The sequence below is a fragment of the Halichoerus grypus genome, chromosome 15 (genome assembly GCF_964656455.1).
Source record: "Halichoerus grypus chromosome 15, mHalGry1.hap1.1, whole genome shotgun sequence".
Classification (NCBI taxonomy): Eukaryota; Metazoa; Chordata; class Mammalia; order Carnivora; family Phocidae; genus Halichoerus; species Halichoerus grypus.
Window position 1 is genome coordinate 57,645,944 of NC_135726.1, and position 71,009 is coordinate 57,716,952.

The 71,009-nt window shown below is 45.0% G+C and overlaps 4 protein-coding genes across 17 annotated transcripts in view; 3 read left to right on the forward strand and 1 right to left on the reverse strand.

The window, feature by feature from the left end:
• Positions 1 to 7,364: 7,364 nt before the first annotated feature.
• Positions 7,365 to 26,443, forward strand: LOC118535643 (leukocyte immunoglobulin-like receptor subfamily A member 6). Of its 11 annotated transcripts, XM_078063756.1 has the most exons (14): positions 7,366 to 7,469; positions 7,626 to 7,661; positions 7,843 to 8,127; positions 8,274 to 8,576; positions 8,801 to 9,097; positions 9,314 to 9,616; positions 20,176 to 20,460; positions 21,362 to 21,481; positions 21,715 to 22,014; positions 23,712 to 24,011; positions 24,596 to 24,646; positions 25,390 to 25,494; positions 25,820 to 25,872; positions 25,970 to 26,443. In XM_078063756.1, exons 1-14 carry the CDS (start codon positions 7,436 to 7,438, stop codon positions 26,114 to 26,116), a joined length of 2,619 nt encoding a protein of 872 aa, XP_077919882.1. In that variant the 5' UTR covers positions 7,366 to 7,435; the 3' UTR covers positions 26,117 to 26,443. The 11 variants fall into 11 exon arrangements, with proteins under 11 accessions (XP_035947972.2, XP_077919882.1, XP_077919880.1 ...); XM_078063751.1 differs by lacking the exons at positions 7,366 to 7,469; positions 7,626 to 7,661; positions 7,843 to 8,127; ... (1 more) ...; positions 8,801 to 9,097; positions 9,314 to 9,616 and adding exons at positions 18,956 to 19,156; positions 19,354 to 19,389 and having other exon boundaries at positions 26,036 to 26,443; XM_078063749.1 differs by lacking the exons at positions 7,366 to 7,469; positions 7,626 to 7,661; positions 7,843 to 8,127; ... (1 more) ...; positions 8,801 to 9,097; positions 9,314 to 9,616 and adding exons at positions 18,957 to 19,156; positions 19,354 to 19,389.
• Positions 26,444 to 29,307: 2,864 nt separating this feature from the next.
• FCAR (Fc alpha receptor) lies at positions 29,308 to 39,819 on the forward strand. The gene is given in 5 exon segments (XM_036092111.2): positions 29,308 to 29,919; positions 30,314 to 30,349; positions 33,435 to 33,719; positions 37,681 to 37,968; positions 39,375 to 39,819. Coding segments are annotated over 5 exon segments (822 nt in total). The 5' UTR covers positions 29,308 to 29,885; the 3' UTR covers positions 39,554 to 39,819.
• NCR1 (natural cytotoxicity triggering receptor 1) lies at positions 39,646 to 52,304 on the forward strand. 4 transcript variants are annotated; one of them, XM_036092107.2, is made up of 9 exons: positions 39,646 to 39,704; positions 39,855 to 45,092; positions 45,175 to 45,210; positions 45,394 to 45,678; positions 47,205 to 47,483; positions 47,753 to 47,803; positions 48,641 to 48,688; positions 48,811 to 49,023; positions 50,264 to 52,304. In XM_036092107.2, the coding sequence occupies exons 2-8, from the start codon at positions 45,059 to 45,061 to the stop codon at positions 48,999 to 49,001; spliced, it is 924 nt and encodes a 307-aa protein (XP_035948000.1). In that variant the 5' UTR covers positions 39,646 to 39,704; positions 39,855 to 45,058; the 3' UTR covers positions 49,002 to 49,023; positions 50,264 to 52,304. The 4 variants fall into 4 exon arrangements, with proteins under 4 accessions (XP_035948000.1, XP_035948001.1, XP_077919141.1 ...); XM_036092108.2 differs by lacking the exon at positions 39,646 to 39,704 and having other exon boundaries at positions 39,885 to 45,092; positions 47,756 to 47,803; XM_078063015.1 differs by lacking the exons at positions 39,646 to 39,704; positions 48,811 to 49,023 and having other exon boundaries at positions 39,885 to 45,092.
• An 11,575-nt stretch (positions 52,305 to 63,879) lies between these two features.
• Positions 63,880 to 71,009, reverse strand: part of NLRP7 (NLR family pyrin domain containing 7) — a 14,528-nt gene continuing 7,398 nt past the window's right edge. The window contains exons 5-8 of the mRNA XM_036092052.2: positions 69,505 to 69,675; positions 69,019 to 69,189; positions 66,898 to 67,065; positions 63,880 to 64,192 (exon numbers count right to left, since the gene is read on the reverse strand). Coding sequence (XP_035947945.2) covers positions 63,880 to 64,192; positions 66,898 to 67,065; positions 69,019 to 69,189; positions 69,505 to 69,675 — 823 coding nt within the window. The remainder of the gene's footprint in view (positions 64,193 to 66,897; positions 67,066 to 69,018; positions 69,190 to 69,504; positions 69,676 to 71,009) is intronic.

Sequence of the window (71,009 nt, forward strand, 5' to 3'; positions counted from 1 at the left end):
TGTATACATTAAATGCATTGACTCTGTGGTCAAAAACCTATGACCCAGCAATTGCACTATTGGGTATTTACCCCAAAGACACAGATGTAGTTAAAAGAAGGGGCACATGCACCCCAATGTTCATAGAAACAATGTCCACAATAGCCAAACTGTGGAAGGAGCTGAGATGCCCTTCAACAGACGAATGGATAAAGAAGATGTGGTCCATATATACAATGGAATATTACTCAGCCATCAGAAAAGATGAATACCCAACTTTTACATCAACATGGATGGGACTGGAGGGGATGATGCTAAGTGAAATAAGTCAAGCAGAGAAAGTCAATTATCATATGGTTTCACTCATATGTGGAACGTAAGCAATAGCACAGAGGACCAGAAGGGAAGGGAGGGAAAACCGAATGGGAAGAAATCAGAGAGGGAGAAAAACCATGAGAGACTCTGGATACCGGGAAACAAACTGAGGGTTACAGAAGGGAGGGGGTGGGGAGATGGGGTAACTGTGTGATGGGCATTAAGGAGGGCAAGTGATGTGATGAGCACTGGGTGTTATTATAACTAATGAATCATTGAACACTACAGCAAAAACTAATGATGTACTGTATGTTGGATAATCAAATTTAAAATAACCCACCCCCCAAATGAAGTATGTGGAAACTGAGAGAAACGGAGAGCAGACTGTGTGGCTTCCAGGGCTGGGGTGTGGAAATGGGGAGGTGTTGGTCAAGATTATAGCTAGAAGATAAACAACTTCCATAGTTATAAGACCACAAGTTCTGGGGATCTGATGTACAGCATGATGACCACAGCTCATCACACTGTATCATATTCTCGAATGTTGCAAAGAGTAGATCTAAATGTTCTCAACACATGCAAGAAAGGCAACTATGTTATGGGATGGAAGTGTGAGCTAAGGCCATGGGTATAATCATTCTGTAATATAGAAATGTGTCTGTTGAGGAGGCTTCATTGGGAATTTCCTCCAAACACTTATGCCCTTAGGAAACACACACATGCATATACACAAGCATATACACACACCAAAATTACACAAACCTTTCCTGAGAATGAAAAGGGAAGGAGCAATATTGCATTAGGCCAGGAAACTATTGACACCAAAACCTGGCAAGGTCATTACAGAATGAAAAAGGCATATAAAGACGTCTCACATAAATTTCAATGTAAATCTCTAAACAGAATGTTCACAAATAAGATTCAGCAATAGTTAAAAAAGACTCTACATCGTGACCACACTGGATTTTGGGGGGGAGGGGAGGAACAGAGTAGCTTAAAATTTTAAAACTCAATCAATGTAATCTGATACATTAACAGAATTTGTAAAAATAACCATCTCACAAACCAGAAGAGAAGGGGATGGGAAGATGGTTGAAACAGGTGAAGGGGATTAAGAGTTACAAACTTCCAGTTACATAATAAACAAGCCCTGGGGATGAAAAATACAGTTTAGGGAATATAATCAGTAATATTGTAATAATTTTTTGTGTGACACATGATAATTGCATTTCTTATAGTGAGCATTGCATAATGTATATAATTGTTAACTCACTATGTTGGACACCTGAAACTCATATCATATGTTAACTATAATTTAATTAAAAATTTAAAAATGATGTGCTATATGTTGGCTAATTGAACATAATAATAAAATTTTTTTTAAAAAATTAAAAATTAAGAAATAATCTCAACAGATGCACACAAAGCTTTTGATAAAACACACCAACAATTCATAATGAAAACAAAAACTCGTCCAAAATAAAAAGGTGTTTCTTACAATTTATGAAAGCGTGGTTATCAATCAGCACCTGGACATCATCTTTGAAGGTGAGAACTTGAAGTCCTTTTCTCTGTGATGGGGATGATCCCAGTATGTTTCTTATGACCGTTTGTATTCAGCGCAGCATTCAATTCATTTAATTGGAAGTACCAACCAATTAAAAGAAGCAAAACAAAACAATAAGCATGGAAATGGATAAGAATAATACTTGTATTGCTCTGAGATTACACAGTTGTGTGCATAGAAAATAAAAAATAATATAAATATGTATTACCCCAAATAAAAAGGAGTTTTCCAAATTTACGGGATACATGGTCAATATTTAGAAGTCAATTGCATTCAGAATTCTGGTTCTGAATGAAGATGAAGCAAGTGAATGTCTCCTATTCCTTGACTTTACACCCATGAGATTGTATTTGTACTTCTGATATCCAGAATTGTAAGATAATAAATTTATGTGTTTTAAGACACCAAGTTTGTGGTCATTTGTGACAGCAGGACTTGGAAGCTAATTCAATGACTTAAATTTTCTTTTGATTAGTGTTTGTATAGCACATTTTTTGTTCTACTTTTTTAATGTGGTTGAATATACATTACATAAAATTTACCATTTTAACCATTGCAAATGTATATAATTCAGCAGCATGAAGTACATGTACCATGTTAGACAATCATCACCACTATCCATTTCTAGAACATTCTTATTACCACAACAGAAAGTCCCTACCCATTACATAATCACTCCCATGTGCCTTTGCCACCAGGTCCTGTCAATCTCTCTCTGACAAATAAATAAATAAAGTCTTAAAAAAAATAAAGTGTGTTTACACCATTTACATATAATGTAATTACTGATAAGATTATTAGATTCATTATTTTATTTTTGTTTGTCTGCTCTTTTGTTTGCTCTTCTATTTCCATTTTCCTCCTTTTCTTGGCTTTAAGAAATATGTTTCGTATTACAATTTAATGTCCTTATTGCAGTTTTAACTATACCTTTTGGGTGCTGTTTAAGTGGCTGTCTAGATATTATCATATACATACCTAACAGTCAAGTTAGAATTAGTATTTTACCTCTTCAATGAAATGTGGGAACCTTACAAACATATAAGTGACTGCGTCCTCACCCCTTTACATTGAAGTTGTTATACGTATTGTACCTAAGACACTTTCACGGTGTGTCAGACCCTGTGGGACTGGGCACAGGTGGGTGAGTCCTCCCCAGAAATCCTGCTTCTGCCCAACAACCCCCTGGGCATTTGGGGGTCACAGAGGGTCAGGGCTGATGGTGACCAGTGTGGGAGGGGCCTTGGGGTGACAGGTGGGAAACTGAGGAGAGAAGGGCACCCTTGCAACTCTCCATCTCATTCCTTTCCAGGGACCCTCCCCAAACCCTCCATCTGGGCTGATCCTGGCCCCATGGTCACCAAGGGGAGCCCTGTGACCATCTGGTGTCAGGCCTCTCTGCGGGCTGATGTCTACTATCTGTATAAAGAGAGGGTCTATGAATCCTTGTCCATGAAGACCTCACAGGATTCCAGCAACAGGGTCAGTTTCTCCTCTGCATCCATGAGCTCACACAGTTCAGGGCGATACCAGTGTGCATATCAGAGAAGGAAGAGCTGGTCACAGCGGAGTGACCTCCTGGCCCTGGTGGTGACAGGTAAGGGCAGGAACTGGCCCCTCCTGCCCGGGAACCCTTCTCCAAGCAGAAGGGAACAGAGTGTGACCTCAGGAGGACCTCTCGCTCACAGCCCACATCTGGAGCATTTGCGACAATGGCCCCTTTTAACACAGCTCCCTCCTTCTCCAAGAGTGTATGGTACAAATCTTCTTGTTCATTTCTTATCAATCACTCTATCTAGATGGCAAACTGAATGAGTAATTGGAGCTTATGTTACCTTTGGTAATCCTTCCTCCTAGACAGTTTGCATGGTGGGTTGCAGAGATCCCACCCTGTCATTCTTAAAAATAGATTGCTAGATTGAAGAATAGAAAGTGCTATGGAAATATATAATCCCAAGTCAGGGGCCAGAAGAAGCTGGCTGATGTGCAGGGATAAAAAGATAGACCCTGCCTTTCACTCCTCCATATTCCTGATTCTCAGGACAAAATGAAGCCTCACATGTTTATTTTTGCCTCCTAATTAGATGGAAGGTGAGACTCTGGAGATGCTCACCTCAAGGGATTGAGATGACATTAGCTAGTTTCAGGAACTCCCTAGAGATGAGGGAAGGGAATACTTAAGCATTCCTAGGTCTCCTCAATCACAGGCTCTATTTTTGACTCTCAGGTGTAGCTGATAACCTCAGACCATCACAAAACAAGTCAGACTCCAGGAGGGATGAGTGAGGAGGAATATATATATATATATATATATATATATATATATATATATATATACATTCTCCTTCATCTTTATTAACCACATTCTTTGAAGTATACTTCTGTTCCTTATAGAACACAGATTCTGGTTTTGAATAGATGGGGTAAAAATAGGGTCTACTTGGAAACAGATGATGGAAAACAATTCCCTAAACTCTCTCTGGACTCATTGAGCCCTTCTCTCCTCATCCAGTGATACCTGGTAGAGTTTTCCAGAAATACCATCAGTTTGAGGGAACTCAGGGGGTGTTTGAAGTGACAGCCAGGTGGTGAGCTGCTACACTGGCTCTAAGAAATAATCGGTTTTTAAAAAGCTGTCCTTCGTGGCATTTGCCTGTTTCTTTGGTGTAAATATGCCCGTCATGGCCAATATCAAAAACCTGTGTGAATGCTCTGTGTGCTGAGGTGGGAGTCATGGATACACCGTCTTTCACATGTGAGTGTGATCCAGCTGGCACACCTCACTGGTGACCCCAGCATGCACGTATGCCTCCTTCTATTATATTTTTTCCCTTTCTTTTCTAAGTAGGCTCCAGACATAGCATGGAGCCCAACACAGGGCCTGAAATCACAGCCCTGAGATCCAGACCTGAGCTGAAATCAAGAGTCAGGTGCTTAGCCGACTGAACCACTCATGTGCCCCTCCTTCTATTTTAAACATTTATTTTATTTATTTGAGAGAGAGAGAGAGTAGGGGGAGGGGCCAATGGTGAAGCAGAGGGAGAGGGAGAGAATCTCAACCTGACTCCCCTCTGAGCATGGTCCCTGACACAGGGCTCAATCGCAAGACCCTGAGATCATGACCCGAGCTGAAACCAAGAGTCAGACACTTCACTGACTCACCCACCAATGTGACCCTCCTTCTGGCTTCCCAAGAAGGGAATTGGGGATGTGTGCTCTGCTGACCCTTTCACCTTTTTCCCTTCACGATCCCATGGGTGAGTAAAGCATTCCTCACTCATTTCCTTACAAGTGTTTTCCCCAAATCTCTCTGCATTTTTATTCTGCTCAAAAGTAAGCTCCCATCAACTTCCTTCACTCCACCATGAGATATGGAGACACAGATTTCATGGACACATCTGAGCATACCAGCACCTGCCTGTTCTGTCTCCGTCTCTGTAAAACACCTGGCTATTGGCCACTGGGACTATTGCCTGACACCCTTCTCACTGCTCTCCTTCCAGAACTCACAGAACCCACTGGCCTCCGTGTTCCCTGGGTATCTGCGTGCTCTCATTTCAGTCTGTCTGTTTTGCATCCAACAAAGCGTCCTCAGCATTGTCTTCCAATTTCATGTTCTGCTCTTTGGCTGTGTCTTATCATGGATGGAACAAGTAGTTGCATTCTGTTATATCAAGTATTTATTTATTTATATTTTTTATTATGTTCAGTTATCCAGTATATAGTACTATATGTTCGCTAAGTTTTTCTTTTTTTACCTCCAGAGTATTTGACTAATTCATTTCTAGATTTTTATCTTCTTCCATAATATAACTTCTGTTATGGCATCAAACATTCAATGTTCTTTTCCACTTTTCAGATATTTCACATGCTTACTGTAAAATGAGTTTCCCATATTCCTGCTGTTCCACGTCCTGGGCTATCATTGATGACTCTGCACACAGTCTTCCATAGCACTCCTTATCACATTGGGATCAGTCTCTGATGTCCATTCCTGTTGGACACTCACCGCCCACACACCTGAGTGCCAGACACAGTAGCTCACAGGGCTGTCCTGAAGCCTGGACTGAAAGGGGTGGATGTTCACAGCCCCACTGACCCCTGGCGTCCACTCTCCCAAATTAGCATCTGAGCAGGGATGTGTCCAGCAGGTATGGCTCCCATGGGAGCCACACACTCACACATGGACAGATGCCAGTGCGGGGGTCCACTGGACATAACCACTACACACACACACACACACAAAGGGGACATGGCTCAGTGCTGACCTCTGGGCTGGGTCATTGGGCAGAGGCATGCCCGTGCCCACCCTGCACATGGTGGAGGGGTCATGTCACTTCCACAGTCACCCAGAAACTGTATGCATTTCCTGCCTATAAGGACCTGGCCACCCGCCTGACTGCACAGAGGCTGAAATCAAATCTGACCACCCCCAACTTGACCCCAGGCACTGGTGGTCACTCAGCTTCGGCCTCTGTTCTATTGTAGTTCCTCTCAATTCCAGAAATTTTTGTTTTCTTTCCTGCAATAGGCTGTTGCCAACAATTTCAGAAATAATATAAATAGCATTTCTCAGTGTTAAGAGCACATGGGGTCTCTCGAGGACATGTGCATCACTGGTCCACCCTCACTGTGGGATCTGACACATGGCCTCTGGTGTCTCAACCACACCACTCTTAATCAGGTCGGGAAACTAACAAGATTGATCCCACCCATGTTCCAGGTCCCACTGACCCCACAACCCCTCTGAGGAATGGGGTTCAGGATAGCATGCTATAGGACAGGTCACTGTGCTCAAGGTCACCCGGGCAGTGGATGCTGGAGTAGTATTTACATTAGAATCAGCTTTGTCTCCCATATCACAGCACTCACCCCTGTATTGTCCCCTACAGCTTACTGGCAAGACCCCATTGTGGGGAGGACGGCTCTGCCCCTGGAACAAGGGGCAAGGAGGAGCCAGGAGGGACTCACACAGGCGTGTTCCCATGACTGGGGTGTGGACGGTGTCACAAGAAAATAGAGAAGTGATAGAAAGCCTCATGGAGGCTGTGACCAAAGAAAGCCCATGCTCTGGAGCCAGGAGAGGGGCTGTGCTTCCTTCCCCATTTGCCTGTATTTCTCCTCAGGGCTCATTGCCACTGTGACCTACACCTGATCGGAGCAGAGACGTCACATGTGGGTCTGTGTTGACATGAGCTCCCCAGAACTACAGGAACACATGTCCCCTGCAGCATCTCTGGGCCTGGGGACCCCGTCCACAGTGAGGACCCCAGGGATGTGCTGAGGATGAAGGAGACCCATGGGGGAGGCTCTGGGAGGGAAGGACATGCCTGGTCTCCTCCCCTGGATGGGGCATCTCAGGAAACCTCGGGGTCCACTTGCTGCACCATCATGGACACCAGAGCCAGACTAGGTCCTGGGGAGGGGCTGTTCCCCTTCCTGTGGGGCTGCTGACGTGACAACCCCGTGACGGACAGAACCGGCCTCCATGTGGCCACACCCTGTGTGTCTGCCCGTCCTGTGGGCGCCTTGCTCCCTCCGTGTGCACAGCCGGAACCAGAGAGAGGAGACGCCATGATCCCCACCCTGACGGCCCTGCTCTGTCTCAGTGAGATCTGAGGAGGGGAGGGGACTCCCTCTTCTGGGAGGGACCCGCCCCACAGCCAGGCCCTGGTCTGTCAGAGACCCCAGACTCAGGAGGCTCACGGGAGGAGGGGTTCTGCTCAGGATTCGGGGCAAACCTCTCACAGGAACTCTCTTCCAGGGCTGAGTGTGGGCCCCAGGACCCGAGTGCAGGCAGGTGAGTCTGTCCCCAGGGGTCCCAGTCCCACCTCCTCACTGGGGACAGGGGTCACCCACCAGGCAGAGGGGATGGAGAACAGCAGTTCTGGGCTGACACAGGGGGATGTCTGGGGGTTTGGGGCAGAGCTGGGACCTGGGGCTGGGGAAGGTCTTGTGTCCCAGCCTCCGTTTCCTTCCAGGGACCCTCCCCAAACCCACCATCTGGGCTGAGCCAGGCTCTGCAATTCCCTGGGGGACCTCTGCGACCATCTGGTGTCAGGGGAGCCTGGAGGCCCCGGAGTACCACCTGCATAAAGACGGAAACTTGGTGACCTGGGACAAACAGCCTGCACTGGAGCCCGGGGACAAGGCCAAGTTCTCCATCAGATACATGACAGATGTATATGCAGGACGATATCTCTGTAGCTATCACAGTCCCACTGGCTGGTCCGAGTACAGTGACCCCCTGGAGCTGGTGGTGACAGGTGCGAGCCCACTCAGGGTCCCAGCCCCAGGCTGTGCCCTCAGGAAGGGGGTCTGCTCTCAGGGTGTCTCCCTCTCACAGCCCAGCCCTGGGGATAATGTGGGGGATCTGAGCCCCATTTAACACCGTCCCCTCCTCCTCTCCTAGGATGGCAGGGCAAACCTAGCCTCTCAGCCCTGCCCAGCCCTGTCGTGACCTCAGGAGGGAACGTGACCCTCCAGTGTGGCTCATGGATGGGACTTCACAAGTTTGTCCTGATGAAGGAAGGAGAAAACCAGACTTCCTGGACCCTGGACTCCCAGCGAGCCCCCAGTGGGGGGTTCCAGGCCCTGTTCCCTGTGGGCCCCGTGACCCCCAGCCTCAGGTGGACGTTCAGATGCTATGGTTATTACCGCAACAACCCTCAGGTGTGGTCGTACCCCAGTGACCCCCTGGAGCTGCTGGTCTCAGGTGAGGGAGTCTGATTGTTGCCCCATCCCTGTTTTGAGGCACCAGACAGGTTATGGGGGCTCCGCTCCCAGGGGAGCCCCAGATGAGAGGGTGGGATGGGGGGACAACAGGGGCTCACAGGTCAGAGTCACAGAGGGTGATGGACAGTGAGACCCGGGGTCAGGACGGGAGAAGGGAGGTTTGGGGAGCATCAGCCCCTGCAATCCACGGCTGGTCTCTCCCAGGTGCATTGGGGAAGCCCTCCCTCCTGACCCAGCAGGGCCCTGTCGTGACCTCTGGACAGAGCCTGACCCTCCAGTGTCGCTCTGATGTCGGCTACGACAGATTTGCTCTGTCCAAGGAGGGCGCACGTGACCCTCCCCAGCTTCTTGGCCGACAGCCCCAGGCTGGGCTCTCTGGGGCAGACTTCTACCTGGGCCCTGTGAGACCCTCCCACGGGGGCCGGTACACATGCTATGGTGGACGCAAGCTCTCCTCCGAGTGGTCGGCCCCCAGTGACCCCCTGGACATCCTGGTCGCAAGTGAGATGCGACCGGGTCAGTCAGGACCCCAGACTCTGCACAGGTCCTTCCAGGGGGGCCCAGGTGGTGGTGGTGGGACTAGGGCTGTGGGGTCCCCGGGGAGGGAGAGAGACAGAGAGAGACAGGGGACGGGGAAGGGAGAAACTCAGAGGACACAGACAGACTCCGTTCAGAGCAAGGGCTGGACAGCCCCTCACCTGCCCTTCCTCTCTCTAGGACAGCTCCCCTACACACCCTCCCTCTCAGTGCAGCCGGGACCCACGGTGGCCTCAGGAGGGAATGTGACCCTGCTGTGTCAGTCATGGAGCTCTGCGGACACTTTCCTTCTGTCCAAGGAGGGGGCAGCCGATCCCCCCCTGCGTCTTAGATCAAAGCACCGAGCTGGGCAGCACCAGGCTGAATTCTCCGTGAGTCCTGTGACCTCAGCCCACGGGGGGACCTATAGGTGCTACGGCTCATCCAGCACCTCCCCCTACCTGTTGTCCCAGCCCAGTGACCCCCTGGAGCTCCTGGTCTCAGGTGAGGGGCCCCTGAACCTGACCTTCATGAGCTCTGTCAGCTCAAGATGCACGTTTCAGGAAAGCCTGACACGGTAGCAAATGTGGGGGTCACGGGGGCTCCACGGAGGAGGGTCCATCCCAGGGGAGACTGAAAAGATCCACAGCCTCCACCGGGCTCCCCTACGCTGCAGTCTCAGCAGAGGTAAGGAGTAGGGGGCTGCATGGGGGTGGGGGAGTGAGGACGACCGTGAGTAGACAGAGGCCTCCCACTCACCTCCTGTCCCCTCCATATCAGACTCTGAGCCGTGGTGTCAGCCCCACAGGACACTCTCCTAGAGAGAAGCCTCCCCGCCTGCAGGCGCCGCTCTGCTGCCCCCTGTGCTCACCTGGGGGCCTCCATGCCCCTCGGTGCACACCTGAGACTGAGGAGGGGCCGTGCCCGGCTCACGGGAGTCCCCAGGGACGCTGCACCGTGTGCCCAAGTGCAGCTGGTGTCCACTGGGCATTGTGTGTGGACGCTTGTCCAGTGTCCCTGCGCCTGCTTCTCACACCTTCTAGAGCAGCACCTGCAGACATGGTGACAAAGGGAACTCAGGTGACAGGGATGCAGACTCAGAAACAAGTCATCCTTCTGTGTGCATCGGGTCACATCAGATTCACACATTCCTTGTGGGGAAGAACTTCTGGGCACTACCGAGTCTTAGCGCATTTTCAACGAGTCTCATTTATTTACTTACTTCCTGCGTAAAAGTCAGTGATTCATCACTTACGTGAACTTCATAGCCTTTCAACGTTTTTCGTAGAAGTGGTGTCAATTCGCAGCCTGTTCTATGAACTTCTTACCTACTTTAATACCATATATGTCAGTTGTCCGAATAATAGTTCACTATGCCTGAGAGAGCTATGGGTGTGGGCATATTTTTATGTGCTGTGAACTCACTACACTCTTCTCCTTTCAACTATTTCTCAATACGCTGCTCAATATTACACATGGAAATTTCACTTTCTCGTTTCCAAAATGCACACCTGTGTTTCTCACTTCAAAGGACAGAGGAAAATGTCCTGAAGCTTCACCTCAGGGAAACAGCTTGATTTATACCCAAAATTTATTTTAAAACAAGCTCATTAGAAACCTATTTTTATATCGAAAGCACCGCTGACCTATCCATTTCAACCCATTTTCCTGTATCATTAGGGTTTTATTAAAAATGTGATCTTTTCCTGAAAGATGTATGTCTCCTGAACAACTATTTTTCTCTTTGATTTTTAGCCACATGAGGCTCTTTACAAAGGCTTCCTGGTTTCAAACATTTGGGTGTTAACTCAACTGCATAACGTTTACTGTTCACTAGTATTTTCTGAATTGTATAAACTAATATTACTTTGACCATTTGTATGAATCTTTATAATTAGGATTGGTCCATATTTTGCTTTTCCTTTTTTTTTTTTTTTTTTACTGTTTTCTTTTCATCTGAAAACTAGGTTGAGATGTTAATGATTTCCTAGTTTATGTGTTCCCTCCATAGTAAATTCCACCGACTCTCTCCTTTCCTGGAGGTTTGGAATCCACACGTAGGGACTTCCTCAGGTCTGGCCTGTGATATAGTGGGGACAGAGGTTGTCTTTTCAGTGCAAATAAAACGATTAACTATCCCTACTTGAAACCTCACCTGATTTCTAGAGTTTGTCCCCAAACAGTGAGATGAGGATGGAGACTCCTCCTGGGCACGTGTCCCTGACCTGCCTCCAATTCCCCAAAGCCTGAGTCCAGACCCTCCTGTCCCCTGCCCACCCCCACACGCCACGGACTCGAGTGCCCTCCTGTTGAGGAACAGACAGACTGTACCTCTCTCTGCGTCTGTCTCTCTCTACACAGGAAGATACAGATATCAGTACTTATACACTTGATTATGTATTTATATTATATCTGCTATTACACAAATAGACATGGTTATAAAAATCCATACATATAATCTATGAGTGTAAAACACATATATGTGTAATCCATGTATACCTATCTGAAGCCATTCATCCTCATGCCCATAATCTTCATCCCATAGCTTTTCACATGTTTGTAACTGGTCTTCCTATCTAGATCCACAGTGCAAGCAAGGAATAATGATGTTCATATGACCCAGTGACTGAACATCTTTAGGAGATACATATTAATGTGTTAGATGTAGATGTGTGTATACAGATCTATCATCTATCTATCTATCATCTATCTATCTATCTATCTATTTATCTAGCTATCATCTATCATCTCTCTATGTATCTACCAGTGCAGATATTTCTAACTATATGAAGAATGAATTAATGAACATATCCAAGGATGAATACTCTAGGTACAGATTAAAATGCAGACCCTGAAGAATGTGAGCTGCTTGATATGGAGCGAAGGGGACCCTGCCCCAGACATTGGCCCCTCTGTGCTCCTGACACATCCCCTCGTCCACGGACGCTGGGTCCTCAGCTACTGAATGAGTGGGAACTCTCATCTGCAGGGACATGAGCACAGGAGGTTTGTGTCCCAGACTGAACAGAGAAGATACAAGGACATGATGATTTCTGTGTTGGGAGCCCATTTTTCTCTGCAATCCTGAGCTCCTGGGGCACAGTCAGAATCTACCCAGAATGACTCAGAAGCAAAGTCTGAAATCAAGGAAAACAAGGAGGCTGAAGGAATCCAGTGAGGAGAGCAGAAGAAACCCTGCTAGTGCAGAGAAGGGTTAGTTCAGGAACTGTACAAAAACTACATAGTGACAGGTTGAGGGATATAGAACACAGAGCAGAGGGCAGGCTGGACGGGGGTCTCCAGCTCCTTCCATCTGCTTCGATCTTCCCTGCAGGAACAGCTGACACCCTGAGCCCACCCCAAAACAATTCAGACCCCAGCAGTGGTAAGTAGAAGAATGTCTCAGTGATGGGGCTGGGATGGAGGGGGTGTCCTGTCAGGGGGAGGCGGGTGTCCTGGGTCGACATCCAGCATCCGGGCTCATTTGGGTCCACACTGACCTCTGCACCCTCTCTGTCCTCATTCTTAGCCTCAGATCGCAGGGATTACACGGTGGAGAATCTGATCCGAATGGGCGTGGCTGCCTTGATCCTGGTGGTCCTCGGGATTCTGCTACTAGAGGCTCAGCACAGCCAGACAAGGACCCCAGGTGCAGCCAGGAGCTAAACACAAGGGGGAGCCAACCCACCATTCCCTGTGGCAGACCTTTGGACATCAATCTAATCTGCCCAAGGGGATCTGGAAGAAAGCCTGCAGCTCATGCTGGCTGATCTGCCTGCTGAGAACATCCAGGGGAAACATGGTTTAGATGCCAGGAAATGTCTGGGCTGTTCTCAGTCCAGGACTCGTCCCCCATGAACTGTGGTGCTTTCCCTCCTGCCATTGTTGGACATCCTTGAATGCCCCCCGTCTTTCCTCATCCCTGTGACTTGAGGGTTCGTCCCACACAGCAGGGTTGGGTTCATACCTTCCTACAGCAGCAGCTCTGGTCCACTTTCATGGGATACATTTTCCTTTACTTTCCATTTCCTCATTCCCTGATGTGCACCTCCATCCCTTCAGCCCAAAACACAAAATCTGTTTTCATAAGTAAATAAATGGGTGAAAATCAGGTCCACTTTGGAACAGATGAGTCTAAAACCTTTCCCTAAACCCTCTCTGGACTCATAGAGGTCTTCTATCCTCATGCAATGACACCTGGTAGAGTTTTCCAGAAATACCATCAGTTTGAGGGAGCTCAGGGGTGTTTGAAGTGAAGCCTGGTGGTGAGCTGCTACACTGGCTACAAGATATAAATGGTTTTTTAAAAAAGTTTTGAGGGGCGCCTGGGTGGCTCAGTCGTTAAGCATCTGCCTTCGGCTCAGGTCATGATCCCAGGGTCCTGGGATCGAGCCCCGCATCGGCCTCCCTGCTTGGCGGGAAGCCTGCTTCTCCCTTTCCCACTCCCCCTGCTTGTGTTCCCTCTCTCACTGTGTCTCTCTCTGTTAAATAAATAAAATCTTTAAAATAAATAAATAAATAAATAAAAATAAAAAAGTTTTGATTCATGGCATTTGCCTATTTCTTTGGTGTAAACACTCCCGTCATTGCCAAAGTCAAGATGCCATGTGAATGCACCGTATGCCCAAGTGGGAGTCATGGATACAGCGTTATTCACAAGTGAGTGTGATCCCCCTGTGGATGCACCTCACTGGTGACCCCGACGTGCATGTGTGCCTCTTTCCATTTTAATGATCCTGGTATTTTCCAGCTCCCTGCAGAGAGAAAAAAGTGGGGCCCTTGAAGAAGGACCCCCATTTCCTCCAGGGCTCACCATGCACCAGGGTCCTAGATATGCTGGCCTATTTCCATGGCAATGAGCATACGACCCTCCACGCTTGCAGAAAGAGGGATGTTCTGAGCTCCAGGATAAACAGGCTCTATGAGATCCCAGAATAAGACAGCAAGCCCCAAGCAATGACTGTGGGTGTTGCAAATGACCCCAACAAAAAGTGCCCCTGGGGGTGGAGATGCCAGGTCAGGGGGCACCATGAACGACTCTTCCACTCTGTGCTTTGTCCTCAGGCTGGACAGGGGCCTGTGTCTCCATATGAAGCCCATCTACCCCCTGTGACCTCAAGTACTGTAGGGACCACACCTGGGTCACGGTGCTGCTGAGTCTCACAGCAGCCCCATAGACAATTCTCTACAGGCTGTTCCATACCCTTCAGATAACAAGGTGACATGCAATTTTGTTTGAAGTGCAACAGATAATTTAGTTCTCACATAAACCTCAGGAGGACATTACCAATCTCATCCACATTTCCACAATGAATGCCTTGGGATTGCTGGAGATGGCGGGAAAATGGTGAGGTAGGAGAGCCCAGCGTCCCCGTCTCCTGACAAAGATGGAGGATTGGATAGCTATCCATGAACAAAAACAGCTCTGGGAGACAGAAAGACTGAGACTAGTCTCACAAGAAAGGAAGGAAGACACCGTCATTTGCTATCATCTGCCCATCCCTTGGGCCAGCATTATGCAGTGCCAGGGCTCCTGCCCAGCCCGAAAGAGCTCTTTCTCCAGGGGAGGTGGGAGAGGCTGACTGGCCAGCTTCTCCCACCTCTGGGGCACTGTGCAAAGGTCCCACTTGGATGTGACCCCCACTCCAGACTGGCAAGGCTGAGAGCACTGAGCCACCTAGGAGCAAGGAAGAAAAGCAGAGGCTATGTTAGCAATCCTGGTTCACAGAGGCCAGGTCTGCAGAAAACTCAGCAGATTGCACCACCGATGAATGCAAGCGGTCTTGTCAGCTTTCACCCTACGGGTGTTTGCATTCACTGATGCCAGCCTCCAGAGTCCCTCCCCACCCCCACCGGTGCCCAGGAGCCACACTAGCAGCCAACTCAGGCTTCCGTAGCTGTGTGAGAACAAGACACCAGCCAGGGCCGCCCTGGCTAACCCCACCACCATGCCCACAATCAGGGTTAGCCCCTCCAGCTGTGCACCTGCATGTCACGGGTCTAACTCCTATCACCAAGCTGCACTGCAGTATGCACACCTGTCGAGAGAGCACACTGACAGCCAGGGCCCACACCGCTGCTGGCAGACCTGGATCAGGCCCTGCCTCTGTCACTGGCCAACACCACTGTGCCTGCCTGTGGCTAACCACTCTAGCTGTGTACTTGCATACCCAAACCCAAGCCTGTCACTGGCTTCCCTGCAGTGTGCATGCCTGGGGGAGGAATGTACGTACAGCCAGAGTCTCTGCAGCTGAGTGTGTGCACGCCACCAGCTCCAGCCACCCCTGCTGCCTTCCCTGGTCCCTAGCTACTGGGCCTGGAGGCACTGCTTATGATCACACCAGCCCTTGTAGCCTCTAGATCCCCTACAGTGCTCGCCAAGGACCACGCTGTTGTGGATGCTGTGGACCCACGTACTGTGAGCCAAAAAAGACACATGACATCCCCCTGGATCTAGTGACATCACACACCCCTGCACTTGGCACCCTGCACCACTAGCCCCAGGGTCAAGATCCAGTGTGCCCCCACCTGCAGGAGAAAGACTTCCCAAAGTTAGCAGAAGGAAAGTTTCTCAAAAGATAAACAAAACTGACAAAACTTTAGCTAGACTATCTCAGAAAAAAATGAGAGGACACAAATAAGTACAACCAGAAATGAAAGAGGAGATGTTACAACTGATACCACAGAAATGCCTAGGATCGTAAGAGACTGCTATGAACAGTTAAACAGCAACAAACCAGACAATCTGGAAAAAATGGATAACTTATTGTAGACATACAATCTATTAAGACTAAATCAGGAAGAAATAGAAAATCTGAACAGACCAATAATGACTAAGGAGATTGAATCAGAACCACAAACCTCCCAGCACACCTGTCCCAAAGACCAGGACAAGATGGTTTCCCTGGAGAATTCTACCACACATTTAAAGAAAAATTAATGCTGATTCTTCTCCAACCCTTCCAAATAACTGAAAAGGAAGGAACTCCTAAGCTAATTTTATAAGATGAGCACTACCCTGATATCAAAGCCAGATAAGCACAATGCAAGAAAATAAAATCAAAGACCACTATTCCTGATGAATTATAGGTGCAAAAATTCTGAACACAATTAGCCATCCATTTCAATGACACATCAAAAGGATCATGCATCGTGATCAAGTGGGATTTATTCATGGGACACGAGGATGGTTCAACATACACAATCAATAAATGTGAAACATCATATTAATAAAATGAATGATAAAAATCACATAATCATCTCAATAGATGCAGAAAAATGTGTTTGAAAAAACACAACATCCTTTCATGATAAAAACTCTCAACAAATTGGGTATAGAAGGAACACAATAAAGGTTATATATGACAGACCCACAGCTAGCAGCATACTCAATAGCAAATACCTGAAAGCTTTTCCTCTAAGATCAGGAACAAGACGAGGATGTCCACTCTCACCACTCCTATTCAACATGGTACTGGAAGTCCTGGCCACAGCAATCAGACAAGAAAAAGAAATAAAAAGACATCCAGATCACAAAGAAAGAAGTAAAATGGTCTTGGTTTGCAGATTATATGATGTTATATAGAGAAAATCTTAAAGACTCCACTAAACATCTTTAGAACTAATCTACAAACTCAGCAAATTTGCAGGATAAAAAATCAACATACAGAAAACAGGTCCATTTCTATACACCAATGACACAATATTTGAAAAAGAAATAAAGAAAACAATTCTGGCTCATCTACTGTGAGAATGAAGACCATTCTCAGTAATCAGACTATTGACGTTACAGAAAATGTCAACATCACTCTGAAGGGATACACTGTTATTGTGAAGGGCCCCAAAGGAACCCTGTGGAGGGACTCAGTACATTAATGTAGAACTCAGTCTCCCAGGAAAGAAAAAGAAGAGGCTCAGTTGACAGATGGTGGGGAAATAGAAAAGAACTGGCTACCGTTTGCACTCTTCTGTAGTCACATACAGAACATGGTCAAGGAAATTAAAGGGACTTCTCTAACAAGATGAGGTAGCTGTATGCTCACTTCCCCCATCAATGTTGCTATTCAGGAGAATCGTTTTCCTATCAAAATCCAAAATTTCTTGGGTGAAAAATATATCCGCAGGGTTTGGGTGAGGCCAGGTGTTGCTTGTTCAGTATCTCAAGCCCAGAAAGATGAGTTAATTCTTGAAGGAAATGACATTGAACTTGTATCAAATTCAGCTGCTTTGATTCAGCAAGCCACAACAGTTAAAAATAAGTATTACCAAAGAAATTTTGGATGGTATCTATGTTTCTGAAAAAGGAATAGTTCAGCAGGCTGACGAACAAGATCTAAGTTGTCCAGCTACAGAAACAGATAGATGCTGGATGATTTTTCAGACTTATTTGTGATATTTTAAAGATACAATAAAAGCTATGTTGATGTGGGGGGCAAAAAGAAAAATATTTTATTTACAATAACGTCAAGATAATAAAATATTTGGGAATAAATTTAACCAAAGACTTAGTAAAAGCTATACTCCGAAAATTATAGGACTTTGATGAAAGAAAATGAAGAAGACACAAACAAATGGAAAGATGTCCCATGTTTATGGGTTAGAAGAATACCATTGTTAAAATATCTATACCACCCATATTGTCCAGATATGCATGTTAGCCAGATATCTATAATAATGAGAACAGATAAATACATGTTGATATACTCATGCAAGAAATATTATATTGCAGTCCAAAACAATGAAATGGAACTATAAAAAATTGATATGTATGTATCATAGCAATATAAGTTGAAGTACAAAAAAGAGGGCACATGTTGTGATGAGCAGTGTGTTATACACAACTAATGAATCATTGAACACTATATCAAAAACTAATGATGTCATGGATCACTACATCAAAAACTAATGATGTATTGTATGATGACTAACATAACATAATAAAATTAAATTAAATTAAAAAAACTAATGATGTACTATATGTTGGCTAACTGAACATAATAAAAAAAGATGCAAAAGCTGATAATTTTAAAAATCTGAAACAACTGTATATGTGGGTGCATACATATATGTATGTGTGTACAAACATATATTTTATATTTATTACAATTACATATTTTACAAGGAGAGATAAGCACTTTAAAACTGTATTTATAATGCATAGTGGAAAATTTCCTACAGATTTCAAGACGTGGGGTTAAAGAAGGAGATGGGATAAGGGCAAAATATGTAGGTAGATTATGTTATGTGGTCATTGCCATCTTCTTGTTTTAAGTTGGAAGGTGTTACTATTTTGGGTTTTTCTTCATAAAATGTTTTGGGGTGAGTTTTTTGATATTCTTAATTGGCTGTTAGAAAGTGAATTTCCTATAGCATTATATTAATGGATATTTATATTTATATAAAATTGAGATATATAGATATATACAGATAGACACAGACAGATGAATTTTGAGTTTGAATTCCTGGGTCGTAAGATGAATTTCAGGTAAAACCATAAGATCCAGAATTTACATGCATTGTTCTTTGCTAATAAAGTGAAATTCTATGATTCTAAATAACTGCATAATCCTTCTACAGGGAAATTAAATAATTTTTAACAAGTATTTACTCAATACTAGAAATATCAGCTTAGAAAACCATTTTGATTTATACATTCTAATTATTTTTATAATAGTATCTACTAGATATGTTGCATATTACATATGAAGATTTTGAGGCTTAGATTAAAAAAAAAAACTACTACCATTTCATCATTCTGAGTATGAGGGATTGTGTCTGAGATGTGTTTCAAGTCTGACCACAGTAAATGATGCAACACAACGGGTGCAGTCTAAACAATTTCCAGGAAGCTTGATTTTACCCTCAGCTGAGCCCCCACACCCACCTATATGCAGAGTAAAAAGAGCCTCTATGTGTCACCTTCCTTATTGCGGTCATCTTATGAATGTGAGCTGGGCCCCATTTCACGACATCCTGTGTACTTGTCAACTCTGTTCAGCAGAAGCAGCGCCATGTCACCTGTGGTCATCAGCCTCACAAGTCTGGGTGAGTCCCAGAAGGGGATGAAGGGAGGGAATACATGGTGGAAATATTGGCCTGGAAGGTTGGGTCTCCCCAAAGCAGACATTCCCATGGGGGTAAAGCAGACCTTGATGGTGAAGCTCAGGCCAGGTGAGGGAAGGAGTGGGGGAGGCCAAGTCTTCTATGAAGATGGACCATCCATCATGAGTCTTTCTTTCCAGTGTTCTTCTTCATCCAGAGGATCTGGGCACAAGTGGGTGAGTCCTTTCCCCAAACCCTGGGCTGCATCTACTCAGAATAAGAGAATTCCTATAACGAGAAGGCAGATGGCACAGGAGGTTGGGTGATGGGTTGACTGTGGGAGGCCTTGTGGGTGAATCTCTTGTGAACTAGAAAGTGGGGGCCCAGGGAAACCCTAGCCCCAATTCTGGTCCAGAGACCCTCCCTAGACCTTCTTCCCCTTGGCCGAGACAGGCTCTAAAACCATCTGGAGGACACTGCTGCTCAGAGCTAGGGTGTCTGGGAGGAACTGGTGCCGTCTGTAGATCAGGGGATGCAAGCAGTGTCAGGAACAACAGACTGTCTGAGGTCGGGACAACCACTCAAGTTCCCCAGCACACCCATGAGGGTAGGAGCCCCAGGATGCTGCCACTGATGTTCTACAGCAGAGGTGGGCGATCCTCATGCCAGGACCCCTGGAATTCCAGCACATTCTGACGCAGCTCTGTCATGTAACGTGCTTCATGTGTTTGCTAATGTTATGGCATACACATAAGTCATTACTCTCCTGTTCAGCGTCTACTTTGTCTTCTTTTACATAACAACTTACATTATCAACACCTAGTAAGAGCCCACTGTTCAGTACTCACTCAGAGCTCTCAGCCGACATGTTTGTTGTAGGAGATGCCATGTCTGTGTGGTGGGGGGAGTCTTTGTGTGGTGTGGGCGCCCCGGGTTTGGAAAGGAGGCTTAGAGACCTGGAAAGAAGGGGAGGCTCTGAGCCAGGGGAGGGGAGACCAATGCTGTGCCTCCTCCTCTCCCAGGTGGTCAGGACAAGCCCTCCCTATCTGCCTGGCCAAGCCCCGTGGTTCCTCAAGGACAGCATGTGACTCTTCGGTGTCACTCCCATCACAAGTTTGACATATTCAGACTGTACAAGAACAACAGCATCTTCGTCTCCAAGCTCCACAGCACAATATTGCAGAACAGCTTCCTCATTGGCCCTGTAACCCCAGCACATGCGGGGACTTACAGATGCTGTGGATCCTATCTTGGCTCCTCCTCTGTGTGGTCAGCACCCAGTGACCCCCTGGTGATTGTGGTCACAGGTCAGAGAACACTTGTCTAGAGGGGCTATTCACTGTCCCAATCTTCCTAAAGTCAGAGTTTCCTGGTGGGAGTGTCAGTCCGGTCCAATTAGAACAATAGGAGCTGCTCCAAGTATTTTAGATAAAAGGGCATTTCATGCAGGTGGGCAGAATAACGACCCCCAATGATGTCTATATCATAATACTCCAAGTCTATGAATAGTCCCAGGACAATTAAGGTTGAATGTGGAATTAAGGTTATTAAGCAGGTGACCCTGACATGGGGAGATTATCCTGGATTATCCAGGTGGGTTTACTGTAATTACAAGGGTAGAAGGAAGCAGGAGAATGAGCTTCAGAGTCATGCAGCATGAGAAAGACTCCATCAGCCACTGCTAGTTCTGATGATGGAGGAAGGAGGCACAAGACAAGCAATACAGGCGGCCCCCCGGAGCGGGAAAAGGCACAGGCATGAATTCTCCCCTTGAGGCTCCAGAAGGAATGCAGTCCTGTCAAACCCTTCCTTGGTCCTAGCCCATAAGACCCATGTTGGACTTCTGACATCCAGAACTGTAAAATGACAAATTTGTGTTCTTTCAGCCATCATGTTAGTAGCAATTTATCACAACAACTAGGTAATCAGTACAGATACCCAGGTGAAGGACAAATTAGGAAGTGAAACAGAGGAAGCGAGACTATACCCAGCAATAGGTAAGAGCGGGATGTTGATGCCACCACTAGACTGCAGTGACAGGGAGGGGGTGGTGTTCCCGGAGCCACCTCAGCGGTGTCCTGTGGAAGCTGGGACCATGGAGAAGGCACAGGCACAGCAGAAATGCCCCTCCCCACAAGTCACAGGCTGGGTGGACACTGGAAGTTACTGTGGTACCTGCCTTACTGCTTAATTCCTACCTCCTACCAGGGATTCCAATTCGTCACACAGGGCAGGAATCGGTCGATAAGAGAACCTGGAAACACAGCCCGCAGTGCCAACTCTCCCACCCCCACCAGAGAAAGCAGAAAAGGAATCTGTGGGAAACAGGTGCAACACTGACGGTGCCAAGGATGAGCGCAGTGGGAATGGAGTCTGGCGCTGATGCTAGACACAGAGACACACAGCAAAGAAGGGGCAGAGACAGATGGGGACATTCAGACGGAAAAGGACACAGAAGAAGGAGACAGACAGACACAGGGGCACCCTCACTCATTTCAGATAACAGGGAATCGGGTGAGGCAGGGTGGCTCCTTCTAAATTTACAACATCCATGTTCTTAGGAATCTACAGAAAACCTTCTCTGTTAGCCCAGCCGGGTCCCCTGGTGAAATCAGGAAGGAACGTGACCTTGCATTGTTGCTCTGAGATCGTGTTTGAAAGCTTCATTCTTCACAGAGAGGGGGTATCCAAGGACACCTTGTACCTTGCTGGTCAGCGCCATCATGGGGGCTCCCATGCTAACTTCTCCATGGGTCCTGTGACAGCTGCCCATGCGGGGACCTACAGGTGCTTCGGCTCTCTCAATCGCTCCTCCCATAAGTGGTCTGCCCCCAGTGGGCCCCTGGACATCATGATCACAGGTGAGACTGTCCAGACATGCCCCCATCCCCTTTGGGAGGCAGACAGGATGTTCTAAGATCTGGAAGCCCCAGGTGGTGAAGAAGGAGACGAACGTGGGTTTTTATGAAGAGAGACAGCCTTGGTGAGAGCTACACCAAGAGAGACAATGACAGAAGAGCAACAGTAGAAACTGTTTGTTATAAAGGACAGATAGGGGGCAGAAACAGGGAGTCAGTAATGGAGATAAAGAGCAAAGGGACAGGGACGCCTGGGTGGCTCAGTTGGTTAAGCGACTGCCTTCGGCTCAGGTCATGATCCTGGAGTCCCGGGATCGAGTCCCGCATCAGGCTCCCTGCTCGGCAGGGAGTCTGCTTCTCCCTCTGACCCTCCTCCCTCTCATGCTCTCTGTCTCTCATTCTCTCTCTCTCAAATAAATAAATAAAATCTTAAAAAAATTTAAAAAAAATTAAAAAAAAAAAAAGAGCAAAGGGACAGATAGAGACGGGTACACCCACATCAGAGACAGGGTGCTCTTCTACTCTGAGTTTGTTCAGAGACCTGGGACAGTTTAGAACATGGTTTCCAATAAATCTCCACACCCTCTTCTCTACCAGGAGAATCCAAAGACACACCACGTATGTGACCAACTTTCAGGGCCAGGCTGGCCTGTCTCAGGCTGATGGCCCATGGGCCCTGGTCCTCACTCCATGTGGCACCCACAGATGCTGTGTTCACTCTGACATGACTTCATCCCATATAGCTGAGCCACAATATGCCCCAGGAAACTATGGTCCCAGGTGGAGGAGCCAGATACCAGCTCCTATACGTGGTATGTTTCATGGGTTCCCAAAGCTGTTTCTCAGGCCCATGTTGAAGATCACCCCAGATCTTATAGGATTACTGAGGTCAAAGCCTACAGAGAGATGCAATCAGAGAGAAAGCAGAGTTGATGTATTCAATGTACGTAGAAAGTTTCTATGTGAATAGGCACAGAAATGCATGTGTGCACGTGAACACACACACACAGAATGGAGGGATGACAAAGACAGACAGACACTGGCTCAGAGACACAAAAAACGAAAGAAAGAAAAAAGAATAGAGAAATAGAGAGAAAGACGGAGAGGGCAAATAAAAGCCTTAAAAGACTGAGACCTGAGTGTGGGGCACAAAGAGAAAGATGATGATGTGGGGGTGGGTGACAGAGATCCCAAAAGAGGACTGGGGACAGAGAAGCAGAGCAAGTCACAGAAACCAAGGTGATGGAGATAGATGATAGATAGGGAGATAGAGAGAGATAGATGATAGATAGATGATAGATAGATAGATTAGATAGATAGATAGATAGATAGATAGATAGATAGATAGATAGATGATAGATGATAGATAATAGATGATAGACAAATAGATAATAGATAGATAGATAGATGATAGATAGATAATGCAGAACGATAGTGACAAGGCAGAATGAGAGACTCAGAATGAAAGAAAAGGCAGATCAAACCAACAGATCCCAGGAGAGGCAGAGAGAGTAAGGCAGTGCAAAAGTAAAAAAGAACAGGAGGGAGGCAAGGACAGGAAGCAATAGGAGAGGTGGACAGGAGGGGACACAGTGGGCCTTGGGCTCTGGGAACAGGGAGAGAGAATTCTTAGTCCAGGTGTGAAGGACACAGCGAGGAAGGAAGAGCCTCTCTGACTGAACTGCCTCCACTTCCTCCAGGTCTACACCAGAAACCTTCTCTCTGGGCCCAGCCGGGCACCGTGGTGAGGTCAGGAGAGAACGTGACCTTGTCCTGCTGCTCGGAGATTTCCTTTGATGTGTACCATCTATCCAGGGATGGGCAGCCCCATGAGCTCTGGCTCGCTAAGGGGCAGAGGCATGGCGGTGCATCCCAGGCTGACTTCACTCTGGGCCCTGCACACCCAGCCCTGGGTGGGACCTACAGATGCTATGGCTCTTTCAACCCCTCTCCCTGTGAGTGGTCAGGCCCGAGTGACCCACTGTACCTTTCTGTCACAGGTAAGGAAGCCCAGAACGTGCTCTGTGTCCAGTGATTCAGGATAGATTTGAAGGCCATATGTGAGGGGCATCCTGCTGGTACTGGGGGGATGCTTAGGAGTTCTGGGGAGACAGAAACATAGATAAAGAAAACAGGGAGGGAGAGACTGAGGACTCACTTCCAGCATCCTCCTGCATGGATTGCGTGGAAACCCAAACTGGGGGTCTGTGTCCCCAGGAAGATGGAAAGGGGTCAGGGCAGACCCAGGAGCAGGAGAGAAGGGGCTCAGTTTGGGGAGATCAGAGGTTGCATTGGCCCGTCACCATTACCCGCTTCCTAGCAGCCCCTCCTCACCTCACGCCTACAGAGTGGTCTCCCAGGTGGTACAGGTATCTTTACGGCAAGATTGAGAAGCCTCCTCTTAAGTAGAGGCCCCTTTCATCATCAACCTCTCCCATCTCCTCTCTGCAACTTGAAGTCTCAGGGAGTCAAGGCCCCAGAGATTCAGAGAGGTCCCAGGAGCTCAGTGTTAGATGACAAGGAGCTTCAGTGGGTAGAAGACAGTCAGTTCCACTTCCCCCCCTTTCCCTGGCTTGTTTTTTAGGAAACTCTTCAAATAGTTGCCTCCTATCCACAAAACCAACCCCCAAAACTGGTGAGCAAAGGATCCCTTTTACCCCTGTTTGTGGAAACCTGACGGAGAGAAGCCTTGGGTTTGAGGGTTGGCTCAGCCACCTTCCAGCTCTGTGATCTTGGGCTTGTAACCTTCCCTCTCTGATCCCCAGACTCTACAACAGCAGAAGGGTTTGGGTCAGCATGGGGCCGGTGAAGACTCTTAACTTCTAATTTTCTGCAGCAGAGACCTCCTCCAAGAGAGGAGGGTGAGAATAAACCTGATCTCCTGGCCAGGAATAATGCTATGCTTACTCTGTCCCCATTCCTAAGTGGAGATAAGATTCGTGGGGACTTGGGGGCGGGGGTGGGGTGGGGGGAGGAAGGGAGAAGCTGATGAGGGACAGGCAGTGCTTAGAGAAGTTCCATTTACCAATAAATGGGCTCTTGTCTGTCAGGATGCAACCCTGATGTGCTCAGTAGAGTGGGAGAGAACTCAGAACGCAGTCTGTCACCCATATACATGATTCCTTCATTCATTCATTCAAGCACTGATCCAGTGCATATATACATCCATGTGCTGGATATGCCATATGTATTCATTTCTTATTGCTGCTATAACAAATTTCCACAAGCTCAGTGCGTTAAAACAACACGGTTTTTTAAATGACCTTACAGTTCTGTAGGTCATAGATCTGAAATGGGTCTCGTGGGGCTGGAACCAAGATGGCAGCAGGCTGGGTGCCTGCCGTGATTTGCTTCTATTGGATTCACATCTTCCTACAGGTAACCCCAGACACCTGCATGTTCTGGCTGGGCCCTTAGTGGCCATCATCTTCCTCGCTGTTCTTCTTTTCTTCCTCACTCGTCAGTGGTGCCCTGCCAAAGAGAGTGAGTCTCGGGAAGAAGAGGCCAGTGCCTGTCTGGGAGGAGTGGGGGAGCCGGGGAGCCTCCGTTTGCAGGCTGACTCCTGGTTCAAAGCAGGAGCCACAGAGGTAGGGCTTTCTAGAGATAACCCCCATGCCCCCATCCTCATCAGTGGAATGGAAAAGGGAGACATTAATGGGATGTGTCTCTGAACTTCAGAGAGATAGAATTTCTGGCTCTACTTGTTGGCAGTAATTCCAGGCATTGGCTGCACCTCTCTGTGCTCTGGTATCTGTATCTATAAAATGAGAACCTTTGAAGTGTTTTTGATGACTTCTATTCCCTACAGATGCTGCTATAATGAACAGAGAGCCTGAGGTGGACAGAATGGTGAGCAGGGAGGTAGGTTGTCCTCAGCTCACTCTCTTCAGTGCCATCTCATCTCCTCCTAGTCCCCACAAGTGTGTGTACACCCTCCTCACCATTTCCCGTCATGCAGGACCCTCAAGCAGAAGACCCACAGGAGGTGATATACACACAGTTGGATCATTGCATTTTTATGCAGAAAAAAACCACTCCCACTTCCCGGAGGCCCGAGGAACCCTTGCATGATGATGGTGTGTACATGGAATTCACAACATGCTGAGACCAATCAAGGCATGAATTCTATGCCCCAAGCACACACAGGAAGACCCTGAGGAGGCTCTCCACGGATGCCATAGCTCTTTCTGAAACCCCTCCTAACAACAGCTGGAATCTGAAGACGGAAGTCTTCATCTTCCTCTCACCCTAAGATGAGATAAATATCTCAGGACCCCCTAGAAAGCCCCCCCATCCATTCTAGGATGTTATTATGATGATACAGACATTTCCAATATTGTCCACAAAATCACCTTTTCTTTTCAAGGGTAAGTTCTGACTTGTGTTGCTATGTTACTATAAACAAATAAATAAATCTATCATCTATCATCAATCATCTTTCTTCCCAGCTATTGTTGAATTTCATCTACATGGAATCATATAGTATGTATTTTTGTGACTGACTCCTTTCATTCAACATTGTATATTTGAAATTTAATCCTATCTTTCCATGTAAGAGAAGTGTTTTCCCTCCTGTGTAGGAATCCACTGTGTGACTATGTCACAATTACGTATCTAGTCGTGTTGAGTCTCCCAAATTCTGATGTCTTAATTTCTTGCATTCTTTCATCCTTCTAGAATCATCCAGATAGATCTACCCATTCCTACTGGAATCTGGGAAGCCTTGCTGGGGCAGGTCCAGACATCCTCAAGTGAGAGACACCTGGAAGTTCTGGTTGGTTGCCAGAGAGCACCTGGCTGGTGTCCCCAGCATGGGACTGACTCTCTCCCACCACCTTTGCAGCTACCACTTCAGGGCACATTAGGGGGCCGCAGGCACACCATGTCTCAGCTCAGTACAGATGATTGCCCCCAAGGCTCCATCAAGGAGATCCCATAGGAGCAGGTGGATCTATCTGAATGATTCTGGAAAACCAAAACAGTGTAAGAAATTAAGACATCTGAGTTTGGGAGACTCATCAGAACTATAGGTCTAGCAATCTTTTGGATGCAAAATTAGCATCAAAGTTAGTGAACATCATTGTTAGTGAACAACAGTGAAAATGATAGGTGTCTGTGTGGCAATGACAGGAATTCACACCTTTGAGCATCTGTTTAACAAAATGTGTTTTACAAATGTTTCCTTGATGAGTCCTTATAAAATTTATCAGAGCTCATCGTTATCTCCACTTTGCAAAGTAGGGAAATTCAAAGAGATTGTCTTGTCAAAGGCCATACAACATGCCATGGTTATTGACCATCATGGGGTCCCAAAGAGAAGACCCTTGAGCCCATCCACTATCTGTTGAACCACCCCCTGTAAACAAATGTCACACCTTGGGCTTAGGGGATTGTTCCAGATTTGGACTTTAAGACACACTTGGGTTTTGGAACCAGGTGAGGCCTTGGGCTTGGCTCAAAAAATTTCCAAGAAGTCAGATATTTTTGTTCAGCACACATTGTGGGAAAACCAGAGCTATGATTAAGAAAGGAAGTTTTCAGTTTCTTCTCTTGTCATCAGTTTGTAGAGAGACCTGAACAGTGATGACAGGGACTGACAGACTGCACCCAGTGCATGGATCAGTTCTGTGGGGCTCCTGGTTTCTGCACAACAGAGGTATACAATAACCAGGGAAGGTAAACAAGCATATTAGATCTTACCGAGATCTGCAAAGGGAAGCATGGTGGAGTTACCTGGAATTCTCCAGACATCAGGGCATGGACCCATAACTATCACATGGACAAATGAGGTTTTCTGCAACCCCAGCCTAGATGTGGCTTTTTGAACACAGGATTTCAGCATGGATGCTAGGGTTAAGGCAACAGTTTGGAAGAGAGGTTAAGTTTCCATGTGGCTTCTCTTAGAGTGTTATGAATGAATATGAGAAGGCGAGTTGTTCCCCCAGACTACAATATCTTCCTTCTTGGTAGAGAAGCAAGAGGTTCCTCCAAAGTAGCTGGGAGGAAAAAATAGGGTGTTTAGGATAGGGTTGATTCTGGGAGGAATTTGTTGAGACTTCAGGGAACAGCAGATTAAAAGAACACTTTGAGGATTTGTGCCTGGAAATGTGCTCTAGAGACCTTCCCACTGGACTGATCTATGTCCTGTGACCCTAAGTGGGGCCTACATCCTGTAGAACCTAAATGCCTCAAGGAAGGGACATGAGATGCTGTGGGATGCATGAAGCTCAGTCATGTCTCAGAACAAGGTCTAGTTCCTCAGCCTGTATGTGCCAGCAGACAGCACAGGACGCTGGTTCCCAGCTGGGGCAACGTTGCCCACCAGGAGTCATTATGGCAATGTCTGGAGACAGTTTTAGTTGTCATGACTGTGGAGGGGGCTGCTACTGGCATCTACTACGCAGAGGCCAGGAATGTTGCTCAACATCCTTCAGTGTCCAGGATGGACTCCTCCACACACACAGGCAGCAGAGAATCGTTATCCAGCCCTAAATGTCAATAGTGCTAAAGTTGAAAAAACCCTTGTCTAGGATACAATGCTGGTCACCATTTCAAAACACTAGCAGCTGGAAAATATGATGTATCCTAAGGTAAGCTCATTTTTTACCATAACAAAGGCATATTTTATTAGTGATAGATATATATTATAGCTATATTAACACTACATATATGTACATATGTATATATGTACATATATATATAGTGACATTTCCATTTATTCTCTGACATACAATATAAAATATTCACATATCAGAATATACTAAGAAAAGCAACTTTCACCATTTCTCAAAATAGATCCCTCAGGTCTTTTCAAGTCAACCCTTCCCTCAAGGGTAAGTCACTATGTTACTACAAGCAAATAGACAAATCCACCATCTATCTATCATTGGAATGTAACATATTTGTCATGATCATCTTGTCCCAGGGTGAAGTGATCAAATAACCGTAGCATCTCCCCTGGAGAGTCCAAGTCATGCTTCAGAGGTGGATATTTTTTGGATGTTTAACAATTAGATTTTGTTTTGCTCCTTCTTAGCTGCAGGATCGTTGGCAAAGTCACTTCTCTTAAAGACTCCTTTTCACTATTTTTAAAATCTGGCTGTTGGTGGTGCCTTCCAAAAGATGGGAGAAGCTCAGGACTTTAGGCATTTGGTGTATTGGAAGGCAAGAGTATATGTATTATAATGAAAATGTGGTAAGTATTAGAGAATTTGATTTGGAATATTTGACTTCCCATCCCATCCTACAGCTAAATATCTATCATCTATCCAGTATCTGTATCTAGATATATAGATAGATATAGGTATAGGTATAGGACTTTCTTTCCCTACAGATGATGAGCAGCTCCTGGGAAAATTCCTTGGCATGCTGGCATAAAGAAAATCCCCAGTGTAAGAGTATATGGTCTTCCTGATCAAGACCAAGTGGATATACTTAGTCCCTGAATTCCAGAGAGGATACATGGGTCCATAACAAGCAAGGACACATGGCTTTTGACTAAACGGTCCAATGAAGACAAATCTCTGCCTGTATGGCACCCTCTTATACTCTGTCCCAGGCCCTTCCACTTGGATGTGGGTTCTGGTTTAAAGAAGGATTTGAGCCCCATTAGACATCGGTTGAGGAAAACACTCACTTCTCATAGGAAACATAAGCAGGAAGATTGGTCTCCTCTCGGGCCCAACCCAAGAGCTATCCAGAACTAAGTTCTTGGGAAGGAACCATTACCTGTGGGGCAATAGATGGAGAAATTCTCTGACTAGAAACTCTGACCTCATACTTCCTGCTGATCTATCTAACTGTCTTACGAGGATCTGTCATTCTGCAAATGTGCACCAACAAGAGACTAACTGGGCTGAGGCCGTATCAGAATCATGGACCCCAGAGACACCATCCTTCTCTGTCTTGGTGAGTTCTCAAATGCAAGTGGGTAAGGGGGGGAAGGTGGGGGAGCCCCCAAACAGTCAGTGTCCCTCTTACTATGAGGAATCAGGAGATTCTGTCCTCCATATTGGAGAGTTGGCCTTTGCCCAGATATTTGTAACTGTGTCTTCCCAAATCCAAGTAGCCCGTGGGACATGTTCAACCCATGTCATGCTGTGTAGAGATCCATGATGGGTCCAGAGTTCCTATAGATGAGAGCCTTAGGGCCTGAAATCTAGAAGATAAAACTAAAAGATGAGCCTCAAAGCTATGCTTGCTGTGGAAGAAAAAATGACACCCTTCATGTCATTAGGCAGGGTGACTTGAAACAAACACTGGAAACTGGAAGACTCATCTCTCATGAATCTCTCTCTTCCAGTGTTCTGTCTGAGCCAGAAGATTCAGGCACAGGAAGGTAAGTGTTCCGCTAACTCTCTCCCAGCCACCTTATACCTTGGTACAGAAGGGTTGGAAGAACAGTCAAAAGCCCAAGCAAATTCCAATTTTATTCCCCATTCCAGCCATCTCTGCTGTGTTCTTCTCTCCAAAACCCTCAAACACATTGTACTCAGACCTGGATTTAGTGTTTTCTTCCATTAGGCTGTCTGCCCTGATATCAAAGACACATATTTTACTGAATGTTCACAACTGCAGGGCTGAGGAAGTTGGGAGCCATTGGTGATTACCCAATATCTGTCCCTATGTCAGACCTACTTGTTTTCACAACCTAATTCTCTCCACTCTATCCACTTTGCTACATCTAATGGGATGTTGCCTTAGCCCCACCCTCTCAAGCAGGCTCTATAATGGACACCAAGTAGCTCTCAAGTATGAGTGTATATTGTCACCTCCACTCCTGCCTTGTCCATGTCTTCTCTCCTCCAGCTCCTTCTAAAGACTGTAGCCTGGATTACTTGTGTGTTTAAAACACAGGTATCTTTATCTCCCTCGAACCCCTCAGGGGTCAAACTTCAGATAAACATACTGATGTAACCGGTTCTCCCAAGTGCTGCCTGCCCAGGTTGCATCTGCTCCCCCAACCCATCTTCCACTCTTCCACTGAACCTCTGCTCTTCACCCATGCTGAACTTACTTTAGTTTGTCCCTCACTTCTTTGTACTTCATTAACCCTTCTCCCATCATCCCTTCTATCCACAATGCTCCCAACCTGCCAGTCCACACTGCCTAGGCAATTGCTACTCATCCTCATGTGTCAGCTGAACCCTTACATCTATTATCAGACCTCCAAGATCTACATCCCTATACTGCAGACCATGTGTCATGAACTGCGATTATATACTTGTGTATTTTTAAAAATTAGTATCTGACATTTCCCACATCATCATTCCCTTAAAGGTCTTACCCAGGTTGTGTAGGTCAGGGTTTCTCAACCTTGGACCTATCGACATTTGGGAGCAGATAATCCTTTGTTGGGAGGGAAGTCCTGTGCGTTGTAAGAACCCTGGCCTTTACCCAGTAGATGCCAACAGTGCCTCCCGTCCCAACCAAAAATGTCCCCAGGCATTGACAAGTTGTCCCCTGGGAGGCAAAATTGCCCCCTGTTGAGAACCACTAGTTTAGGTCATGATATTAAATGAACACTGTGTCTGCATTAATGGAGGCATCTCTCATATACTTTGGAAGAACAAAAGCATGGATGTATTGGTGAATGAATAATACTGAATAACAGGAAGTCCTGCAATTTTTGGTAAATACGGTCAACATCTTCCATGGCCACAGATAGTAGGTTGGTCTTCCTTGATGGCATTCCTCCTGAGCATGGCAGAGTCCCTTTCATTCCCCCCTCACAGAGCAGCAGTTGAGTACATCACTATCAGATCTAAAATAGATGATACATCTCGATAAAGGAACCAGCAGATTGTTGAGTTTTGATGAGGATTGCCATGGCAACAAAATACCACGCAGACTTTATGGCAGACTCTTGGTTGCTAGGGGAGGGGCTGTGGGAAGAAAGAGTGGGAAGTGACCTCTTAGTGTGTACAAAGTCTCCTCTGGGGTGATAAAAATACAACAAGATAGAGGTGATGGAAAATCTTTTAAAAAAAGGAGCGGGGGGAGGCGCCTGGGTGGCTCAGTCATTAAGCATCTGCCTTCACCTCAGGTCATGATTCCAGGGTCCTGGGATCGAGCCCTGCATCAGGCTCCCTGCTCAGCAAGAAGCCTGCTTCTCCCTCTCCCACTTCCCCTGCTTGTGTTCCCTCTCTCGCTATGTCTCTCTCTGTCAAATAAATAAATAAAATCTTAAAAAAAAAAAAAGAGGGGAAGGTTACACAACATTGTGAATGCATTAAATACCACCGAATCATACACTTTAAAAATGGTTCATTGTATTGGGCGCCTGGGTGGCTCAGTTGGTTAAGCGACTGCCTTCGGCTCAGGTCATGATCCTGGAATCCCGGGATCGAGTCCCGCATCGGGCTCCCTGCTTGGCAGGGGGTCTGCTTCTCCCTCTGCCCCTCCCCCCTCTCATGTGCTCTCTCTCTCTCATTCTCTCTGTCTCAAATAAATAAATAAAATCTTTAAAAAAAAAAATAAAAATGGTTCATTGTATGCTATGTGAATTTCACCTCAAAAAGAAAATAAACATGAAAAGGAAGGAGTTTAGTTCCTCAAAAGGCTAAACATAGAATTATCATATGATCCAGCAGTTCCATTCTTACGTATATAACCAAAGGAATTGAAAGCAGGGACTTACACAGATACCTGTACACCGATGCTCAGGGCAGCATTATTCACCATAGCCAAAGACGGAAACAACCCAAATATCCATTGGCCTGAGTGGATAATCAAAATGTGGTTTACACAGACAATGGAATGTTATTTGGCCATTCAAACAAAGGGTGTTCTGACACATGCCACTACATGCGTGAACCTTACTCAGGGTATTATGCTCAGTGAAATACACCAGACACAGAAGGACAAATATTGTATTATTCCACTGATATGGAGTACCTTGAATAGGCAAATTCATAGACAGAAAGTAGATCAGATATTACTGGTGGCTGAGGAAAGAGGGAGTGGGGAGTTATTGCTTAATGATTATAGAGTTTCTGTCTGGAGTCATAAAAAAATTCTGAAAATAGAGGTCATGTTTGCACAATATTGTGAATGTAATTAATGCCATTGAACTGTTCACTTAAAAAAAATGGTTAAAAAGGGGGAGGGTGCCTGGCTGCCTCAGTCGGTAGAGCATGTGACTATCAATATCAGGGTCATGAGTTCAAGCCCCATGTTGGGTGTGGAGCCTACCTAAAAAAAGAAAAAAAGAAAGAAAGAAAGAAAAGAAAAGAAAGTTGAAATGCTAAATTTCACATTTTATATATTTTACTACATTTAGAAAATGCCAAAAAAAGATTTTAAAAAGGAAAGAATTGCAGGTCCTTCACACCTTAATTTATTTGTATTCTGTCCAGAGAGAAGGAAAGGACTGTGGTTTCTCCATAGCAGACCACCTGAGTCTGGGCTTTATTTTCTTCTAGGGGATTTTCCTGTTCCTATCATATCTGCCACACCTGGTTCTGTGATTCCCTGGAATGACTCTGTGAAGATCCTGTGTTGGGGGACTCCCGAGTCTTACTTGTACCAACTGGAAATCCTGGGAAACTCCACATTCGAGGTGGTGGAGAAGAAATTGGGATTTCAGAAGAAGGCTGAATTCCTCATTAAACACATGAATCCAAACACTGCAGGACGTTATCAGTGCCAGTATAGGAAACAGGACCGCTAGTCGGAGCACAGTAAAGCCTTGGAGCTGGTGGTGACAGGTGAGGACACATCCAAGGTCTCCAGCCTTGGTGCTGGAGAAATTGGACAGCCACATGCAGATCATATGAATTTAATTTTATTGTGTTATGTTAGTCACCATATAATAAATCATTAGTTTTTGATGTAGTGATCCATGCTTCATTGTTTGCGTATAACACCCAGTGCTCTATGCAGTACGTGCCCTGCTTAATACCCATCACTGGGCTCACCCATCCCCCCACCCCTCTCCCCTCTAAAACCCTCAGTTCATTTCTCAGAGTCCATAGTCTCTCATGGTTCATCTCTCCCTCTGATTTCCCCCCATTTTTCCCTTCCTTCTCCTAATGTCTTCCATGCTATTCCTTTTGTTCCACAAATAAGTGAAACCATATGATAATTGACTTTCTCTGCTTGACTTATTTCACTTAGCATAATCTCCTCCAGTCCCATCCATGTTGATGTAAAAGTTGGGTATTCATCCTTTCTAATGGCTGGGTAATATTCCATTGTATATATGGACCACATCTTCTTTATCCATTCATCTGTTGAAGGGCATCTGAGCTCTTTCCACAGTTTGGCTATTGCAGACATTGCTGCTATGAACATTGGGGTGCATATGGCCCTTCTTTTCACTATATCTGTGTCTTTGGGGTAAATACCCAAGAGTGCAATTGTTGGGTCATAGGGCAGCTCTATTTTTCATTTTCTGAGGCACCTCCACACTGTTTTCCAAAGTGGCTGTACCAACTTGCATTCCCACCAACAATGTAAGAGGATTCCCCTTTCTCCACAACCTCTCCAACATTTATTATTTCTTGCCTTGTCCATTTTTGCCATTCTAACTGGTGTAAGGTGGTATCTCAATGTGGTTTTGATTTGAATTTCCCTGATGGCTAATGATGATGAACATTTTTTCATGTGTCTGTTAGCCATTTGTATGTCTTCTTCAGAGAAGTGTCTGTTCATGTCTTCTGCCCATTTCTTGACTTATTTGTTTTTTGGGTGTTGAGTTTGAGAAGTTCTTTATAGATCTTGGATACCAACCCTTTATCTGTAGTGCCATTTGCAAATATCTTCTCCCATTCTGTGGGTTGCCTCTTTGTTTTGTTGACTCTTTCCTTTGCTGTGCAGAAGCTTTTTATCTTGATGAAGTCCCAAAAGTTCATTTTTGCTTTTGTTTCACTAGCTTTTGGAGATGAATCTTGAAAGAAATTGCTGTGGCCAATGTCAAAGAGGTTACTGCCTGTGTTTTCCTCTAGGATTTTGATGGATTCATGTCTCATATTGAGGTCTTTCATCCATTTTGAGTTTATCTTTGTGTATGGTGTTAGAGAATGGTCGAGTTTCATTCTTCTGCATGTGGCTGTCCAATTTTCCCAGCACCATTTATTGAAGAGACTGTCTTTTTTCCATTGCATATTTTCTCCTGCTTTGTCAAAGATTATTTGATCATAGAGTTGAGGGAGTTCATATCTGGGCTCTCTATTCTGTTCCATTGGTCTATATGTCTGTTTTTGTGCCAGTACCATGCTGTCTTGGTGATCACGGCTTTGTAATATAGCTTGAAATCGGGCAATGTGATGCCCCCAGCTTTGTTTTTCTTTTTCAACATTTCCTTGGCGATTCGAGATCTTTTCTGATTCCATACAAATTTTAGGATTGTTTGTTCCAGCACTTTGAAAAATGTCATTGGAATTTGGATCAGGATGGCATTGAAGGTATAGATTGCTCTGGGTAGCATAGACATTTTAACAATGTTTATTCTTCCAATCCATGAGCATGGAATGTTTTTCCTTCTTTTTGTGTCTTCTTCAATTTCTTTCATGAGTGTTCTGTAGTTCCTAGAGTATAGATCCTTTACCTCTTTGGTTAGGTTTATTCCGAGGTATCTTATGGTTTTGGGATTATTGTAAATGGGATCCATTTACCATAGCATCATTAGTTTTTGATGTAGACTTTACTTTAGAACAGTTTCATGTTTCCAGAAAAATTGAGAAGAGAGGACAGAACATCCCCATATACCTATCACCCACTCTCCCTTGTTGTTAACATATTCTGTTGGTATGGCACTTTTCTTACCATTAATGAACCAATATGGATAACTTAGCATGTGCCAAAGTGCATAGTTTATTTAGGTCTCCTTAGCTTTTACAACTGTTGATGGGCATGCAGGAGGGCACCTGATGTGATGAGCACTGGGTGTTATAGGCAACTGATGAATTATTGATCACTACATCTGAAACTAATGATGTACTATATGTTGGCTAATTGAATTTAAATAAAAATTTTAAAAAGATTTCCTTAGCTTTTACGCAGCGGTCATTCATCTGCTCTAGGATCCCATCCCACACTGCATGCAGTTGTCACATCTCCTTAGGCTGCTCTTGGCTGTGGCAGTTTTGAGGAGGGCTGGTCAGGTACTTTGTAGGATGCCCCACTATTGGAAGTTGTCTGATGTTTCTCTCATGATAAGACAGGGTTCCTGGGGTAACTGTGAGGAAGACCACAGAAGCACAGTGCCATTTTCACCACATCACATTAAGGGTACACACCATACAAATGAATATGGCTGTTGATGCTGAGCTTGAGCACCCGGCTGAGATAGCATGTGCAGGTTTCTCCTCCTGACCCTTTCTGTATGGATAGAAATCAGTAAATGCAGCCTGTACCTAAGGAGGGGGAAGTTATGCTCCCTGCACAAGTCTGGCCCTAGATTTTAAGTCCTCTGTCCTCAGGGTGGCTTGACCCTGTGTTTCTAGAAGGGTTTGTTTCTGGAAGGGTCCATCCTGAATTTCCAGGTCTTTTCACTTGCTAACATTCTTTTTACATAATGTCGCCTCTCTCAGCCTCTGACATAGCTCCTCAAACTCTGGATACTATTCCCCCTTTTCCCCAAATATGGCTTGTGATATTGTGATTTATAATAAGAACTATATATTTGGTTTTTGTTCCTGTTCCTGGCACAGAGCTCTTAAATCCCTTGGAATTTCCTGAATGACTAAGAATGGTAAAGTGTTTTGATATTCTAACAAACCCCTTCTTCCTACCTTACCTGAGGCTATGTTAATGAGGTGACTTTTGTACCCCACTTAAGGACCGGGGCTGGTTGCCAGGAGAACCGACCATGTGACTAAAATGTTTGAACTTTCAGTCCCTCCCCATTCCCACCTCCAGGGATGGGTGAGGGGCTGGAGGTTGAATCAATGGCTAATGGCCAAAGATTTAATCAACCATGCCTAGGTAATGAAGCCTCCATAAGAACCCAAAAGGACAGGGTTCAGAGAGCTTCCAGGTTGGTGAACACGTGGAGGTACTGGTAGAGAGGCGCACCTGGAGAGGGCACCTGGAGAGGGCACCTGGCCTTACGCATCCCTACCATCTGGCTGTCCCTGATTGTATCCTTTATAATAAACCAGTGATCTAGTAAGTAAACTGATCTCCTGAGCCTGTAAGTTGCTCTGGCAAATTAAATGAACCAAGGAAGGGGTTGTGGGAACTTCTGATTTACAGCCATTCTGTCAGAAGCACCAGTGACATGAGAGGTTTGTGACTGGCATCTGAAGTGGGAGCGTTCTCAGGACTGAGCCCTTAATCTTTGGGATCTGATGTTATCTCCAGGTAGATAGTGTCAGAATTAAGTTGAATTATGGGATGCCCAGTGGGTGTCTCAGGACTGCTTGGTGGTGTGGGGGGGAACCCCACATGTTGTAATTGGGAACAGAATCATTTCGGTCTTATGACTCTAGAAACAAGATCTTTATCTCTTGAAGATGGCATCTCATCCAAGCCCCACAGGCTGCTTGCTTGCTCAGACCTGTCTGAATAGTTTGGGACAGAGTATGGGTCCTGGAGTAGTGAAATGAGAAGTTCCCAGCTCCCATTCCTTTGGATCAGGGTCTTACCATGGACCCAATAGGAGTGGTGGGGATAACAGGGAAAGGAAGAAAAATCTTGCTATTAGCTTACTCTCTTCTCTTTTAGGCTTCTACAACAAACCCTTCTTCTCTGCTGACCAGGGCATTGTGGTGATGCTAGGGAAGAATATCTCCCTGCAGTGCAGTTCAGCACACATCCCATTTGATAGATTTTCACTGATCAAGGAAGGAGGAGCCACCCTGTCACAGAACCAAAATGGCAGACACCAAGGCAACTTCATTCTAGGTCCTGTGAACCAAAGCTTCTCAGGCAACTACAGGTGCTATGGTTGGTACAGCAGCAGCCCTTATGTGTGGTCAGCCCCCAGTGATGCCCTGGGGCTTGTGGTCACAGGTAGGTGCACCCCAGCCCAGCCCTGTGTCCTCCTCCTTGGGGCCTTGGCCTCTGGCAGGAATACAAAGAGGGGCACTGAGAAAGAACAGTGGGGCAGTAGAGGCTGTGAAGAAAGACTTTCATCCTCACCCCGTTTGATTTTCACATCCTCTCCTAGAGTTCTCCAGACAGTGCCCTTTAAAAACATGTGGTCTGTTGAGAATGGAGCAGCCAAAGTTCAGAGTCACGTTAAGGGGCATTGTTGAGACAATAGATCCCAGGCACCACCTCAGACTAACCCACCTCTCTTCTTCACATCCTTGGTTGCATCTGGAAACCCTTAAACTAACCTTCAGTACTATAGTCCGCTCTGAGTGATTGGCTGGAAATTTATGGCTCGTGGAAAGAACTCTAAAAACTCTAACATGAGCCCCATTATCATAGTGTTTGCATCTCTCTACTCGGCAGAAGAAGACAAGTTACAGCAAAGGAAAGCAACTGCTGACTGCTGCACAGGGCAACCACATTCATCTCTCGTGCCCACCTTGTCCAATCACTCTACAAGCTGAGCACATATAGTAGTCATGGCACTGTAAGATCATAGAGGCCAGAGTGCTTTTTCATTTAACAGTGCATAGATAATTGGGCACTGATGGAGGAGGAGTGAATTTATTAGTCTTTTTCTTTAAAGCAGATAGCCACAGTATCTTGTCTTAGAAATCATCTATCCCAGTGTTGGGATAATACTATCCTGTATTATCCTCTCAAACTCAAAATATTGTGCATTTTGTAATTAGGAACTAATTTGAAATTCCAAATCCATTTGAAATTATTTCTGTATTTTAACAAGAGAGTTACTATGATTTCTGAGCATTGTCATTTCACAGTATTTTATTACATCCTTGAAATGAATATGGGCCCAGAAAGTCCATATAACAAATGAAGAATTTTTTTTTTTTTAAAGATTCAGAGAACAGCAATGTTTAGTGAACAGTCACACAATAGTGGAGATACAATTTACCTAAGATTATCTGAAAATTTTCTCTGGCTAACCAACACTGTTGTATCCTTTGTCATGTATGAAAAAGGAACACAAGTTTTTACGTGGGGTGAAGGAAGTGTAGAGGAGAAAATTTAGGATTCCAAACATATGAAGGTGTTGCAAGGAAGGATATGACTAGACTTTGAGGGAAATGAAGAGGGAATGAAAAGCAAACACAACATCCCCATAGTCACCTCCTTTCCTGTTCACAAGTCTCCCCTTTGACCCAGGCTCAAGGATTAAGTATGGCGCTTGTGAGTGCATGAGTTCATTGAGGAGGGGTTCTGACACAAATAGGGAAATGAGCTCCTTTTCAGGGCTCTGGGGTTGGGATGAAATGGAACATGACCAATGATTGCTCATCTCCTTTTAATTATGTCTGCAGATATAATGAAACAAGATTACACAATGGGGAATTTGATCCGAATGGGTGTGGCAGGGCTGGTCCTTGTGGCTCTCTTGGCCATTCTGGTTAAAAATTGGCACAACCATCAGGCTCCAAACAAGGAAGACTGTCCAGATTTTCCTGAGCTGAGCTGGAGTAAACAGAAATGTCAGACATAATGGACCTTTGGACAAACTCCTAACAGCCAGAAGGTAGACACCTGTTGCTGAAGTAGTAATGAGTCAGCACTTGTGGAGTTCTGCAGAGCTACTGGGAGAACAAAAGAGAGAAAGAGGCACTAACAATTTTGGATACATTTTCAAACCAATGGTATTTTCTTATACATATCTGATACAGTTGTATACCACCTTTCTATATGTTGGTGATAAAATTCTTGGTATAGTCTTGGGTTAGCTCATTCCTGTGATAAAAATCATGCAAAGCATTCTCAGTTCTCATTGTTGACTGTTTTTCTCCCAGCCTCTACAGAAGGTCTGGCTCAAAATTTCAATCTGTCTTGAATTTATCAGCAAAACCAGATACCCTCACATCCTTCTAGGTAAGCTCTTAACACTTAGAATTCCATAAATTATTAATACTACTAATTAATTATTAATGTTGTCCATTCAACATACCATATATTCCATGACATGTATCCTTCTAGTTTTCCCTACCCTGCATTTGTGTATTAACACAGGCTTTCCCCATTGCTAAGAAGACTCTCCTGTTCTTATGAAACTAACATTTCTTTTTTTCTTTTTATTTATTTGTTTAAAATCAATTAATTAACATATAGTGTATTATTAGTTTCAGAGGTAGAGTTTAGTGATTCATCAGTTGCATATAACACCCAGTGCTGATTATATCAAGTGCCCTCTTTAATGCCCATCACCCAGTTACCCCATCCCCCTATCTCCCCTCCAGCAACCTTCAGTTTGTTTCCTATAGTTAAAAGTCTCTATGGTTTGTCTCCCTCTCTGATTTTGTCTTATTTTATTTTTCCTTCCCTTCCCCTATGTTCATCTGTTTTGCTTCTTAAATTCCACATATGAGTGAAATCATATGATACTTGTCTTGCTCTGACTAACTTATTTCGTTTAGTATAATACCCTCTAGTTCCATCCACATCATTTCAAATGGCAAGATTTCATTCTTTTTAATGGCTGCATAATATTCCATTGTATATTTGTAACATTTCAAAATATCTCATGCCTCCAATGCAAATTCAATAGACTTGTGAAAACAACCCCGACAAGCATTTCCTCTGGGAATTTTCGATAGATTGCTTAGTCTATTGATCCATCTCTTTGTAGTATTTGGCATAAAATATTATAAATATTTATTGAGATTATGAATAAATAAGTTGATGAAGGAAATGTTAGTGATTGGACCAGATAAAACTACAAGGAAGTGCCGTAGTTTCGGACGAGGGCTAATCAGAGACTTTACATCAAAGCCAGGATTTGGACCCAAGAATGCAATGGGGTTTGATCCTGACAGAGGGATAAGATTAGTTTCACACACTTGGTTTTGTCCACACCAGGGTCTTGTTTGGAAAAGCAGACTGTAACCCTGGGAATAAAAAGATCTTCCCCTCCTAGGAAAAGACTATATTGTCCTGTAGCCATGATGACAAGGTGCCACCAGAACCGCTTTTTCACCCATCATCAGTGACCACTCACCTTAGTGAAAATGCTTTGGCGATTCAACCAATCAGCTCCTTGTTTCTAAATGTCAGCCAATCAGAAACAGGTTTACTCCAGTAAGCACATCTGTGAGTGATAGCCAATCAAAAGTCCCCCTCAAATAAACATCTTTTACAAATAATGCCAAACCACAAGAGGCCCTGAGAATCCCAAAAATCCTGTCTAGGATCATCTGTAGGCTTTGCTCGGAGACTCAGAGATATCACGTCTGGCCAGCACACCAGCATAACTCCCCCTTAATATAGTAAAAATAAATTCCACTCTGCCTTTTTTATTTCAGGCACTGAATGGTGAGTGCATTGGCCTCGACAGTTCATATATTGGGTTGATTTAGGTTAAGTGTAAGGCTCGGCTTAGGGGCAGCGTATGGGGACTTATATTCTATGACCTTCACTTTTATGTTAGGCTTTATTCTAGTCACTTCATTTGCAGGAGCATGCTGCAACCCTGTGAATTTTATTCTATTCAATCCATCTATCACGTGGGCAAAGAGATGCTCACAAATGATATGATTTGATGGGCACCCGCTGGCTCAGTCCATAGAGCATGCGACTCTTGATCTCGGCGTTGTGAGTTTAAGCCCCACACTGAGTGTAGAGATTACTTAAAAAAAAAATACTTTAAAAAATATTATGATTTGAATAATGATACAAATATATGGATACAGAGTTTCAGTTTGGGATGATGAGAAAATTCTGGAGACATGGTGGTGATGGTCCCACAACAATGTAAATACGCTTAATGTCACTGAACCATACACTCAAAAATGGTTAAAATGAAACCCTATGTCTGTCAAAGAACAATTCCCTTTGGGGATATAGAGGTTTAGTTTTGAAAGATGAAAAAGTTCTGGAGCAACAATGTGAATGTACCGCACACTACTGTACAATGGGTGAAGATGGTAAATTTCATGTTATGCGTTTTTTGCTACAATAAAAAGCTTTTTGAATAGTTAAAACGGTAAAAAAATTTATGTTACGTATTTTTTACCACAATCTGTGAAAAGTTCGTTGTGGCCTGTAGAGACTGAAAGTAGATTACTTGTTGCCTGGGGCTGGTAGAGTTGGGGGGGGGTGGGTAATTGACATTAATGGCCAGGGAGCACTGGGTTTCTTTTTGTAGTGGTGGAAAAATTCTAAAATTACATTGTGGTAATGGTTGAGCAATTCTGTGAATGTACTAAAAACCATTGAATTATATACTTTAAATAGGTAAATTGTATGGTATAGTTCAATAAAGTTTTTTTTTTCAAGTACCAAAAAAAATGAATATATTGTTAATGACATCCTCGGGGTTGCTCACTCTTTAAGTGATTGAGTGATGGCTTGAAATCCATCATTTCCAACATGGCTTACAAACTCTAAACAGAGATAGTCCCAGGAGTATGGGAGTGAGCTTAAGACGACAAATGGGCTCAAGTAAAAACACCTTGATAAAGTCAAGTCCTTGGAAGGATTTCCCTCTTAGAAAAAGTGGCTCTAGAACTGCTCCAATCACCATCTCAGAAAACGACAAGCAAACCTGCCTGTCTGCAAGTCTGGACGCAGACTTATGAAAAATCAGAAACACTGACATCTTCCACAAGAGTGTGAAGTTGAATTCCACTTCTGAGCCATGTAGGACCAAAACCACAAATGAATGTAAGATTGCTTACAGCCTGCTGAGACACCTGGGCCCTCCAGAAGAATCAAATGGAAGGCAACACTTTCGCTACAAGTACACACAACAATATACGTTGGAATCCCATAGGTAGGAAAACTCACTGTGAATAACCAGCAATAAAAAATTGCAAATTTCATAAAGAAACAAAGAAACCCCAAATATTATGGAAGAATTAGCAATACCAAGGGACTTGAGATACAGAACTGTCATATGCCTATGTAAATTACTAGTTAACAGAGAAGAAAGCCACAAGGAAACCGAGGCTAGACCCATTCTCTAAAGTCCAGACCCAACCCCAATTAGGGCCAGGCCATGGAGATACTAACCTGATCCTCTGTGGTGCCAGGAAGCTGACTTAAATTCCAGGGAGCTCCCCCCAACTTTTAAAACAATTTCACAGGAACATGTTATCAGGCAACCAGCCTCTTGAATAGACTCTCAAGCTCTCTAAGTGAGAGGTAGCAGAACTTTCTCACTATACCAAGAGAACTACTTCTCTGCCCCTGGTCACTTTATCCCCAAAGGACAACTAGCTCTTTCCTGATACAGGGACCCACTCATTAGGAACCTTACCTTCATGCTATGAATGGACTTTAGGCTGACAGTGATGAGTAAATTAAGATGTATTATGGGAGAGAAGTGAGACAAGATCCCTTCTTGGCCCAGAGACATCTTTGTCATCTACAGGCAAGACTGCCTCATTGTCTCCTTTGAACTAGCAACCACTGCCTCTCTCCCCCATGGTTTGGTATCTAAATGTTTCCATAGGTCAAGTGTGGTTTTAAAAACAAAAAACAAAAAACAAAAACCCATAGCACATAGCCAGGTTTCTCACAGACATTGGCTGTGCCCACTCTCTATGTGGTCAACGTAAAAAACTCCAGTGGATGGCCCTGGGTCCTCACCCACTACTTCTTCTGCACCCATCTTTCCTGTAAGTTTAAGTTTCCTAAATGATGCACACAGGAAGTCAGCTGGAAGAACCCCCCTGCTATATCCTTAGCGAGTCCTAATGGGGAGGACAAGACAGTAGCAATCCAGGGTATGACCCTTTTTACAGGGAGAGCAGAGCTTCTGATTTTAGGTCTAAATCTGCCCGGGAGTAGATGCACAAGCTATCATCTCAATCAAGAGTGACCATCTCACTTGAGCTTTTCTTCTCCAGGATGGCTTCTGAGAAAGACTTTATAGGTACATGAGAATGATGCCCTCTCTCAAAATGTTGTAAGGACATTTTGGTGGAGACCATCTAGACAGGTGGCATGGGTGGGTGTTGGCTGGCTGGAGAAGACAGGTGCTGGAATTTGGAACCAAGGACTGGAGGCAACAGAAAAGAATGGAATAGAAATCCTATCATTTGCAACCACAGGAGTGAACCCACAGGGCATTATGCTAAGTGAGATAAGTCAGACACACAAGGACAAACACTACCGATACCACTTATACTAGGACAAAATTGTCCTATATTTTGACTTAAGTGTTGGTTACATGACTATATACATTTATCAAAACTCATATAGAACTGAACAAGAAATGAGTGGGTTTTACTATATGTAAATAAGGAAGTGAATGGAATATATTCCACCATAAAATCAAGAAATAAGAACAATGGTAATAGATTGGGGGAGATTTCCTCATAGAATGTAAGGCAGAATATAGATCAGCATTACATTTCATTTTCCAAAATTATTTAGACCCTTTGAGGAAAAAAACACATTTTGAGTTTTAAAATATATTAAAATGTTTAAGATTTTAATATTTAATTTCTGCTTTATAACAGACTAAAGGAATATACTTATGTAAGAAACAGAACATTTTGTTTCAAAAATTGCATTTTGTTGAAATGTTGTAACAAACCTTTGGAGAAGATAGCATTATCATTTCATTCTGATGAAACCAATTAACTGACCCAAGCATATGCATACCAAACAAAGGGGAGCCAAGATTAAACACATATTTTTTTAATAATTCTAAGGTTTCTGCTCTGCACACTACCCTATGCCTTTCCTGGGCATAATGTCCACATTTCAAAATTTAGAAGAAGACCCTGAAATGAGTTGCAGGTGGGGCAGACAATTGTCAGAGGATCTGGTTAGACCACAGAGATGACCAGATGTGTCATGGGGACAATGACCTGTCCTTATGCCTCATGGTCAGAGGTAGAAGGAAGACTGTGAACCTTCTTGTAAAAAGTCAGTGTGAAAGCCCCATGGCGATTAGTGCTGGGCTTCACCCACCACATCCTGTGCATCTTCCTGGCCTGCTGGACTCAGTCTCCACCCAGCTGCTCAACATTCTCCTGGTACAATCAGTACTATGACCTCTACACTCACTGCCCTGCTCTACCTCGGTGAGTTCTTGCACGTGAAGGAGACAGAATCCAGGGGTCTGGGTGTGGGGGGGCAGCATGTCTCACTGTTCTTGTCTTCCAGGGCTATACCTGAGCCAGACCATCAGCACCCAGAAGCGTGAGTCCCTCCTTCAGAGCCCCAGAGTCTCTCTACTGGGCTCAGACAAAGTATCCACCTAGGAGCCACCAGAGGAGAGAGCAGGGGCTCTGGTTTGCTAGGAGTGCTTGGGACCAGCAACCGGGTGGAAATATGGGTGGGAAGGGGCTTTATCTGGAACTCCAGCCTCTAATTCCCTTCCAGAGATTCTTTCGAAACCCATCATCTGGGCCAAGCCAGATTTCATGATTCCGAAGGGAATGCGAGTCTTGATCTTATGCCAGGGGACTCCTGAGGCCGTTGAATACCAGCTGTATTTTGAGGGACACCTCTCTGCCCAGCAAATCCCAAAACAACTTGGAAGGAGGAACATAGCCATGTTCCGCATCCCAGCCATGACCCCGCTCACTGCAGGGCAATACAAGTGCATTTACCGAAGAAAGGAGCTCTGGTCAAACCCTAGTGACCCTCTGGATCTGGTGGTAACAGGTAACTGTCCCATCCTCAGCCTGAATCCTGGGGAGGGTCATGATTTATTTATTAATCTCCTTTGGTGTCATTCAACCTCACTCAGCGGTTACCTATGACCTAGAGGCAGATTGGTCTTAGGTCAGGTTCTCCAGGTGAGATGCTCTGAGATGGACGCATGTGTGCAGGGGGGAACACTGGGGAGCATCTTCAAAAGTGACCCCAGCGATGAGGAGTGAGGGAAACAGGCCAGGCAAAAGGCAGAAGCTGGACCATGGTGCAGTTTCAACAGACACCTCAGCCAAGCAAATGTGGAACTCTGGACCTGGGATGGCCCTTCTGAGTGGTCTTGAGATGAGGCTAGGGGTTCTGTACCCACCAGTGTCAACCCCTCCTAGGGAGGAGGTTCCATTCAAACATCCGAACTTTTATGGCACTTGTATTCTATCAGGGGAAGACAGACCACGAGTCTAAGTCAGGACAAATCAATCAGTCATGAGCACCTAAGGAGTAAATGATGATATGGAAAAAGACAGAGTAGAATGGGGTTGGGAGGGAAGGCAGTCTCAGGAAGGCAGTCCCAGGCTCCTTCAGCTGAGGGATGTGGTTCTCAAACTTAAGCAGGTATCAGAATCACCTGGAGGGCTCGTGAAAACACAGATGGCCCTAGTATACCCATGTTCACCGAAGCGCTATTCACAATAGCCAAAAGGTAGCAACAGGCTCAGTGTCTACTGACAAAGGAATGGATGAACAAAATGTGGTCTATACATCTATACACATGATGGAATATTATTCGGCCTTGAAAAGGAAGGAGATTCGGACACCTGCTACGTCATGGACGGACCTTGAGGGCGTTATTCTGAGTGAGATAAACCAGTCACAGAAGGACAAATACTGTAGGAGTCACTTCTGTGTGGGAGCTAGGATGGTCAAATTCATAGAGACAGAAAGCAGAATGGTGGGTGCCAGGGGCTGGGGAGCAGGGATGGGGTGAGGGTGCTTAATAACGGGGACAGTTTCAGTTCTGCAAGATGAAAAGGGTTCTGGAGATGGATGGTGGTGATGGTTGCATGACAATGTGAAGGTACTCAACGCCACTGAATTGTACCCATAAAATTGGTTAAGATGGTAAATTTTATGTGTCATGTATTTCATAACAATGTAAAACAATAATAATTTTTAAAACACAGATGGCTGCCTTACCCCTGAGTTTCTGATGCAGTGGGTCTGGGGTGGAGCCTGGAAATCTGCATTTCTGATAAGCTTCCTGCTGATGCTGATGTCGCTGGTCCCAAGGATCTCTAACTCTGAGAACCACTGATGTTGGGCAATCCCCAGAGAGAGAGTCATGCTAATGCCCCTGAAAGTTAGAGGAGTGAGTGTCTCAGTCTTGAAGGGAGAGATCAGGGAGGGCATGTCCATGACCAAAGCAGAGGAGACAGAGATTCTTGGGTGTGACATCCCAGTCTTAAGGCCAAGGAGGAAGGGAGACATAGGAGGCAGGATAAAGACTCTCTTAACCTACCTGGCTCCTTCTCCCACAGAAATGTATGACACGCCCACCCTCTCCGTTCATCCTGGGCCTGAGGTGACCTCAGGAAAGAACGTGACCTTCTATTGCCGACTAGGCACTGCAACAAACAAGTTCTTTCTGCTCAAGGAGGGAAGATCTGGCCGCCCTGAGCACAGATATGGGAACACCCAGGTGGAGTTCCCCATGGGTCCTGTGACCACAGCCCACAGAGGGACGTACAGATGTTTTGGCTCTTATAACAACCATGCATGGTCTTTCCCCAGTGAGCCTGTGAAGCTCCTGGTCACAGGTGAGGATAACCCTCAGATTTCCCCCATGTCCTCTCCGGAACCCCAAGTGAACCCAACCAGTGATGAGGAAGGCAGCAAAGGGACAGGTGGGAAGATGCAGAGGGCACCTCCCTGCAGTGCCCTCATCCACATGCATTTTTGCAGAGGCCCAGTTGATTTTTCCCGAGGAAGAAGGCCAGAGGGACAGGGAGAGGGAGGACACAGAGACTAGGTGGGAAGACCAGAGGAAACCCAAAACCTTTATGGTTTTCTTTGTTTCCCCTGCCAGAAGATGTTGGGGACACCAGCCTTGCACCCACAGAACACACCTCTTTTTCTGGTGAGTAACAGTTACTTCTAAACTTGGGTGGGGGGGTGATCAGAGCCTCCCAGTGACACTAAAAACATGTCGTTCATTCGAAATATCCATTGACTGTATAGCAATTGCCATGACCTGCAGTTCCCTCAGTGGAGCAAATATCCTTGCTTTCGTGGCACCTGCATCCCAGCGGGAGGCAGACCGAGAGTCAAAGTCAGAGAAATAAGCCAAGCGTATAGCACAGGGGGAGCAAACAGTGGTGTGGAAGAAAGACAGAGTAGAACAAACAGGGTGAGGGTGACCGGGAGGGCAGGTGGCAATATTAGAGCTGTCTGAATCGGCCTCACAGTGGAGCAAATACCTAAAGAACTAAGGGCGTTCGTTCTGTGGCTACATGGGGAAGAAGGTTCCAGAGAGAGGGAGTGGCCATTGAGTATGGCAGGGGGAGGGCCAAGGCAGGGGGAGGGCCAGCGCCGGGAGTACCACCCTCCACTGGGAGTGATATTGCACGGTGCCAGTGGGGACGGGGTGTGGGCTCAGAGCCTGGAAGAAAATGGGGAGACTGTGAGTCATCCAACATGTGAGGAAGAAGCCATGTTGACCCACGTAATGAGGAAGCTGAGGGCCAGGGGGAAGACATGCCCGGTGGGGGGTCCTGGAGCTGAATTCCCCCTCGGGTTTGCCTGTCCTTTGGCTCTTCCTCTCTACCTGCCAGATGAAGCCAGTAGGACCTGGAGGGTGGAGTGGGGACCTGGAAAAGCTGCACAAGGCCATGGGGTCCAACCGAGGGGAGGAGAGGCAGCCTGGGCAGAGGCCGACACTCTTTTTCTCACTGCTTCACTTCCCTATCATCCGCAGACCTTTGGGACCTCGACTTGTTAACCACAGAAGCAGAATTCCAGCAAGGTAGGCAAGCAGCGGGTGCTGCAGCCTGTGAAGGAGTGTGATCTGGAACGGGGAGAGGGAGAGGTGGGGCGAGGCGTGTCCATCCATTCCTGTCAGCCATCAGTCTGTTCTTCTGACCCCAGACCTTGCCCTCTGGGATCACACTGCCCAGAATCTCCTTCGGATCGGTCTGGCTTTCCTGGTCCTGGTGGCCCTCATGTGCCTCCTGGCTGAAGACTGGCTTTGGAGGAAGAGGGCACAAGAGAAAGCCAACGGGGCTTCAAGTCAGGAACGCAGGAGAAGGTTCAGAACACAGAGACGCCTGGACAAATGACCGAGAGATGTGCTGGCCACAGGTAGAGCTGAGCGCTGGCCTTGACCCTGAGCTGAGTGAGCTCTGTGTTGTACCCATGGAGGAGGGTTCCCTGCAGGAAACTGAAGGACAGCTGCGTGGAGTCTGGCAAAGCTTCCAGGAGGAGTTGGGCAGGGGGGATGAAAGAGCTAAATTTCTCCTGCAGACAGACCCTCTAGTCTCTTGTGGGGTGTAAGCATTTTTGTGCCTGCCTGATGCAAACCAAAGTTTTAACCACCCTGGTTTTCACCGAATATCTTTGTAAACAGCATGGCCACAGAATATTTCCTTCCTACTTTGGTCTTTATCCCTAGTTCTTCTTTCCTTTGCTGCAATATGTCATTCACGGTATTTAATAGCCAGTACAGAAAAAAATAATAATAACCAGTACAGAATAGGCATTTGTCAAAAGGAACAGCACAGAGAGGCACCACCGGGTTAACGGAGGTGCAGGCTGTGAGCACACATACAGCTCAGTGTGTCCTGGCTGGGTCTCAGCCTTGCCCCAATTCCTCTGTCCTAGGCCACCTCAAGCTTCTGTCTTCCTCGCTTCTTTATCCAGAATTGGCCTTCTTCCTTGGGTTTCCCCCCAAAAAAGTTCCCCAAGCCCTCCAGCTTGACTCCAGATATCACTTCCATGCTCCCAAAGCACCTGTTGTTCGTCTATAACATCACTGGGGCTCTAACACTGCATACACATCCATTTTCCTGTCTCTACAGTGAACTTATGTGAATTAAGTCTGTGTTGGGTCTGATGGCTGTGCTCACAGCTCCTGCCACTAAGAGAGTTCTCCGGAAATACACGTCAGGTCGATGGATATATAAATGAGGCTGTAGCGCAGCTTAGCTCTTGAGACTCCTGATTATTGTCCTTGAAATGCTATCTGGACCCTTTGTTCCTTGAGAACTTCTTCTTGATCAACCCATTAATATAACCATTATATGGGTCCCTGCCCCCCTCAAGATTCTGACACCTCACACGGTGTCAAGTCCATTCTCTAAATCTGAGTTCCTGTTATGTATCAGAGAACATTAATTCCAACCTCAAAGGGGTTGGACATGCATTTTTAATGAGATAAAGAATATCCAGAAACCAGCATAGGCTCTGACACATGTAAGTTAACTCAATGCATGGTAGCTGTTATTATTCCCAGTACTACGGGGAACTGAAACTCACACGAATTGTTACCTCAGTACCGGTGGACCCGTACTGAATGTCCTTCTTTCTGTTCTTCATCTGCTAGGTCTTCACAGACCAAGAACTTCTGTTGATACTGAATCATAATGTTCTTTATCCCAAGACGTGATGGACTTCTTCAGAGTGTGTTTATGACATCTCAAATTTTCCATATCCTAAGCTATGGCAGGAAACCTACAGTCTCAAGGGGGAAAAAATGTGTAAGGTAGAAGAATTTTGGATCTCCAGATATAAGTGCAGGGGCTTGAGAGCCTCCTCAGAGGGATGGAGGGGTCTTTTCCACACAAGGCTGTTCCCCTCACTGCTCCAAGTCAAAATCTTCCAAAATTGGTCAACAAGACTAGACCAGATGGTTAAGTGGAGCATTACTCTTTTTGAAATGTTGAACCCAGTTTGTATTCCAGACAGCGAAATGAAGCACGGGGAGGAGGAAGGGAGGGAAAGGGAGAGAAAGTACCGGCCAGTTGTTTGTTATGGAGGTTTATTGGAAACGCTTAAAAACACTTCCATTATAGCAGGGAGGACATTAGGAGAAGGAAAGGAAAAATGAAGGGGGGGAAATCGGAAAGAGAGATGAACCATAAGAGACTATGGGCTCTGAGAAACAAACTGAGGGTTTTGGGGGGGGAGGGGGGATTGGTTAGCCCAGTGATGGGTATTAAGGAGGGCACGTATTGCATGGAGCACTGGGTGTTATACGAAAACAATGAGTCGTGGATCACCACATCAAAAACTAATGATGTATTTTATGGTGACTAACATAACATGATAAAATAAAATTAAAAAAAATTTTTTAACCATTAAAGTGCTAACATGATAAAAAACAAAACAAAACAAAAAACCACTTCCATTTATTTCTCAGTGGTTAGAACCTAATAGCTTGCCCTACTTGGATGCAAGGGAGGTTGAGAAAGATAGCCTTTATTCCAGGCATCTCTGCGACAAGATAAATATTGGCATTTCTGTGACCAATGGAGTGAGGAGGGATGTGACAGAGTTGTGATAGGCAGCTGCAGTCTGTGCAACCAGAGCCTACCATGCGCCGGGCACTGGTAAAAGGACCACATCCCTGCCAGAACAGGGATGATTGTCCAGGAGAGCAGATCTTCAAGAAAGTGAGTAAATGCCGGGAAAGGGGACAAGTTGGGACAGAAGAAATACAGGATGCCACTGGAGCTTCTTTCTATGCAAAATTCCATTCTAGAGAGACATTGAGGAGGGCATACAAATGAGGAATGGGGATGACGGTGGCAGGGGTCTGCACTAATTCATGCAGAGGCTCACATGCGGGACGGGGTGAAAACCATGCAGTATTAGTAGAGCTTTGATTCTGGGTGACACTGGGTGCATCATGCCAAGCACAGCCATGGAAGCCACATCTTAAATGCACATCTCATCTTTAAGGCAAAGGGAGCTCATTGAGCATTTTTATCATGGCTGGGATAGGATGACGTGTGGACTGCAGAAAGACCCTTCCAACTGAGAGAGAAAAGAATAAGCAGAAGAAAACAAAACCATGGAGAAACAGCACAGTTGAGAATGTCATCTATTTCTGGGGTTGATAATCAGAGAGAAGACTGAAACTCATAACCCGGAGGGAGGTCCAGCAATGGATGATGGGTCCTAGTCCTGAGATTGGTAATATTTGCCAGGTTTGTTACTTCTGAGGATTGCCTAGATTATTCTGAGCCCTTTAGATTTCAATATTAACTTTAGGATGTTGGTTGTCACAAAAGACCAGCCTGGGTTGTGCATGAAATTGTACTAAAGCTACAGATCAATTTAGGGGGAATTATCATCTCTTCAATCTTTCAATCCATGCAAGCTTGCACCCTAAATGTGTTATATTTTGTCATGTATTTATATGTTCCCTGATTTCTCTAAATAATATCGTGTAGTCCTCTATGTACAGAATGTGCACATCTTTTGTTAGATTTCCACAAGATATATCCTCTAGTTATATCATCCCCAGACAGATCCCTAGGTATGTGACTTTTATTTTGTAAGTGGTATCATTCTTTAAATAATTTTATCACCATTGTTTGTTGCTGGTATTATAAAAATAAAATTGGCTCTTGTATATCAAATATGTACTCAGTGGTCTTGCAAATTTCACATCTTAATTTTAACAGTTCTAGATTATTTCTAGGTTTAAAAATTTTTAGAGTTTTTTGTAAAATTGATTTCTTTTTTACTGTCTTAACTACCTGGCTAGAACCTCCAACACATTAATGGATAGCAAGGATCTTTTTCTTAGTACCAATATTATGGGGAATATTTTTAACATCTTACCACTGAGTAAGCAAATTGCTATAGTTTTTTGTAGATATTCATTGTCCCAGTTAGAAAATTCCTTTGTATTCTTGTTCTGCTAAGTTTGTTTCCATTTGCAAATGAGAAAGAACATATCCAGTGAGACCAGTTAGGAGGCTCCTACATTATTCTAGATGACAGTTGATAATGGCTCAGAGAAAGTGGAGACCTTTCACATATTTTAGGCACATAAGTCATACTTCATTTTATTGTTTAGAAATGATGGCTGAAAATTATGGAAGCAGCCCAAATGTCCATCAACTGATGAATGGATAAAGAAGATGTATATGTACAATGGAATATTACTCAGCCATCAAAGAGGATGAAATCTTGACATTTGCAATGATGTGGATGGTGCTAAAGTGTATTATGCTAAGTGAAATAAGTCAGTCAGAGAAAGACAAACACTATATGATTTTATTCATATGTGGAATTTAAAAAACAAAACAAATGAGCAAGGGAAAAAAAAGAGAGGGGACAAACCAAGAAACAGATTCTTAACTATAGAGAGCACACTGATGGTCACCAGAGGGGAAGTGGGTGAGGGGATGGTGATTAAAGAGTGCACTTGTCATGACGAACACTAGGTGATGTATGGAAGTGTTGAATCACTGAACTATGCGCCTGAAACTAATATTTCACTGTATGTTAGCTAACTGGGATTTAAATAAAAACTTAAAAAAAGAAACGATGATGAAGCAGGTAGCAGGATCAGCAAGAACTCTGGACAACTTGGGTGGATGAAGAAGGGACATTTCCCTCTCACTCTTACCCATAGGTGAACCATGAGCTGCACGGTAAGAAGGGGATACATTTGGGGCAAAGTCAGAGATACAAATTAATGGCCCATCTTCCCAAACTGAAAAGGTTTCATTTTTTATTGAAATATAATTGACATATAACATTGTGTCAATCTAAGATGGACCACAAGCTGGTTTGATACACTTTGATAAAAGCTGGTTTTATTTTTTTTATTGAAATGTAGTTGACATATAACACTGTGTCAATCTAAGATGGACCACAAGCTGGTTTGATACACTTTGATAAAAGCTGGTTTTATTTTTTTTATTGAAATGTAGTTGACATATAACACTGTGTCAATCTAAGATGGACCACAAGCTGGTTTGATACACAATATACACTTATATATTGCAATACGATTGTCACTGTAGTGTTTGTGAATACCTCTGTTGTATCACATAATCACTTCTTTGTTGTGGTGGGAATGAGTAAGATGTAGTCTCTTAACAATGATGCAATATTGTTGTCTGGAATCACTGTACTCTATATTAGACCTCCAGGACCTTCTTATCTACTAGTTGCTAGTTCATACCCTCAAACAATGTCTCCCCATTTCCCCCACCCCCATCCCCTGGCCACCACCACGCTCCTCTCTGTTTCTGTGAGTTCAGCTTTTTCAGATTCCACGTATAAGTGACAACATACGGTACTTGCCCTTCTCTGTCTGATTTATCTCACCTCTAATAATGCCCTCAAGGTCCACCCATGTTGTCACAAATGGCAGGATTTCCTTCTTTCTCACGCTGAATAATGCATGAAAGCATTTTCGAGAAGCAGGCACACCCACCACTCTACAGCACAGCACTGGGGCTCTGGTGCTGGACCATCTCTGGTGCTGGACAGGTTGGTGCTACCGTAGCCTGGTCTCACAGACATTAGGTAAGGTGATGTTTGAGGGCTGAGTGACACCTCCTTTCCCTACTCAGTCCAACCTCCCTTCTTTCTGCATTTACCCCAGATTCTTCCATATTCCTAATTACAATAAGACTGGCTCTCCAGGTTGTGTGCCCTGTTTTCTTCATCTCGTTTCATACAACAAATCTAGTGCAGAATCAGGAGGTAGCTGGGAAATGACCAAATTCAGTCTCTATTAAAAACCTGTGATCCTGAGGCAAGATAGGTCCCCTCTATCTCCACCTTCCATTTGCCAAAAGGAGGAACAGGAGCTCCTTCTCAGCAATGTTATGAGGATGTGATGTCACCCTAGAGATAAGTCAATGTTCCACCACCACCACCACCAGGACCCAACTTTTCCAACTTTGAGTTATCAATGGGAGCTCAAGCTTCAGAACACGGACAATTATGTGGGGAAAGCTCCATCCCTCTACTCTTACTGGTCCACGGCTCTGAAGACCAGTTTTCTGCTTGGCCCCTCACACTCAGGCATCAACCCACTGGGAGCTGGTTTCTCCACACACACACACACACTTCCGGTGAAGCTGTTTTTGTGATAAACATTAATGGCTTCCTGGAACTCGCAGTGAATGCTTCTCAGCCCATGTCTCACCTTTGTTCCTCTGTTGGTTGTATGACCACTTCCTCCTTGAAACAGTTAGCTTCACTGGCCTCCTCCACTCGTTTTCTGACCATCCTGTACCTTCAGTTTGCAGGCTCTCCACCACCAGAGCTTGTGGGTTCCATGGTAGACCCGCCTTTCTCTTGCCACAAGTCTGGGTGGATCTCATTTAATGCCATGGTTTCAATTTCTCTAAGACAGATGCCCAAATCAAATCTGTCTCTCTGAACCCTAGGTTTTTGGGGTTTTTTCTGGAACTTTGGGTTATTCTATCAGGTTCTTCCAGCCAGCCTGGACTCATCATCTTCCTACCACCAAAGTTGTTCTTCCTGTTTGGAAAACTCCCTGCTCTGTTCACAGTTGCTTTGCTCTCTTTTCTATACCTATGCTTGTGCTCTGATCACTGCCGGGAGGAAGTGCCACACAAATTAGCACGTAATGATACATTTGTCATTTATGTGTTTGTGGGTAGAGATTGATATTTTTATTATTTCTCCTAACAACTGTCCTTTTGTCAATTTGCCTTTTGGAAGTCGAATCAGGTAAAGATCTTATACATAAATATTTTTGGGAGCACCTGGATGGCTCAGTCAGTTAAGCGTCTGACTTTTTTTTTTTTTTTTTAATTCAAGTTAGTTAACATATAGTGCAGTACTGATTTCAGGAGTAGAATTTAGTGACTCACCAGTTACATATAACCCCAAGTACTCATCCCAACATGTACCCTCCTTAATGCCCATCACCATATCAGCTCAGGTCTTGATCTGGGGGCCGTGAGTTCAAGCCCCACATTGGGCTCCATGCTGGGCGTGGAACCTACATAAATAAATAAATAAACAAACAAACAAATAAATATTTTTAAAAGATTGTCTTATAAATTTTAAGTGTTTAATATATAGAGTATATATTATATATTATATGTATAATATCCTCAGTTCCATTCATGTCACAGTGTTTTTCTGATATATGGTATCAACTACAACTCACACTTTAATTTATGCGTCATTATTGGTAAATGCCTTTGACCTCTGTATTCCTCTATTCCATTTAAAAGGCCTCAAAAACCCCAACACAAAGGCCCTCAATCTTCCCGCCAAATGCCTTTGTCTTTAGATTAGCTATTTCCTTACATACACGCATACATCATACGTCCACATTGTAATAGTTAACTTTACAGTCAACTTAATGTAACTGTTATGTACATCATGGTTAGTGTGAAGCACCAGGACAGTCACCTGCCTGCAAACCAGACGCCCACTGGGACATCTCTGCTTGTACATGTACATCTGAGACCCTCAAATGCAGCATGTTAGGGGAGCCTCGGCACTCCTCTCATCTGGGGCCAGCTGATCCTGTACTGTGGGGGGATTGCCTCCGTCAGCTCAGCTGCCATAACAAAATACCAAAAGACTGGGCGGCTTAAGCAACAGAAATTTATTTTCTCGTAGTCCTGAGACTGGGAAGTCCAAGACAGAGGTGCTGGCCAATTCGGCCCCTTGGTAATGACTTCTTCCTGCCAGGGAGATGGCCTTTCCTCAGTGCCGGCACAGGTTCTGATAAGACCACCAATCCTGTCAGAGCAGGAGCCCACCAGTATGACCTCATTTAAGCCTCATGATCCCCTAAAAGCCCCAGTAGGGATTAGGGCTTCAACCTATGCATCTGGGGGGAGAGGGGGCACAATTCAGTCTTTATCCACTAGATGCCAGATGCACCCCCTTAACCTTGACTCTGGATATTGCCAAATGTCCCTTTGGAGACAAAATCACCCCTGGTTAAGAACCTCAGGCCTAGAAGGACATAAACAGGGCAGTGGCATGAGGTCTAGCCTGGGGCCAGCTGGTGACCACATGAGCCCCCACCCCCAGGCAGAGGGAACAGGAGGGGAGGCTGAAGGGGGCGTGCTTGTGAAAATAGCGGGCACCCAGCATGGCTAGAGCGAGTGAGCTCCGGGAAGTTGAGTGACAAGGTCAGAAGGTCAGATAGACACGAAACCTAATGCCAGTTTTCTGAGAAATAGAGATGTCTTACTCTAAGCTGAGTCAGGAGAATTGCCCTAGAATTGTAACCCTGCATCTACTCCAAATTGAGTGGTCGAAGGTGGTTCTTATTTTCTGGCAGAGAATCATCTAAGACAGCATTTCTCAACCCCAGCGCTACTGACATTTAGGGCCAGATAATTGTTTGTGATTGGAGCGGGGGATGCTCTCCTGTGCACTGTAGGATGTGTAACAACATCTTGTCTCTACTCGCTGGACGCCAGCAGCTCCCCTCCCCCAGTGGTGACAACCAAAAATGTCTCTGGACATTGAGGGGGTGGGAGAAGGATCACCCCAAGTTGAGAACCACGGGGTCTAGAGAGAGATCCAGGAGGCTAGCCTGGGCATCAGAGCCGGACCTCAGCAAGCTCTGAGGGACAGTCTGAGTGGGATCCCAACAGACAGAGATGTCTAATGGGATGTTGGGCAATGGATGTGAGGCAGAGAGCCCGGCCCAGCCCTGTCTCTGTGAGTTCCATTCACCCATCACACATCATCGTCTGCTCCCAGGGTCCTGAACTCTGTCCAGGGTCCTCTGCCTCTGCAGGCAGAAGGGTATTTCCCTCGTCTATCTGGATCCATCTCTGAGCTGTGCATTGTTGTGCCTGTGCTCTGGACACTGCAGATTTTTCTCTACCCAAGCGTCAGGGTTCCCCCCTGGATCTATGATGGAATATTCCACTTCCGACTCCCCCCTTGGTCTATGATGGATTGTTCCACTTCTGGCTCCCCTCTTAACCTATGGTGGATTGTTCCACTTCCGACTCCCCCCTTGGTCTATGGTGGATTGTTCCACTTCTGGCTCCCCCCTTGGTCTATGGTGGATTGTTCCACTTCTGGCTCCCCCCTTGGTCTGTGATGGATTGTTCCACTTCTGACTCCCCCTGGGTCTGTGATGGATTGTTTCACTTCTGACTCCCCTCTTAACCTATGGTGGATTGCTCCACTTGTGACTCCCCCTGGGTCTTTGATGGATTGTTTCACTTCTTGACTCCCCCCCCTCGGTCTATGGCGGATTGTTCTACTTCTGACTCCCCCTTGGTCTGTTGTGGATTATTCCACTTCTGATGCCCCCTTGGCCTATGGTGGAATGTTCCACTTCTGACTTCCCCTGGGTCTATGATGGATTGTTCCACTTCTGACTCCCACCTTGGTCTATGATGGATTGTCCCACTTTTTTTTTTTAAGATTTTATTTATTCATTTGAGACACAGAGATACAGAGAGAGAAAGAGAGAGAGAGCATGGGGGGGGCGGGGAGGCAGAGGGAGAGGGAGAAGCAGGCTCCCAGCTGAGCCAGGAGCCCGATGCGGGGCTCGATCCCAGGACCCTGGAATCATGACCTGAGCCGAAGGCAGATGCTTAACCATCTGAGCCACCCAGGCATCCCAAGGATTGTTCCACTTCTGACGCCCCCTCAGTCTATGATGGAATGTTCCACTTCTGACTCCCCGTCTTGGTCTATGGTGGATTGTTCCACTTCTGGCTCCCCACTTAACCTGTGATGGATTGTTTCACTTCTGGTTCCCCCTTGCTCTATCATAGATCCTTCCACTTCTGGCTTTCCACCCCCCTTGATCCATGATGGATTATCCCACTTCTGGATTTCCTTTCCCGCCCACTTGGCTCGTGATTCCACTTCTTCCCCCCCACCTTGGCCCATGATAGAATGTTCCTTTTCTGGCTCCCCCTCCTTGTCCATGATGGAATGTTCCACTTCTGGCTCCCCCAGAGTCTGTCATGGATTGACCCAGACCACCTGTTTGCAATTACAGACCACCCATTTGCAATCACGGAATTGGGAAGACCTGAAAGAGAAGGGCTAGGAAGTGTGTCTGGCAAGTAGGATCAAACCCTGAATCTTCCTGGATTCAGCTCTCCAGGCCAACTTCTATCCTGAGGCTTTTTATAGGAGAAGGAAGGTTATAACCCCACATCTGTCTTCCCCAGCCACCCTGTACTAACCAAGAAGGTCAAGTAAGCATGTGGTGGGGGGCAGGACTGACTCTCGGACCAGGGGATCCTGGGCCTGGACACAGCGCTGGAAGAGAAGCCCAGGTGAGAGCACCCCACACCTGCAGGGTTTCTGTCCCAACCTGGGCACAGGTTGGCCCAGCACCTTCTTTCTGGGCTCCCCAGGCTCAGCAGGATGGGAGAGTAGAAGGCACGATGGTCAGTCCCCAGCTGGCATGCACCTGCAGAGCTGAACTAGTAAGGGGCTGATTTGGGGGGTCTTGTGGAGGCACAGGCGTAGAGAGTGGGGCCCACCTGACACCAGGAGGCTGAGGTCTCCAACATCTGCCCTGTGGAAGGTAGAGAGGAGGAAGAGTAGACTCCTCCTCCTAGGTGTTTATTTACCCAGCATGGTGCAGTGTCCTGAAGACATAGAATCAGGCAGGAAGCCTCACAGCTGTCCACTGCTGTGGGGTTTTCAACCCCAGAATGATGGGATTTTTTTTTTTTTTAAAGATTTTATTTATTTATTTGAGAGAGAGAGAATGAGAGACAGAGAGCATGAGAGGGAGGAGGGTCAGAGGGAGAAGCAGACTCCCTGCCGAGCAGGGAGCCTGATGCGGGACTCGATCCAGGGACTCCAGTATCATGACCTGAGCCGAAGGCAGTCGCTTAACCAACTGAGCCACCCAGGCGTCCCTGGGATTTTTTAATCATCATTATTGAAGTATAGTTCACAATGTTTTATTAGTTTCAGGTGTACAACATAGTGATTCAATTCTATACACAATGCTCACCATAAGCGTAGTCACCATATGTTATTATATTATTGGTTATATTCCCTATGCTGTATTTTTCATCCCTGTGACTTATTTATTTTATAACTGGAAGTTTGTACCTCTTAACCCCCTTTACCTATTTTGATTATTCCCCACCCCCCCTTCTCCCCTCTGGCAACCACCAGTTTGTTTTCTGTATTTATGAGTCTGCTTCCGTTCTTTTGTTTTTTTGGGGGGGGCTGTGGTGTGCTGTAGGATGGTCAGCACCCTGGGTCTCTGCCCACTAGAAGCTAGTTGCACAACCAGTTGCAGCCAAAAAAAATCTGGAACAAACACAGAGGGACGGATTAGTGGGTATGTAGTTTCCCTTTGGGGTGATGAAAACATTCTGAAACTAGATACCGGGGATGATGAATAGTGGCGAATATACTAAGTGCTACTAAACTCCACACTTTAACATGACAACAGTAAATTTGATGTTATGTGTGTTTTATCACAGTAAAAAAAGTCTCTAAGCATTGCCAAGTGTCCCTTTGTTGAGGACACTTATTCTATAGTAATGAATGCAGAGACTGTAGAGTTTCTCAATTTTAGCACTACTGAAATTTTGAGCCAGACCATTCTTTGCTCTGGGGGCTGTCCTGTGCATTGTAGGATGTTTAGCGGCATTACTGGTCTCTGCCCATTAGATGCCAGGAGCACCCCCTAGTTGTGACAAAGAAATATCTCCATTACCCAATGTCCCATGGGTGGCAAGTCACTCCTGCCGAGAACCACTAAGACTCTATGCTGTTTTGCCCCCAAATCCATAAGACCTTTTAATTTCTGCACAAAGGGAGCTAGAGTTTACCATCTGGTGAACACTAGTTTCAAGTCCATCTGCTTCTTAGATGCTATGTCCTATTAAACCATTGAACCCTCTCACTGTGTCCCCTTATGTTTTTAAGATTTTATTTATTTATTTATTTATTTAAAGATTTTATTTATTTGACAGAGAGAGACACAGCAAGAGAGGGAACACAAGCAGGGGGAGTGGGAGAGGGAGAAGCAGACTCCCCGCCGAGCAGGGAGCCCGATGCGGGACTCGATCCCAGGACCCTGGGATCATGACCTGAGCCGAAGGCAGACGCTTAACGACTGAGCCACCCAGGCACCCCTGTGTCCCCTTATTTATTAATAGGTAAAATAATAGGACCTTTAGGGGTTAGGGGGACTGCTGCAAAATTTCAACAAACATGTATTTTTTTTTTATTATGTTCAGGTAGCATATAGTACATCATGAGTTTTTGATGTAGTGTTCAACGATTCATTAGTTGCGTATAACACCCAGTGCCCTCCTTAATACAAACATGTATTTTAAATACCCAATATCCAGTATAGGGTCTGACCCAGACATTCTCAATCACAACCCACCACCACTATGTATATTTTTTAATTTTATTTTATTATGTTATGTTAGTCACCATACAATACATCATTAGTTTTTGATGTAGTGTTCCATGATTCATTGTTTGCATATAACACCCAGTGCTCCATGCAATACATGCCCTCTTTAAATGCTTTGTATCTACATGAAGACCTCAGCCCCATCTTCAATTACTTGATCCCTTCCCCTGAGCCATACTCAGTTTCCCCACCGCACACCTCCCTCAAATCCTCGCCTCTCCACATCCTGGTAAACATGGTTATCCAAAAGCCTGGTAAGCCAATATCCCCTGAGTGGAACACCAAATACTACACAGCCATGAGCGCTTGAGGACATTTATCCTGATTAAGTCTGCAACGCCAAACAGTAGAAGAAACTGGGTCCTTCCATGTGCCACCCAGTGGCTAAGTAAGCCACACCACTTTCGTCCTTGAGATAGAAGAATCCGGTGTTAATTTGTGGCCTTGAACTTCCTGCTGACTAGTTCTCTTTCAACTAATTAATGTGATGTGCAACCCACAAAATAGCACAGAGAAAAATGCGCAAGAGAGATTAAGAGACAAGGAAGATGAAATGAGACCATACAGAACATGGAAGAGGGACAGTACAGAAAGAGATAGAGGCTGAATTTTTTTCCAAATTCTGAGTCCCTTTGCTGTGCAGAAGCTTTTTACCTTGATGAAGTCCCAAAAGTTTATTTTTGCTTTTGTTTCAGTTGCCTTTGGAGATGTGTCTTGAAAGAGTTGTTGTGGCCAGTGTCGAAGAGGATACTGCCTATGTTCTCCTCTAGGATTTTGATGGATTCCTGTCTCACATTGAGGTCTTTCATCCATTTAGAGTTTATCTTTGTGTATGGTGTAAGAGAATGGTCCAGTTTCATTCTTCTGTGTATAGCTGTCCAATTTTCCCAGCACCATTTGTTGAAGAGCTTGTCTTTTTTCCATTGAATCACTAGCAGCATAAAATAAATAAAAAATAGGAAAAGCAAGGAAGGAACTCCATGCCAGAAAACATCAGTGCACAGACAGAGAGGAGATCATCTTGACAACAGCCAGAATGAAAGGAGCCATTGCCCACAGAGTGGCGCCAATTAGACCCAAGCAGACATCCCAGCAGCAACAATGAAGGACAGAATGTGGAAGGGAACCTCCCAAACACCTGTCAGCTTTCAATTGTAATGCAGGCAATTATTCTTCAAGAATGAGGTTTTAAAAAGACCTTTTCATCTCCCCTAAAAAATTGCAATTGGGGTTTTTATAGTTCCATCATGTGAAAATGTTGGGGAAGAAAACTTCACTGAAATAAATATTCTCCTAAATCCAAAGGGAACAGTTCTGTGTTATTTAAGCTGTCAACCTGGATCACTAACTACAGGTCATTGTTTTTGGAACATCTCCGTGTCAGTGTTCTCAGTCCTTAGAGAAGCATGATAGGGCTACTTTAAGTTTGGTAGAAAAATTAAGTAAGGATATAGATCACTCACTTTTGTCAGTGTCTGGGAATCAGTGCTGAATAGCGATTTTGCATTTTTTAAAGAAAATTCTAGAGTGGTTTTCCCAACTTTTCTGTGAGTTATCAGCAATAGGATGTGGATAACTTAGGGAAAGCTGTGTTTTCCAATGTAGTGGATTACACACACACACACACACACACACAAGCACTCATATGTGGAATATAAGGAATAGCACAGAGGATCATAGGGACAGGGAGGGAAAACTGGGAAGAAATCAGAGAGGGATACAAACCATGAGAGACTCTTGACTCCAGGAAATAAACAGGGTTGCAGAAAGGGAGGTGAGTGGGTGGATGGGGTAACTGGGTGATGGGCATTAAGGAGGGCACGTGATGTGATGAGCAATGAGTGTTATATGCAACTAATGAATCAATGAACATTTTTAAAAAGTTTAAAAATAATGATTTGGTCAGATTTGTACCTCATAAATAACAGGATAGATTAGAATGGGGGTTGGCAAACTATGGCCCATGGGCCAAAGCTGGCCTGTTGCCTATTTTTATAAATAAAGTTTTATTGGAACATAGCCACACCCATTCATTTAAATATTGTCTGTGGCTGTTAGCACACTACAACAGCAAAATGGAATCATTGTGACAGTGACCATATGGCTTACAAACCTAAAATATTAGCTATCCGGCTCTTTACAGAAAAAGTTTACTGACTTCTGGGTTAAAATATCCTAAAACTGGAGCACCTGGTTGGCTCAGTTGGTTAAGCGTCTGCCTCCGGCTCAGGTCATGGTCCCAGGGTCCTGGGATCAAGCCCCGCATCGGGCTCTCTGCTCAGTGGGAAGCCTGCTTCTCTCTCTCATTCTCCCTCTGTGCTCTCTCTCTCTCAAATAAATTAAATCTTTTAAAAAAAAATTTAAAAAGAATATCCTAAAACTGATTAAGAAAGCCACAGACCACACTGATCATGTAGACTCATCAAGCATCTATTAAATTTGACCAAGAAATACCTGAGCTAGGGCAGAAAAAAAAAATGAAAGAAACCAACATAGCCATCGATGAAGTAGTGATATTTTTTCCTAGACCAGTATGCCTAGCGTAAAGATAACTATAAATTAGGTCTTGGGCACATTAATAAGTACAGCTTCAAACAAAGTTCTTTGCCTTTTATTATGCTTGTGTCCTTGTGAAATAACAGACATTTTGACATAAAGTTGGTATGTGACTTGTGCAGAATTTCCCGTAAACCAGAGAGGAAAAGGCAGTGCTAAATTCTATATTTTGATCCAGTAATTCACATGTGACCCTCTAGTTCATGGTGTGTCTTAGAGATATCAGATCACCCCCTTCAAGACAATCACTAAAGACGGTCTCAGGGTGTTTGAGACAGGAAGTCACAACGTGGGGACAGGCTTGCTCTGGCATCACTGCATTCGATGGTCAGATTTGGATTGTGATCTTTCACATCCTTCAACAGCTTCTGGATTTCCACACTAGATTCATCTATCTCCAACCTGAGTGTCTTTAAGGGGCTGCTATTCTGTTTTAAAGCCTCAAAGAGCACCGTTATTCCACTCTGCCCCAAGATATTCTGGCCCAGGTCCAGAGTTTCCAGCCGCTGAGTGCTGATGAGAACAGATGCAAGACCCTGACAACAGGAAGAAGTGATGGAGCAGCCACAGAGCCTGTGGGGAAAGAGCACAGAAACCCAGTCAGTTCTTTCTTAGAACCTACTGTGTTACCAGGCACACTCTTGGCTTGCTGCAGAACTAGTAGTAAAAAAAATTTTTTTTTAATAATAGTTTTCTTCATGGAGCTTATTTTAATGACTTCCATCAGAACATTGAAGACCGTGGACGATGGTACTGGAACAGGATTAGGGTAAATTGGCCAGAGAAGGATTAGGTAGCTTTATGATGGTTGGTGAATTCTTCATTGGGAAAGTGATAGGAAAAAGTGAAAGAAGGAGAGTGAGCCATTGTGGTAAGTGTGGGATGTAAGCCAGCGTAGCTGAAATGCCCAGCTGGGAAGGAAGTCTTGTAGACTCCTGGAAAAACCTTCAGATTTTATCTGCAGTGGCCTGGGGAGCTTTTGAGTCTTTTGAAATGGACGTGTCCTGGTCCAGCTTGCAGACTGAAACAAACCTGGAAATCAAGGACCAACTCTGAGACTGCACAACACTCCATGTGAGAGTTGGCAGCCCAAATGAGAGCGCTAGCACTGGGAGTGTAGATGGTCATCTGCTTGGTATCTGGAAGGAGGTGCCTCAAAGTGATGTGAATGTGAGGTGTGATATGAAGGCAGGAAGAAAAAAACAGAAGCCTTCGAGTTGGTGAATAGACAAACACTGTTTCCTCCTAGACCTTACAGTGAATTAATTATACTCAGTAATGTGAAATATATTAGCATCACCTCCATCCCTCATCTCCTTGTCCCAGAGCTTTTCCAGACTAAAAGATGCATTTGCCAGTGGAGGACAGAGGGCGGGACCATTTAGGGTAGATATGCCTCATGCTGGCTTATATAGAGTCCAGTGGGCTGACCCATGCCCCCTCAGCCATGGGCCCTTGAGCACTCCACCATCTGCACATGTATATGCCGCATCTCTAACCATCCTTCTGCTGCTCCAGGCACTGTAATAGGCACTGAAGACACAGGAAATGCATCCCATTCCCTCAGAAATAAAACAATCGATAAATGGATTAACGAGTTGTAGTATATCCCTACAATGGGATATTGTTCCACCATATAAAGGAATGAGGTATTTATGCTTGCTACAGCGTAGATAAATCTTGAAAATACTATACTCACTGAAAGAAGCCCAACACAAAAAGCCACTTATTATATGTATGACTCTCTTTATATGAAATATACAGAATTAGTATGGATAGCAGGATAGGTATAGAATGGAGACAGAAAGCAGAGGGGTCTGGAGGCCCCATATGGGGTGATCAAACAGACTGTAAGTATTCCAAAGCTATCGAGTTGTATACTTTAAAATGGCTAATTTTAGGTGAATTTCACTTCAATAAAAAAAAAAAACTAAACAAAAAATTATAGTTCTACTAATTGTGCCATTTTCCTACCCAATCAATAGAGAACAGAGGACTTCAATAGGATAGTCAGGAGATCTGGAACTATCAAAACTAGTTTGTTGTCCCCCATAATAGCCAAGGTGAGAAGTGAAATATTAGCAGATAGCCCTGCAAACTGCAGGGTCTGAGTGCTCTAGTCAGAAAAAAGGAAACCAAACAGTAAGAACAAAGACCTTGTGGTGGGAAGGAATGGGGTGTGTTCTGGGAACTGAAAAGAAGCTGGTTGAAGATGTGCCCCAAGGTGGGGAGAAAAAGCCGAGATGAAGTTAGAGAGAAAGGGGCTCGGTCATAGGGAACACCCTGAGATTTGGTAACAAATATTGATTCATGTGCTTGCTGCATAAAACTTTATCATGAGATTGACAAGCCCACAATGTAACTCCATAAACGCATGAAGTGCACCACTGTGAGAAGTCGTCCTATAGACAAGTCATGCATACCATGAGGGGAAAATGGAATGTCAGAAGTCATGGCTAATAAATATCAGATGGGATCTGAACCACATTTTGAAGTCAGAGACCCTATTCAATGTGTCTGCTATGATGCTGAGTCCTTGAACCCCAACTGAAAAAGATAGACCCCAACCTGTGGACACTGTGGATTTGCTTGTTCAGCATCTTCCAACCTCTAATTCAAGGGAGCTCAAACTTAGAGAATATTGGAATCTTCTGGAATATCTCTAAAGATTTTGATGCCCAGCTCTACTTCTCCTAAATTTAATCAATTTTGTGAGGAGCCTGACCATTAAGAATTTTAAGAGTTCTCCAGGGACGACCAAGACATAAAACAAAAATCGCCATGTGTTCTGGTGTTCTTTCTCATCTCTACAAGACTAGGGAAGCATTTACATGACACAGATTCAGTTTACATTAGGGTTTTAGTTCTAAAATACGTTGCATCAATGAGATGCATTTGATGGAGACTTGGGAGGGAGAAGTGACGCACAGCCCACCATCCTGTTGGTGAAGCCACTGCGTTTCCGGGGGGCAGTATCCATCCACGGTCCCCTGGGCACTGAGCTGGGACAGGCCCACTGTGCCCTGCTCACTGGATCCCAGCAGAAGCAGTATGCCCCTGAAGCCCACTCCTCTGGAGGCCGTCCCCACCTGTATCCCACTCCTCCAGGCCCTCTGAATGACTTTGAATACAGGTAACTGGGTGCTTACAATTTCTGCAGGGATTTACCTCCTAAAGCGGAGCAGGAGAGACACTACTGCAGTCTACATTCTAAAATATCTAAAATAGCTCAGATAAAATACCTCCAAAACACCTTAAAAATGAGCAAAAGCACCTACCCTAGACATCTTAGGTTACAATTTGGCTTCTTCAAGGCCTCACAGAGAAACCACGATCCAGTAGCTATGGGATTGAGACCCAGATCCAAGTTCGTTAAGCTCGAATCTTCTTGGAGGAGCTTTGAGATGTACCTGCAGCCGCGTCTGGTTATGTTGCAATGGGATAACCTGCAAAGACAATCCCATTCGTCTGTGACTTACACCCTGTGAGGTGGTTACTTCCAAGAGCACACACCTTCTACTGCGATATATATACGTTCAGGTAGGCCTGTATGTGAAAACATACAAGTGAAGTGATGATGATTACATCATTCCCACCCTGCCTAGGTGGCAGAAGGGTAAACTGGCCTTCGTCCACCACCTTTTATAAATTATGGAGAAGCAGATGCACATCTCCAAAGACACAGATTTTCCTAAAGCAGCAGCATAGCTTATAGGTCAAGAACTTAGGCTCTGGGGTCAGACAGACCCAAGACTGAATCTGAGGCCCCTATTATGCTCTGCATGGTTAGGTTCTACTTCTTTCCCTTTAGAGAGAGGTGTTTTATGTTTTATTTCATGTCTTGTATTTAATCGTCTGAGCAGAATTGTGGCACACCAAAAGCTCAACATTCCTGATATCTTAGTGACTGGGTTTCTCATTTAAACTCTGCAGACTCTCCTACAAGCTTAGGCTTCTAGGAGTCCTCCAGCTAGGAGGCCAGACCACACAGGAGGATGGTCACATGGTAACTTTAGGCAGATGGGTCTGCAGTGGACCCTCCCAGCCCTATGCCCCAAGCATGGCACAATTGCAACAGAGGCTGTGGATCCTGAAGTGCCACTGCTAAGAGCGATGGAGGATGACTAGACCAAAAGACACCATGCTTCGTAGTGTGTGAGATCCTAAAGTCATCAGTGAACCTGAGGAGTTTGGGGAGGAGGATGGTATAAAAGTATAAGATTAAGTTTTGTATGTTGTCTAAGTGGAGGCTTGATCCAACGTTGACTCTATGTATTTAAAGCAATGATTGCTGGCAACTCAGTTGATAGAGGGGGCTTCATACCTACCACACAGGTGTGACCACATGCAAGCTAAGTGGCTAAGCATTGGTTTTCCAGTTAGTAAATCTGAAATAAAAGTAACTATATCATGAGGTTGTAAAATTTGGTAGAGTCCCTCATACACAGTGAGTGCTTGATGAGGACTGGACATTTTTTTATTGTCTCTTTAGATGCCTAAGCTAACTCTCAAGATAGGATGTCACTATGTAGACAGCCCTGTGAAGTTTTATGTTCTTCGTATGTCAACCTAAACAATATTCATTAGATGTTTTCATTTTCTCTGTCTACCACCAAAAGCTGAATACTTGTTTTCTCTTTTTAGTCTTAAATGACTGGTGCGTGTCTGGATTAAGGGATATCCTAGATTAATACAGAGTTTCCAGGACCAGCTGGAAGCCATAAAGCTAAGGGGCAGACAAAAGTTTCCCAGTAGAACAAGAGCCTCAGAGAAATCAAAGCCAAGAAAAAATTTCTGAGCAGAAATAAGCCTCATACTCTACACAATCTCTTGAATGTTACCCTAACTATGTATGCTTCTAATGGGAACAAGTACTCCATGCTGGGCTTGTTCCCATATAACAAGGGCAAATGACAGCCCATGGGTCAAATCCAGCCCACCACCTGTTTTTGGTGAATAAAGTTTTATTGTAACACAACCACACTGATTTCCTTACATGTTCACTCAGCAACGGCACAGTTGAATAATCGCAAAAGAGACCATATAGCCCACAAAGTCTAAAATATTTACTATTTGGCCCTTTGCAGGAAAAAAAAATGTATTGAGCCCTACCACAGAACTCAATCCATTCCCAATTATGGGAAGAAATAGATCGTGTGTACTTTAAAAACATACACAAAACATCAGACCTGAGAACCAATTGGTTATCCCATATTCCCAGCATAGGAAGAGGCGAGAAGGTAATCCCTGCTCTGAAAGACATGCAAATATTAATATCTGTTTCTGCCTGTCCTTTCCCTAATTTGTACCAGGATCTTGCCAGTTTCATTCAAGTAGAATCATTAAGTGCTCTTCTATCTGTCCTACCTGAATCCAGGTGTGTGCACACACAGACTTACACCAGATTCTGTAGTTGACAGTCAGGGTAACTCAGACCCTCACACAAAAGCTTTACCCCACCATCCCCAAGGTTGTTGTTGGCCAAGCACAGGTGCGTCAACCTCTGGTTGACAATCAAAGCAGAGGAGAGCTCCTTGCAACAGGCTTCTGCAAGGTGACAGTTTTCCAACCTGCAAAAAGCACCACACAATTGGCAAGATGGTTAGAACATTTCCAAAGCCCAGCCTCCTCAGCTGACAGCCCTTCTTGTTAATTCTACACCCTCTATATATTGTGCTCATGACCAAAGTGAAGGACCATGAATGAGAAAAGGGCCAGCAAAATGCATGAGTCATCCACCTGGGACCAAAACTGGGAACTGGGTGTCTACATCAGTCGGAGGTCCCATATGGGTTGCCCTCTACATCCAGTACTACCGTTGCTCCTCCCCATGTGGCCCCAGACCTAAAACGGAGATGCTCCATGGGAAGAAAGGCGGTACTTACAACAGCCTTTGCAGGAAGCACTTTGGGTGTCTCAGAGTCATGCACAGCAACTTGGTGCACTCGTCCGGGAGCTCATTGGCTGTGAGATCCAGGCATTTCAGGGACTGGTTGACTTCAAGGGCCGAGGAGAAATCAGCCCACTGCTGAGTGGTGTCAGAACAAGACCCCAGCCTATGGGATAAATGGGGGGAAAGTCATTCTTCTGAGAGGACACAGAGACCACATCAGCTTATTATGTTTCCCTGAAGATTATACTCTTGAATTCTATTTCATCCTACTCCAATAGGAGCTCAACCCTGGCCTGAATTGATCTCCTTTGCTTCTTCAATATCCCTGTTGCCATTTGATCAACATCCAACATCATCTAAGAGAAAAAAAATCTGTAATATAAGTATGCATGAAGTTTCACTAATGTGGCTTTTATTTCTCAAACCCTACATTTTATACAATCACTTTACCTGCCTGAGTCTGTCCTAATCCCACTTAGATTTAAATATGCAATTCTATAGGGAAAAAATTGATGCCTGATACTCAGAAGCGTCAACCTCATGAATTATTAGGGAATATGCAAATTAAAACAAGAAGATACCATTTGACACCTAGGCAGCCAGGTCCAAAATTTGTTGAGTTTAAGTGTTGCAAGAATAAAAACTGGGAGAAATGGACCCTCAACTCTATGGTCAACTAATCTTCGACAAAGCAGGAAAGAATGTCCAATGGAAAAAAGACAGTCTCTTCAACAAATGGTGTTGGGAAAATTGGACAGCCACATGCAGAAGAATGAAACTGGACCATTTCCTTACACCACACACAAAAATAGACTCCAAATGGTTGAAAGACCTCAATGTGAGACAGGAGTCCATCAAAATCCTAAAGGAGAACACAGGCAGCAACCTCTTCGACCTCAGCCGCAGCAACTTCTTCCTAGAAACATCGCCAAAGGCAAGGGAAGCAAGGGCAAAAATGAACTACTGGGACTTCATCAAGATAAAAAGCTTTTGCAAAGCAAAGGAAACAGTCAACAAAACCAAAAGACAACTGACAGAATGGGAGAAGATATTTGCAAATGACATATCAGATAAAGGGCTAGTATCCAAAATCTATAAAGAACTCATCAAACTCAACACCAAAAGAACAAAGAATCCAATCAAGAAATGGGCAGAAGACATGAACAGACATTTCTCCAAAGAAGACATCCAAATGGCCAACAGACACATGAAAAAGTGTTCAATATCGCTCGGCATCAGGGAAATCCAAATCAAAACCTCAATGAGATACCACCTCACACCAGTCAGAATGGCTAAAATTAACAAGTCAGGAAATGACAGATGTTGGCGGGGATGCGGAGAAAGGGGAACCCTCCTACACTGTTGGTGGGAATGCAAGCTGGTGCAGCCACTCTGGAAAACAGTATGGAGGTTCCTCAAAAAGTTGAAAATAGAGCTACCATATGATCCAGCAATTGCACTACTGGGTATTTACCCCAAAGATACAAAAGTAGGGAC

What these genes read in the sequence shown, in the direction of transcription:
- LOC118535643 (XM_078063756.1), top strand. Translation starts at nt 7,436, where the DNA reads ATGATCCCCACCCTGACGGCCCTGCTCTGTCTCA. An exon ending in CCTGGACATCCTGGTCGCAA is followed by an intron (nt 9,098 to 9,313) that starts GTGAGATGCGAC and finishes TCCTCTCTCTAG; the next exon opens with GACAGCTCCCCTACACACCC. An exon ending in CCTGGTGATTGTGGTCACAG is followed by an intron (nt 20,461 to 21,361) that starts GTCAGAGAACAC and finishes ACCTCCTACCAG; the next exon opens with GGATTCCAATTCGTCACACA.
- NCR1 (XM_036092107.2), top strand. Translation starts at nt 45,059, where the DNA reads ATGACCTCTACACTCACTGCCCTGCTCTACCTCG. An exon ending in TGTGAAGCTCCTGGTCACAG is followed by an intron (nt 47,484 to 47,752) that starts GTGAGGATAACC and finishes TTCCCCTGCCAG; the next exon opens with AAGATGTTGGGGACACCAGC. An exon ending in AGAAGCAGAATTCCAGCAAG is followed by an intron (nt 48,689 to 48,810) that starts GTAGGCAAGCAG and finishes TTCTGACCCCAG; the next exon opens with ACCTTGCCCTCTGGGATCAC.